General features: G+C 40.7%; 7 protein-coding genes across 8 annotated transcripts; 2 read left to right on the forward strand and 5 right to left on the reverse strand.

Annotated features, from left to right (window-relative positions):
* Nucleotides 1–9297: 9297 nt before the first annotated feature.
* Nucleotides 9298–13017, reverse strand: ptger4a (prostaglandin E receptor 4 (subtype EP4) a). Its single transcript, XM_079160737.1, has 2 exons — nt 12030–13017; nt 9298–11608 (listed from the first exon to the last, which is right to left on the reverse strand). Exons 1-2 carry the CDS (start codon nt 12810–12812, stop codon nt 11033–11035), a joined length of 1359 nt encoding a protein of 452 aa, XP_079016863.1. The 5' UTR covers nt 12813–13017; the 3' UTR covers nt 9298–11032.
* Nucleotides 13018–30781: 17764 nt separating this feature from the next.
* Nucleotides 30782–37506, reverse strand: mrps27 (mitochondrial ribosomal protein S27). Its single transcript, XM_079161429.1, has 11 exons — nt 37423–37506; nt 37061–37138; nt 35914–35984; nt 35734–35792; nt 35297–35411; nt 34644–34722; nt 33815–33930; nt 33610–33712; nt 33338–33480; nt 31973–32134; nt 30782–31261 (listed from the first exon to the last, which is right to left on the reverse strand). Exons 1-11 carry the CDS (start codon nt 37493–37495, stop codon nt 31013–31015), a joined length of 1248 nt encoding a protein of 415 aa, XP_079017555.1. The 5' UTR covers nt 37496–37506; the 3' UTR covers nt 30782–31012.
* Nucleotides 37507–40598: 3092 nt separating this feature from the next.
* Nucleotides 40599–48937, reverse strand: znf366 (zinc finger protein 366). The gene is made up of 7 exons (XM_079160487.1): nt 48843–48937; nt 45640–46662; nt 45385–45552; nt 44668–44818; nt 43870–44061; nt 41920–42094; nt 40599–41836 (listed from the first exon to the last, which is right to left on the reverse strand). The coding sequence occupies exons 2-7, from the start codon at nt 46653–46655 to the stop codon at nt 41310–41312; spliced, it is 2229 nt and encodes a 742-aa protein (XP_079016613.1). The 5' UTR covers nt 46656–46662; nt 48843–48937; the 3' UTR covers nt 40599–41309.
* A 2501-nt stretch (nt 48938–51438) lies between these two features.
* On the forward strand, nt 51439–53038 carry oxt (oxytocin; the record flags this gene model as incomplete). Its single annotated transcript, XM_079161683.1, has 3 exons — nt 51439–51558; nt 51922–52126; nt 52893–53038. The coding sequence occupies 3 exons, from the start codon at nt 51439–51441 to the stop codon at nt 53036–53038; spliced, it is 471 nt and encodes a 156-aa protein (XP_079017809.1).
* Nucleotides 53039–54691: 1653 nt separating this feature from the next.
* On the forward strand, nt 54692–55592 carry LOC306697667 (fatty acid-binding protein, liver-type). Its single transcript, XM_079161684.1, has 4 exons — nt 54692–54819; nt 55034–55206; nt 55317–55409; nt 55501–55592. Exons 1-4 carry the CDS (start codon nt 54753–54755, stop codon nt 55549–55551), a joined length of 384 nt encoding a protein of 127 aa, XP_079017810.1. The 5' UTR covers nt 54692–54752; the 3' UTR covers nt 55552–55592.
* Nucleotides 55593–56570: 978 nt separating this feature from the next.
* Nucleotides 56571–63677, reverse strand: smyd1b (SET and MYND domain containing 1b). 2 transcript variants are annotated; one of them, XM_079161677.1, is made up of 10 exons: nt 63427–63677; nt 62530–62706; nt 60830–61043; nt 60105–60235; nt 59867–59905; nt 58857–59052; nt 57902–57994; nt 57617–57780; nt 57316–57484; nt 56571–57146 (listed from the first exon to the last, which is right to left on the reverse strand). In XM_079161677.1, the coding sequence occupies exons 1-10, from the start codon at nt 63546–63548 to the stop codon at nt 56982–56984; spliced, it is 1470 nt and encodes a 489-aa protein (XP_079017803.1). In that variant the 5' UTR covers nt 63549–63677; the 3' UTR covers nt 56571–56981. The 2 variants fall into 2 exon arrangements, with proteins under 2 accessions (XP_079017803.1, XP_079017804.1); XM_079161678.1 differs by lacking the exon at nt 59867–59905.
* Nucleotides 63678–65111: 1434 nt separating this feature from the next.
* On the reverse strand, nt 65112–67138 carry sprb (sepiapterin reductase b; the record flags this gene model as incomplete). Its single annotated transcript, XM_079161682.1, has 4 exons — nt 65112–65266; nt 65860–66147; nt 66736–66964; nt 67046–67138. The coding sequence occupies 4 exons, from the start codon at nt 67136–67138 to the stop codon at nt 65112–65114; spliced, it is 765 nt and encodes a 254-aa protein (XP_079017808.1).
* Between the last annotated feature and the right edge of the window lie 3747 nt (nt 67139–70885).

Below are 70885 nucleotides of genomic sequence, written 5' to 3' on the forward strand. Positions count from 1 at the left end.
ATTGTGTTTTAGTTATTGATGTATAAATGTGTACATGACGTTGCAGCCAGTAAAGGCACGGCTCATTTCAGTTACTGCTTGGTAGCTTGTGAATTTCCCCCCAGGTATCAGTAATGTCTTATCCCCTTTTGTATTATCAATCTGAAACTGCACAGTAACTAGTAAGATGTCAGTTAAATGTAGTGCAGTAAAGAATACAATGTCAATCACTGTAAGTGGAAGGTAGCTTGCTGTATTTTTATTAGCTGGAAATTGACCTCTTAGTTGTTGCCTCTAAAAGTTGCAGCTTTAAGATGTAATGTGTAATTGTTGTAATTTCTTTTTCTGTGTCTTTACACAGTCATTTGTGTTATAATTATGGGAAAATATTGCTTGTGTGTCCAGAGTTTACCAGGTAATTACATATTCAAATAGCCTCTCTATTAATGGATATACTTTTAACTTACTCTCCTAGAGAGGAAGGTTTACAAACTGTTAGTGCCTTCAGGATACTGTACATGTCTGCGCTGTTTGCTTTTTGTGTCGGCTTTATTGCAGCCAGCAGAGGGAGACACCTTCATTTGCATTTGGATTCAAAGTGTATTATTGTTTGCACCATCACTTTCATTCAGACACATTCAGATTGTGACAGTCTATCAAAAGACATATAGGTTCCTCCTTTTCATGGATTTCCCCTCAAAGCCCATTCCTCCTCAGTTGTTACACATTTGATGGAAACCCTTTAATATTCTCAATATTCTACACACAAAACAAAACAAGAGAAACAGCAAATCAAAATGCTGTGTGTATTTAAATGGGCTCTATGCATCGTGTAAAAGCCTTGTTACATACATGGAAAGTGAATATCACATTCAACTTATAAATAACAAGATACTGAAGGTATTTAAAAACTTGGCCAGACCAAGCTTTTTTGTCTCCACTTTCTGCAATGTTTCCTTTGGCTGGACAGTAGACATTTTCCCTCCATGATGTGTTCAGCCACAATCAATCCACCTCCTTGTCCTCATCTTCCTTCTTCTGTTTCCAACAACCCTTCTACTCCCTCTGCCTCTCTGTCTGCGTGCTACAGTATATTTATCCAAACTTTGAACTCTGTATGCATTCTGATTTAGATCAATTTAACTGTTAATGTTTGCACCTGTGAGTGGTCAGCACGGCCAGATGTTGTGTTTATTACTGGAGTTTTGTTGTAACTTCTGATTCCAATCTGATTGAAAATGTTTAAGTATTTGTGCAGACTGATGTTGGGAGTGTGGTACCTCAGTTTTGGGTCATTGCATGTGTCAAATTCCTACGCTCAAGTTATATTTATTCATTTAAAATCCCGTTCAGTTATGCAATCACAACGCACGCAAGAAAGCGACCCTTTAACTGCTTCTGCAGATGGATGTGGATTCCAAGAGTAGATTAAAATGAATCACCATGACTAAAACGGTTACGCTAAGCAACGTAATGAATCCCACCTCGGTTTAAGAAATAGTATCCTCCTAAAAAGACGGCTGATACTGCTCTGGTCTGTAACCTTTCTGTTTGATAAGATGTTTGTAAGATGCATATCAGTGATGCATGCAGGAAAAAGGAGTTCCATCAAGTCTTTTAAGATGTTTGTCCTGACAACCTAAACAAGCTGACTGCAGCAAATCATCTCTTTCAGATTCAAGGAGAGTGAAGGAAGCATTTTAGACTACAGAGGAGCAGATAGTCCTGTCGTGGGTGTACACGTCCATAGGGGCCAGATACTGGACTTCAGACGCTGCATTTATCTGTAGTTACTTTGAAGGTAGATTCAAAGGGTTTGAATCCCAAAGCTCATGTCATTGGTCAACCCATGATCGTTGCAGATTATCTACATCGGAGAGACTAAAGGCCACTGATACCACTCAAACACTTGTTCTCTCTAGTTCACGAGAATCATTTACAAGTTAAATCTGGGAAACATTTACCAAAATGTTCATAGTATACATAATCCTGTGCACGTTAAATGAATCTTTGTTGAAATTATCATTTTGTTTAGCCCTAGTCATTTCTTTTACACTTATAGAGACATAAAATAACAATAATGAACTTTATTTGTAAGGCACTGCCCATAAAATGCAACTAAAAGTGTCTTGAAATCACATGAAAAAGGTGATGACTTCACGTCACATTTTTCCAGTTTCACTTCAATTTATCTAAGAAACTTCAATAAAGGTTGCAATAAGTGGCACCATTTAAAATAAATGATCTGAAGGTGAATCTTGAGATTGGTCAATTTTCGGAGTTGGCGTGTTGGATATCCTTGGGACTATTTCTCATTTTTACGGCCAAGTCCAAGTTGTGTTACTTCTGACAGTCTTTTAAACATTGTAGACGGCTGCAGTGATGCTAAAAGCAAACCCTAATGAACAATTCAGAGTCTCTGATACACTTGACTTGTGAGTCTTTAACAAAAAAGAGAGAAACGGAGCAACATTTTTCAACACTACACATGAAGTTCTGGTGATTTAAATGAAACACAGATTCATTGCCAACTCTGAGAAATGAGATGACCGTTGATTTATTATAGAGATACAAACTCTGAAAAGTCTCCTGCATGCCACGCTGACATCAGATCGCTTCATAGTCTTTAGATCATAAGCTTAATTGATTTCCCAAAGCTGAAAATGTTTATTTTCTATCCCGTCCACAAGGAACTTTGTGATAACATAGCTGTGGCTCGGCAACACAGAAGACACTCCACAAAGACTCTCCAAACAAGCATTCTGGAAGGGTCGTTGAGTTCACGAAGGACGCACAGAAGGAAATGAAGGGGAAATAGATTGACACTACAGGATACGTGAGGAACACGGTCTCTGCCGTGTTGCTCTGCCTCCCGAGGCCACGATTGTGGTCAAGTAATGTTATGACCAAGGGATCAGATCAGGGTGAAACATATACACAGATTTATTTGACAAGGCCATTTGTCCCTTCTCACAGTAAGTTGTCTTTGTGGTTATGCAACACAGAAAAAGAGGCGGCAGCTAGTGGTGATGGTATGATTACTGTTCAACAGGTGATACGGTGAGAAGTGAGTGTGATGCTCAGTGAGAACACAAGTTAAAGGTGCTATGCTGGAAATAAGGGAGTCCCCTGGGCACTGAAGGCCACACAACTAAACACATCTTTTTCAAATCTTACCGCTAAATTGAACATTTTTCAAACACAAGACGTTGCAGAAGTTGTACATCGCCCCACTTAAAAAAAAATCAGTAAAGCAGATAAAACGTTACAAACACTTTAATGGGATTTGTACGGGATGTCACTATAAAACCCCACTTCATACTTATGGCTTCTGTACAGCAACAACTTGTTTTGCATCCAGCAGATCTTGTTCCTTCCAACATCGATGGAAAAAGTGTGAATTCTGTGACTGGCCCGACAAGAGACAGCCAAAGTAACTGAACACACCTGTGTGGGAGTGAAGGGCCTTTAAAGGTTTTGTGTTTTTCTCAACCGATCTCAAAAGACGTTTTTAACAATCAGAAAACAATAACTTCAAGTGAGTCTGGTGCTACTCCATATATTAAAAGGCCTGCTTATCAATTATGGAGTAAGTGCAATGCTGTGCTTTAATTATTACTGTTGGGTCTACAATGTTGATAACACTTTTTGGATAGCAGATAATCTTCTCCAACAATTTTGGTTCCCATAATTGCCACTTATAGCAACTATATCGTCATGGAAAATTGTTGCAAGGAACAGCCCTGAATCCAAAGAATCACAATTAGCTTTTCACATTCAGAGCATATAGCAGGTTGTGATGCAAAGTTCATGATTTGACCAATGAAAAGAAAAGATAAAAGACTGTAAACGTCTGCCTCCATGCTCAACCCCAGTTAGAATGATATCACAGCCTTTGAAGCAGAGCAGAATTATATAAGCTTTAGTATCTATTTCAAACTGCTATTTCATCGCCATCTTTCAACCCTCAGTGTGAACTTCCTGTTATGTTTTAGTTTCTAATTAAACCGAGAACGATACGGGCACTTCAAGGGTATGACTCTCTCAAAGCAAGATGCCTGCAGTCCCACTGTAATCCAAGTGGGGTCAGAACAGATAACCTCACATTTTCCTTTCACTCTGTCGGATGATTTTTTTTATTTATGAACCAGACAAAAGATTTTGCCTTTTGACTAAAAAAATATATTAGGTCTTTGCTATCCTAATAATAATGTATTGTACACTGTTCCACAAGTAAAGTCAAATAGCATGGTCTATCTCAACCAAACTAGCTCTTCAAACACCTGCAGTGTACCTTAAATGGTTGGAAATGACACTTTAGGTGATAAAGCAAGTGGAATAAACAGATAACCAATCCCCAAAACAATCTGATAAAACAATATGTAGGACATTTGCACAAGCTGTTGGAACAACACTTAAATCTCAACTATTACTCAAGAGTAATGCTTCAGTTAACAGTATGCAGTTATCCGTCACTGGGCAGTATCTAAGTTGGCAAATGTCCTTTCCACAACATTCCTGTTCTTCGATGAACAAAACAAAAAGAGTATTGAAGAAACACTTCGATCTGACGGAACACTTTCAGGGTGATTTATTAGTGGAGTTGTTTGCTGTCATTTCAAAACTGGGAGATAGTTAGTACTGCTTCATACAGCGCGGCCCAGCCCGGGGCATGTCAGTCAGTCTGTTTAGCTTGCAAGGCCTGTTTCAGCTTGCGTGAGAACATTATGGCGAGCTGGTGCCAATGTACGAAAGAAGGGTGATAATTCATTGGACAGGTGACAAAAAAAAGGGTGCAGTCTATTTTGAACACAAACGCTGCAGGGGTGGTGGCATCAAAAGAGACACCAACCCACAACAGATGTCCTCACTCCACATCTGCTCTCCTTCACGTCGCGACGTCTTTTGGTACTTTTTTGACTGCAGAAAGTGCACTCAGCGGCGACATCTGATACAGTATAGTAAGTGTGTGCGTGTAGGCGCACTTGTTCTCCGTTCCCAGCAAAGCACTGGTAAAGCGCTTACGTTCATGTGGATCCATGCCACCGACAATTAGTGGCCCCGGTCCTGGTGCAAGGAACTGAACTCAAGCATCACAAGTGGGAGAAACCTGAGTTGTGCAGGCAAGGCCTCTTTATGATGGAAACAAGCAAACACACACACGCAACACACAATAATTATGATTAATATTCAGAATAGTCTGCTCATTGTAATGCTTTGAACCACACTGTTCCCATTAATTCCTTGCTCTTTTGACGTCGATGACTTCATAAAACGTTTCAGGTTGACATAGAGAGCTGATTTACAGCCTGTAGCTGTAGTTTTATCTTGGGAGCCTAAATGGCCCCTCCAATAAATCACGTTTCTCTAGTTGACTGCACCTTTCGCCAGAGGTTCCCATGCATGCTCTCGGCTCAGAGGCCCAACTGACAAGATACGGGCTGTTTTCAAATAGCTCACATAAAACCTTGCAGCAGTATCAGACAGGAAAAGAGTGCACTTACAGGGGTTAAATGTTGTGGCAAATTTGGTTTATGAATCACACACAGTATGATGAAAAAGTCAAAATTGACCCATTCTGAGTCAATAGCACCAAGGCAAAGCAATAGCTTTACCCAGTTCCCATAGAAAGCCATCCAGAACCAATGGGCTCTTTGACCCGGTGTTAGAGTTGTGTTTTGTATTACTTTTGGGTCATTCCCATACTCTTTTTAAATGTTATGTCAATGTTGTGTTTTTAATGGGCACATCATTTTGCACAACAGACATTTGAAAGAAACCATAAAAACAACCCATATCTTTGGTTAAATAACCCAGCAGTCGTGAAAAAAACGACATTAACACTGGATTAAAAACCTGATTAGTAATGAGAAAAGTAAATGCAGCATTGCATCAGTGATTTGAAGTGTATTATAATTTTAGTGCAGCATGTGCTTTTAAAGACCCTATGATTCATAACCATATTTGCTTCCCTGCTCGTACATCGTGTAATTAATGAATTGGTTTCATACATTAGTCACAACTAATGCTGGCAGAGCATCCAGGTTTGAGTTATGAGGTGCTGAAATCTGAAAACCAATCAGGATATAAGCAGCATTAACAAAATCAACATTATTTCAGAGCACCGTTTGTCAGAAAACCTCAGAGTGAGGCGCAGTAATCGGATTCCCAGGCAGAGCAGCAGCTCAAATGACTGCATCTGGACAAGCTCTGCCGTTTTTAAATGAATGATTATGAGTGCGGGGAAATGATGAGGGGGAATTCTACCCTTTGTGTATTAGGTGATCATGATAAGGGGGGATAATGATTGTTAGAGAAAAAGAAGGCGAAACATTCCTATTTTAGGCAGCTGTAAAGAAAAAAAAGCTAAGTGCTTCAAGAATGACTGAGGAGCTGAGTTGGCAGGGACAGCGGTGCAAGCTGGGAAACGCTGCTGGATTCCAGTATGTTTGAGCACGTGACTTACTGTTGGAACATCTCCTTGTGGACCCGAAAACCATGTGGTTACCCTATTTCCCATCATGTTTACTGCACAAAGCTGACACCAACACCTTTAAAACAACTCTACTCCATCTGATGAGGTGGCTGTTATGACCGCATTGAATGATTACTATAGTGACTGTCTTTGTTTTTTCACCGATTTGTGCTGCATCATCATTAAATTAATATTAAAGGAATAGCTTGACATTTGGGGAAATGGGACTGTCTTGTCGTGAGTTAGATGAGAAGATCAATACAAAAACAACATCAGAAAATATTTCTCACTGGTTAGATTTGAACCGAGAGCATTGGAGGAGCACAGCAAGTGCTCGTTGATTTCAATGTTTACTGTTTCATTTGGACTCCTACGGCCTTTTTCCTAAGTAATAGTCTGTACACACAATACAAAAGAGAGAGAGAGTTATGAACCTGATATGACTTTACTGATTCAGTGAACTTATTTGACTGTGGACTGAACACTTTGATAGATGTGACCCTCGTGAATACACCCACACACATATTGAATTCAACCACCACCTTATGCTACAATGCTTTTCATGAAATCAGAGTAACGCTTTTATCTACTACGACAATTTCTCAAAGCAAAAAAAACATTAGGCTTATACATGTACAATAAGTTTGTTTAAAAATCCATATATCTGTGAACTGATTGGCTTGCTGTCTGACAGGTCAACTCATGTGGTTAAGTTTTTCCTAGTTACTTGGGTGTTATGTAACAGCGGAGATCAAAGTCACACATTGGCTGCTGATTTCATGGGAACTTGCTGGTGTGCAAAATTCTGCTTTAAAACCTTTGAAATAAGTCGCTCTACACACTGTATATTTGTGTAGGATTTAACAATGTCAGCAGGGTGACTAATTCCCTGCCTGGAGCTCTTCGCATTGCCGTCCCGTACCAGACCGGACACACGGCCAGGCTGCACTGAGCTAGAGATAGCTATATTGATAAGTAAAGATGTGAGTAGATTCAAATGTGATTATAAAGCAGAGATTATTTAAACATTAAAAATGTTTTTGTGATTGACTGATTTTGTAATTTGTTGCTGCGACTTGGCAAGGCCTCCCTTGCAGAACAGGTTTCCAGCTACAATTAGATTCACCTGGTTAGTTAGACATTAAAATTAAAATATGGAAACTATTAAGTGTGTCATAAGACATGGCAACAAATTATACAAACAGGAAAGACACAACCGTACCTGCTCTCAGGTTACTTGCACTCCAGCAATTTAGTGTGTTTTCTTTAAGTTGGGTTGCTTAAAAGAGACAAAAAATAAGAATGGTCAACATTTTTAAATATGCAAATGAGGCATTATCTAATGGTTTGGTGAAATTGGGAGAAATCTACAGACGCAATTGGATAGTAAAATAAACACCTAAATGTGTATTTTGGATGTTTTCTCTCCACTAGTCTAACTAAGAAGATGTGTTATGGAAGCAAAATGGCCCAAACTCTCAAAGCTGATATTTTGATACACCTCAGAACCAGTGTCCTCTTCCATACTACTTTCAGCAGAACAAATAGTCCCAATCAAAACTGTCAGAATAAATGTCAGATCCTGGGAAAGTTAAAACAGAACCATCTACTTGGTATGTGAGGGTGAAATGACCAGTTAAGCTCTCACCAAACAAGACCTTGCTGTTGTGATTAGATCACTCCGATTATATTGCTCCACGGGCGTAGCGCAGACAAAGGAGGATCTTGGCACTAATGTGAGACAAACACACACCAGAGAATCGTGTTTTCTCCTTGTCACATTTCCTTTTTTTTATCACCTGAGGGAAGACACACATGGCTCATCTACCACCGTTTAGCATGCCAATTATCAGCTCCTGCATCAGTTCTGCTTTGGTTCTGGTGCATTTCCAGACTGGGAATGTTTAGTGTTCTCTTCAACTGAGTGTGACAGCAGACGTGGAGGAGCAGCAGGTGTTTTCTGCTGTATGTCAGTGAGCACATGAGGGGACAGGGTGCAGGGAGTCACTGAAAGACCCTGATGATGGAGAGCAGCTTCACAGGTTTCCTCCAGCGTCGTGACGACGTTCCAGTCAACTTGTTTAGGATTCAGGATTCTCTCTCCCAAGCATCGCCACCTCTATCCTTAACATTTCCAACAGAAATAATCCAAATTTATCGCTGATTGAAAGAAAAGACTTGCTTCTAAGAGCTGAGGTCAGTGAGGCTCTTCTCATTTGTACTGCATGTGAATGTACACCTGTTCACACACACGGTAAATAGCAGCCTCATTGGTTGTCCATTTATACATTTAATTAGGTAAAGTGCAGACTCTGGTGAGAGAAACAAAAGAGGATCAAGTGGAGGGCTTGTTCCACGGATCATTGGGTCCCGCTACTGTACAATCACATTTTCATTCAATTAATGTGTGTTGTTCACAGAGTCTGGAGGATACTCTGACACTACTCTTGCAATGTGTTTGTCTAAGCCACTGCATTGCTTGTTTAAGCTTAATTGCAATGAATTGGAGCCTAGGTTGTGTTTATTGTTTGAGGAGAGACGCTCTCTCGGGCCAGGTCTACTTCCTGAGACCCAGATTTCGTTCCCCCTCAGACTAAGACTCAGATTTTGTGTGTGTCTGCCATTAGCTATATGACACACAACCAAGATCCAGAGGCTTTTACATTTAGAGAAATCTAAATTTGACGTAACCTTACCCCAGAGTGTTAAACTTGCGGTTATTTGTCTAGAAACTGTGGAGAAGCCTGTTCTTCTCGGGGCCGTTTGTCTGTGCTAATGGAGGTCATGAGATGATCTCACCAAACCATAGCAGGAAAAAGAGAGTGTGGGAAACTTGGTGCTCATGTTATGAACTTCCGCTTTATGTTGACAATATATGATGACATGCGAAAGGTCAGGTTTGCTGTGAAACAATGGCATGGACTTTAATTTACAGCATCACCTTAAAATGTACATATCTTTTCATGTTTACAGATATGAAAAGCGATACAACAACAACTATATGTCCACATATTTAATTCCACAACACAATATAAAAGGAATACAAAATAAAGTGCATAATTTCAAGACCGGATTAGAAAATAAATTAAAAGACCTTGTTTAATAGGCTGCTTGTTTATCAAACTTTAACCAAATCTCATTATACCGTAAAATCTTGAGGGGCGCGATACCCAGCATTTATCCACACGAACAAGCTTGTCTAAAATGAACAGCAACAAGAGAAACAAGAAAGGCAAGAATGTGATCCTCGACATGAAGCAACAATCTGCGAGCCGAGTTAATAACAGGGAAAAGGAGGCAGATTGTGGGATTCAAAGCTGCTGAAACTAAGACACAAAGCTCATTTGAGTGGAAAAGCTCAAACAAACGGGGGTTCAAAAGTTCAGTCTATTATATATATATATAAAACAGCAGCTCAAGGTGTCAATTGACTAACGAGACATTAAAAAGGGGAATTCCTTCATTGGAAAAAATGTGGCACAGAATAGGATCACAAAACTCCAAGTCCTCTCTGACTCTTTCTGTTATTTTGACTTGACAATAAAACGATTGCGTGAGAATAATCAGCAGAATAATTGCACATGAAAATAACTGGCCTAACTGATACAAAACATTCGGTAAAGCCCTGATTTTCTGGATGTTAGTGCTGGAAGATTGCGATTCATGAGCATGCGTTCTGATCAAACAAATACTTAGGATAATCCCTTTAGAGTTGTGATTTATCGATAACAACCTTCTCCTGAGAAGAATAATTTTATTACTAACAACATTTTACACAACATCGACCACCTAGAACACCATTTTTCTCAAGCCGACAGGTGAAACGTCTTCATATTAGTACTCCCACTGATTTTCTGGAGCTAGTGTTAATGACTATGGAAACAAAGTCCTTATAATTTGAGATGACGTGTGTGTGTGTGTGTGTGTGTGTGTGTATTCCAGGGCCCAGGAACAAAAACGTGGTGTTCACCACATAATAATACTGCACTGTACATTAGTCATGGAACTAACACAACATGTCCTTCAAAAAGAGCTGTACATCAGAGTTTTTTTTAAACAAAATCAATCCTTACAATGGCAGCACACATGCCAGTGTTACTCATACGGATCACATTCAATACTGCTTTCATTTACCATAGTGACCACAAAGCGTGTGACTCAATTATTCAAAATTTCTGGCCCCATCTCCTTTACAGTCAAGGTTTTACGCACAAGGCTGAACAAAGTAGCTGAAATTAGGAAGGATAGCTTTTCCATCGCTGACACTTGAGTCACAGAGAAGTGGCTCGTCTCTGTTAGAACATCTGTTTTGGGCAAAATGACAAAGTCTGCTCACACGGTCAGAGTTAGTCATCACTTGAGGTAGCTGGGTGCTGAAACAGAGAACAACAGGAGGGTCACAGCAGTTTTTTCTTTCCTTCTCGCTTCATGTGCCCGACTTCACAAGAGGAGTCAGTTATTATTTTGATGTGCCTTCCCCGATTTTTCAGAGGTTGAAGAGCTCACTTTTGGAGGAGTCGTTCAGAAGACAATCTACCTCAGAGCGAACCCAGAACTTTCTCCTTGTTCACAGTTAAGTCAGATGTATTTCTCCTCCTCTGTGTCAGTGCTCAATGATACCTGGAGTGCCGGGTCTTTTGGGCATGGCAGAGCTGAAAACTCCCTCATTACAGTCGTCCCTTCTCTACTCTGAACCTCAACGCTGCCCTGCTTGAACGAACAGGAAGCTTGTGAGTTTCTGACGGATGAAGGTTGTGAACCAGAGAGTCCGTCTGCTTTGTGGCAGGTTCCTTTGTACACTTCACTTCCCTCTGGCAGGTAGAGGAAGGTCTGGGAGGTGCTGGTGAAGTCTCGCAGGTCGTGGGAAACCAGGGAGTGCGAGTCCCGCTTCGAGATGGCCGAGGAGAGCCGAGTGTCTACTGTGTCTACACAGTGGAAGTTCCCCGGCCTCTGTTGCCTCCGTGCTCCCATCTTGCAAAATAAGTACTTGATTTTCTCAATGAGCTTGATTAGAACAGCCTTGCGGAGCAGGATGTAGATCCACGGGTCAAGAATGGGGTTGAATGAGGCAAAACGTATCGCTCGTAGATCAGGGTTCTTGTCCAGCCTCAGCTCCACTGGAGTCTTATACAGCTGGTTGAGAAACACCTGAGCCTGCAGAGGAAGAGAGAATACAGATTGAGTAGATTAGAGGAAGAGTGAAAAGCACACTAATGAAAACATGAAGCAGTAAAAGAGAAAGAGTGGGTAAAAGTTAAAAAATGACAAATAGAAATATGTTTGAACGTTTTCTCTATTTACCCACTGGAATTTGGATCAAACTCCATTTAAAAAAATATAACCTTTCTGCTTAAAGAAGCCTTGCGTAAAAAGTGCATAATGGATAGAAGGAACAAAAGAGTATGATAGTGGCTTAAAAAAGGGTAAAGAAAAGGCTATTAAGTACAACAATTAATATCTTCTAACTTTGCTTTCTAATCATCCACTTGAACTTGGGTCAAAAAGCATGCGTAAAAGTGCGTAAAAGATCAGTGCGTAAAGGACAGTAATAGCCCACAGGGCGCGGAGAACTTACGACAAGTGGTATGGAGCAAATAAGCACAACTACCGAAGTGCCTATAAGCAGAATGACCATCTGAATCTCTGCACCGGCCAGACGTCCAAAGCTGCGTCCTCTCTTCGGCGGGTCCACGTTGCGCCCTAGATCGGTTCCCAGCGAGGTCCTGCGCACGAAGCGCCGGTGCATCCGGATCAAAGCCGCACACACCAGCACGTTACAGACAACAGTGGCGAGAATGAGAAGAGAGCTGAAACCCGCATACGTATATGAGTAGGCAGCATCGCTGGTCTTGTTGCTCCTCCACTCTAGAAAACACCAAGTTTGTGGGTACTGTTTCTTCACCTGTCCAAAGCCGACAATCGGCAGGGCGCAGAAAAGCGCGTTGGAGATGTAGATCGCCAGGAGGGTCAAACCCGCCAGTTTCTGGTCCACATAGTCATTGTAGAAGTAGGCATGGTTTATAGCGATGTATCTCTCCACCGACATGGCACAGATGATACTGAGCCCGGACAGGGAGAAGAAAAGCAAGGTGAATCCGAAGTACTGGCACAGCGGGTCCTCTCCTGGCCACGATCCTTTCACGTAAGTGGCGATGGTGACCGGACTGGCCAGCAGTGTGCCCAGGAGGTCCGTGACAGCCAGTCCACACACCAGCGTGTAAAACGTGGTTTCCTTCTGTTCCTTGCGAGATTTACAAAGAACCACGATGGCGATGACATTCCCAACCACCCCGAAAATGAACATAATAGACGGAATGGTCGGGACCATGGTCCTCCCTGTCATCGACTGATTACTCATCGTGATGTCCTTCAAACGCAGTTCAAGACTAATGAAACTATTTTTCTTAACGCCAGTATGTCAAGTCCAGACCAGGAAACTTATTTGCACGTGAAACAAACCGGGGCAACATTTTAAATATCAGGAGGGGAAAAGATTGCACCTTTTCTTAATAAAACAAACTTCTAAAAAAAGAGCTCCCCCCTGCAGAGCATCGTGGCTGCTGCTGTCGTTACCTACGGCAACTATCAGATCCTCAGCTTTGCGAGACAGAAGCACATTTCACTCACCGGGGCGGAGAGATAAAGGCGGCCAACAGACACCGGCGTCTTCATTGAAATTAGGCTCTGCCTTCAAGTTTCCTGCAGGGTTCAGTCCCTCCCCTTAACTTCTCTCCACAACCCTCGTAAGCTGGTGCAGGGAAGGCCTTGGACACATTTTGTAACACCATCACACAGAAGTTAACCTACAACTACAACAAAGCTTGTTCAACACAACATTTTGAATTAAAAAAACAACTCACAAAAGATAATTAAAACTCTTACAAGTGTAAATGTGTGCTTTTAAAATGACTATATTGTCAAATTAGCATTATATTTGCATTATATGTTAGGCAACTAGACTTCTGGAGCAATAATGGTCAACAGTTTGATAATTTAACAGATGGAAAATGTGTTCTATGTTAGAACCAAACATTCCTGTAATCTTAAAAGTGGCACAAAAAAGGAGGATACAACTGAAATATATGAAGAATAATCTTTGCAGAAGCAAGATGAAAGAAATTACAATAAAGAAGATAATGTAGGAAATAGAAATATGATATTAAAATATGATTCATATAAAAGACACAACTAAAACTTGCTGTAAAACCCAAAGAAAAAATTCAGTTATAGTTGTTCTAAAATGATTTCCTGACTATGAACGTCATTGGTTAATAGGATTGATTTGGGATCTTTGTTTGCTCCGTAATTATGGATAAAAATCAACAAAATGTCAAACAACTTACAATTTGCTCCTGGTTATTCTCTTATTCTGATTGGTTCACCAAATGTCATGCAAATATATTCATAAACCTGTCCGCTATTCTGCTCAGAATAATTTATTTCTTCGAAAAACTAAATTGTTTATGAACATGCTGTTAAAAGAACATTTTATCAGGCCATTAAAATTCAGTCCTCTAACACATTTTGTCTCAATAAAAGCTCATGTAAATGACAACAACATAATGAAATTGGTGCCCATCATTTATGGGAGAGAAAATAAACACGCTGTCCTGCTGAGAGGGCGATGACACCGGTGTCTCTGACATGATGCCAGGTCTTTTGACTTTAACTAAAAAACAAAACATGTGATTATTCACTTCGTCCAGACATTTGGACCTGATTTCTTCCAAAGAATGAGGAGAAAGAAGCTGTGAGGTTAATTTAAGAACCCACGGGTGGACCAGAAAGAAAGCTATTTATTTTTTATCGTTTCTGATTCTAATGACCTTAGGGTTTGCATGTTTTCACAAATTATTCACAAAACACCATGCAGCTAAAACTGACATTTGACTTGAAATATTTTTTTTAAAAGAGTGAAAAACATCAAGAAGCTCTTATTCAGTATCCCTCACAGAGCTGTAGAGACTTGGACTTTGGTCTGTCTCCTGTGAGACTTGATCTACTTAAAGGTTGGTAATATTCTTCAAAAACCTTTTTAGTTATGTCTGTAGAAATTCTCATTACATCCCGACAGCGATCAATAAGTCGAATGCTCTGATTAAAAAAAAGAAAGCATGTATCTGGTATCTGAGGCTGTAACAGGACTGTAACAGCCCGTCTACCTGCGAGCATGCTCTACCTGTGGGGGAGTGAGTTTTGCCGACTTAAGCAAGGAAGAAATCCTACGCTGTCTTTGATTTAGCATGTCTTTGTATGATTATTCAAAATAGCTGAAATAAGCCCATTGTATCATTTTTCAAATAAATCATACGACAACATCGTCAAACACATTTTATTGAATACCATAGGAATAGCTTGCAATAGTAGTTAGCAAGCAGCAAACATGCACGCAGATTAGCTTGTTAGCTCGTCGACCACCTCGATTCTTGTTCTTTTGTTGTTTATTTCCCTTGAGATTGATTTCAACGATTGTTAGAATGACTTGCTTTGACAAACAAAACCACCAACTTCACCAAACTCAGGTGGGTGGGGTTTATCGGGATTTAGCTGTGCTGGTGATGTCAGCAGTGGGCGAGGGACACTTGTGGCTGGAGCTCGTCTGTCGTCTGTGTGTGATGTATTTAACCCTGAGCCAACTGTCGGTTGCATCATTTGTGAAAAAGCATGTTTTGTTTTTGTTTTGTTGTCAAAGCAGTAGGATTTCCAACACTTTGAATAACTCCAATAAGTTCAGATCTGCATCACTCACACCACTTCAGATCGTTTCCTCAACGTAGCTATAGACTGCGACTGCTTTCCCGTTGAACTCTGAGGAACCGAGACCCTGAGCCCTGCTGCGTGACGTCAGCCCACCAGGCTGACCCTGTGCTCTTGGAAAACACACTTGTTGTTTTCTTTGTTGCCACTTTCTGTCATTTATTTAAACATAGAAAAGGAGGAAACTCCCTGTGATTGCGGGCGTAGTATAGCCTTGGAAAAATAATGAAGAAATATTTTCTTAAGCATGCCAGAGTGGAGACTGAATATACCATGATTGGCCTTAACGTGTCGACCCTTTGAAAAACAGCCGTTATGTAATGTGTTTACCACCCTGTGCGTACGACTAAAATATGATTTCAGTCTCCTCTTGAGTTTTTCTGTACGTGTGTGTTTGGTTTCAATCCTCGCAGAATGTTCTGTAAGTAGATTTGAAAGATTAGGGTTCACATGAATGTGCTTTTCCTGGATTTGTTTGTTGAAGTCAGATAACCTGCAGCGTGGTCAAACTGCAATGACCCCCAGCACTGCTGAGAGAATCGTAAATACAATTCAAGTCTATGTTTTGTGAATAGACAATCGCACAGCCTCTTTGGGCATTTGTTTTTCTGGTAATACTTTGTAGTTTAAAGAAAGCAAAGAAAAAACAACTTCCAAAACATACTTTTTCTTCCATGGCTGTAGTTCCTGTGCCAGACAATTGCTACATTGTGGGACATTACTACATTCTTGGAAAGTTTTTTTTTGTTGGCTCTATTGATTCTTATATCCTCGTGATAGCTGTTATGGATTTGACTTTGTTTCTTACAACCAAGAGACAATTAAACCAAGGCAGGAACACGAGAACTGCAACTACAGGAACGTGGCATACTGGATTCGCCACAATATTTAGGTGTACCTCTGGACAATTCCCCGTGCAACAATGCGTCTGTGTTTCGGTTTAACATGGGTTGAGCCCATGGCTCACCACCTGATATCCCGGTGAGCCACAGACCTTTTTGTTTAAAAAAACAACAGCTACCTGCAGAGTCGATCATGATGTCTGCGGACGGGTACGGACACATTCGGTAGCTTGTGGGATAAAGAAAACTGTCTTCATTACAGCTTTACTGTACACACCCACATATTTAATAACTGACAAAACTGACTCTGTATAAGCACAATTTACATTTCAACTGACTTGTATACGCTGATATTTTAAACTTTCACAACAATAAAAGCAGACATGATATGAGCGGTCGAGTTTCAACAGTCTCACTTTGATAATGTCTCCACATTGTTGAGGGGAAACAGTTAGTCTGGCTCTTTTCTAAAGGAACTAAGTCACATATACCAGCACCTCTAAAGCTCACTAACAAACATGTTACATCTTGTTTCTTTAATCTGTAAAAAAAAATAAAAATCCCAAATCTTGGCAGGGAGCTGTTGCCAGGCAACTGGTGTAGACTTTGGGACAGGAGGTTGCTGGTCCAGCGTTTATGCTAAGCTAAGCTGCTGGCTCCAGCGACATATTTACACAGAGTGCGGCTTCAATATTGAGCTTTGCCAAAATGTCAAACTCGTCATTTAAAAGTTGAGTTGCTTCCAGAGCCAAAAATAATAGAAATTAATCTGTTTTTCATGTTGTGGTAAAAACAAACAAAGCAGCTAAAAACACTCATTCACTAATGTGTAAACTTATATACGTTTAAAAATAAATAAATAAAAGCAACCTTGCTTCAGAAATTGTTTGGCAGTAAAGGATGTGGGTTAAAACATACACAAGCATTGGGCTGGTTATTTAAGGTGGTTGCTTTGTGCGTGAAATACAAATGCATATCAACAGCACTTGTTATCATGAACCTTGATCATTAATATAGATAACATCTTTGTCCACATTGCTATTTCTAAGCATTAAACTGGTACTTTTCAATGAAGCAGTTGACAGTTACTTTCCTTACTATCGTCCCTCTCGACATGAGTCTGGCATTCCCAACATTTTGGAGAATAACCACAAGGTGGGCGGGTTGTTGTCCTTGACACTCTGCCGGCAGCCTTATTGTAAATGGAAAGTTTAGAGAGAGTTTGGACGTGTTTATTCTGGGGTCTGGTAGATTTGTAGATAACATCCGTATGCGATCTCACTCAGCATAACAAAGAGAATCAGATATAAACTGTTTGAACTGGCACAGAGTATGACATGTGATGCCAACATGAAAACAGAAACGCTTTGTCTGCTTTTTGAAATTATTCACGGCAAGCCTCTCATTAATTTGTTTGGGCTGCTGAGTCTAAGTCGTCACATGTCATCATATCTGAACCCCTTGAAGATATAGATTCACCACAGACAACCGCTGTAAATATGTCCTTGAATGACCTGAGCATAAAACATCCCTCTAATGTCAACATCTCTGTTCACACAAAGTCATCAAACCCAGAGAGGACAGTTTACCCTTGAGGCTTCAGGACAGCAAAGCCTGCCACAGAACAGAAGCAGGCTCAAGCTCATTCAAGTCAAAATGACAAAGAGCACTATTATGCACTTTGTACTTAATATTAAACTTTACCCAATCATTTTCCTGACCTTCCACCTGGACGGTTTATCCCTAAAGAGGGTATGACACATATCATAGCAACATAATGGAAAGTTGCCTCAAACGTGTTAATCCATCCAAACCGTTCAGATTCCTTGGACAAACTGTGAGCCCTATCACCGCTGGACAAGTGGACCATTTGGTTGTAGACATTATTGCGGCAATCATTAACAGGTAGCAGAAACTCAAAGCCAAATTAGGGACATTTACTGCTAATCTGTACATGACCCGATGACCCTCGCTGCCCATTAGAGCACAATGGAAAAAAGCAGGAAGGATGTTATATTGCTGATGATGAATAAATTCAGGGAAATGTTGCAAACCTGTTTCCAAAGAGCCAAAACCAAAGCACTTGAGCAGAACCCGACCGGGGCGTCCTCTCATTTAATCAGCTCATTTATATTCTAACGACTGAGTCTGTGAATTAGTTTTGGACACACTGGATCCTGTGTGTGAACTCCTGCTGTGCCAACTCATGGAAATGCTTGTTTCATGACCTGCAGTCTCAGTAACATCTGTATACATCTGTTCTGCCGCCAGCAGTTGGTTTCAGTGGAACATTCTGTTGCTGTAGCAACCGCTCCTGGCAAAGGTGCAAATCAGTTACAGTTTAACTGTGACTTTGGTCGGATCTGTGAGCAAGCAAATGTTGACAGACATCTTTTATCCGCTGCCCAAAGACCCTTGTTGTAGCATTATCTGTAGGTGCACTTTGTTAATTGTGATTGTTAACTTGTTCATTTACTTTTTCTGCCAGATCACTGCTAATCAAGCTACACAGAGAAAAATGAAGGTGCCATCTGGAACCGAGAATGTGGGACGCCATTGAAGAACCACAAAGAACCTTTCAGACCAAGGTTCTTTAAAGAACCATTTCCTTAAACTGGTCTTTTAAGAACCCACAGATGTGCATAAAAGAACCTTCAAAAAATGGTTCTTTGAGGCACTTTTTTCGAAAAATAACTTTATGGGTCTATAACCCTTTTCAAATGGTTCTTCAGCTAAATATGGTTCTTACAAGGAATAAATGTTTCTTTGAGTGACCGATTTCTGGAATATATATATTTATAAAACAATATTGGCTGCCAGCTAACTACCCCACCCCCAGATCATGGCACGGCAGGTCTTTTTTGCAAATGTATACCATTCCACACCATCCAATAACACAAACATGAATTAAGAACACTTACTTATCCCAAAGAACCAAATGACAAGCATGTAGAACCATCCAATAGTTAAAATGGTTAGCCCTTATATTAGCTGTTTGAAGCTAATATGTTGCTTATAAAACATTCTAAGCGATCTTGGAACCCATCGGCTTTCGGTCTGACAATAGATAAGACTCCTTTTAAAGCTCACCTACATGCATGGTGAGGACAGAAATGTCATTTTTTCCCTTAATCGTATTTGTTCTCTCCTAATATTATACTTAATTAAAATGGATCCCTTTATCAGTATTGCATTAATTCCCCGATTTTACGTGTATAATTCTTTACCATTTATATAGTCTTGAAATATTAAATTGTTTTTAATTCCATTTATGCTTGTAAAGCTCCTAATGAAAATGTTTTAAGTGTTTAAAAAAACCTTTAAAGAAATCTTGTTATTGTCTATGATTAAAAACACAAGCTAAAATGTGCAGAACTGATTAAACTGATTAATCATAAATCTTGTTGGCTGCCTAACCCATACATATGCAGCTAATACCTTAGAAGATCATTTCTCTTTGAGGACATATCCAAACAATCACATTGTTCTCTTGAACCTCGTCTTATCTTTTATCTGGTTGCTCCGGTTTTCATCAATGAAACTCCTGCCGGCAATTTCTCATCAGCAATCCCCACATGTTCCACATCATTTAATGTCAGAGAAAATGGGGACTACTTTTTTCGGGTGTATTTTCCCACAAGATTGACTTTTCTGAAAACATTTTGATCATGGCAGTGTCAGCGTCATGCACAGAGCTGCAGTGCTGCTTCCAGTGTCTTGCCTGACGGTTGCGTCATCCCTAAACACTCAGACGTGTTTAAGCCACATCACCTCAGCGTTGGGTCAATACTCTTTCACACGTCGTGGCATTGAGTGGGCAGAGGTTGAGAGAGATACTGGAAATGTCGAGCAGCACCATATGTCTTTGGGAAAAACGTGTATTTGTTACAGAAAAACAACTAAAGTTCCAGTTACAGACTACAAATTCTACATTATCAGTAACTGCTGTGCAGATGCAGGCCTACATCGTGTCAAAACTGTCCCAAATGAAAATGACAAATGAGTGTCAGTTATTGAGCAAATATCAGTCAATCAATCAATAAATCAAAATGTATTTGTATAGCACATTTTAAAATACAACAAAGGTTGCCCAAAGTGCTGCACATACAGTAGATAAGTAGTAAGTGACATTAAAATCAAGACAAACTAACACAAATCACACAAAAGTGCCATGTTAAGATCATAGCTGATAGGCCAGGCAAAATAAATAGTTTTTTAAACGGCTTTTAAACATTGGTAAGGTGGATGACAACCCAACATGAAGCGGAAGGTCGGTCCAGAGCTTAGGGGCAGCAACAGAGTAGGACCGGTCGGCCCGGGTTGTCATTTTAGTTTTCGGAACAACTAAAAGCTGTTGGCCGAGAGATCTTAGTGAGCGAGGGGGGGTATAGGGCTGCAGCAGGTCAGACAGATAGACTGGGGCGGCGCCATTTAAACACTTAAAAACAAATAACATTTACAGTTAAACAAATAACTCTACAGGTAGCCAATGAAGAGATTTTAAAATCGGTGGAATGTGTTCACGCCTGCGTGTACCAGTTAAAAGTCTCGCTGCTGAGTTCTGCACCAACTGAAGGCGTGATAGAAGTTTTTTGCCGATTCCAGCATACAAAGAATAACAATAGTCCAGTCTAGAGGTGATAGAAGCATGAATAACTTTCTCCAGGTCTTTTGAAGATAGAAAGAGTCTTAGCTGAAAGAAGCTGACTTTGGCCACGGACGCAACTTGGGAGTTCAATATAAAAGATGAGTCCAAGATCACACCCAGACTTTTGACATGGAATTTGCAGTGTGTTGCCATGGGGCCAAGACACAATGAGGGACTGAAAGCAGCTGAAAGGCGAGAGGGATTAAATATCCCATTACATGTTTTGTACTTGGCATTTGTAATGGTCTACTTGAGACCATTGTTTTTCTTCACTAAAGGGATCAGTATGGTTAGTCTAAACCCCCCCCCCCCTCCATACTTTTCCCAAGAATGGGGAGCTGCATCCTATTCTATTTCTATGGGTGCATCCAACAATTTCTGTAACTTTCTGTAACATACAGGCTCACTTTGTGCAAAAATTGGCCAGACGTGTGAAGGGTTTGAACTTCTCTCTCATGCTCTCTGTTGGAAATGTTCACACAATTGCTTCTGTCCTTTTTCATGTAACCGAGTGCAACATTACATCTTTCCCTTCCCTATGGGGTTGGGCTTTTCACCCCACCTTTAAGTAAGGCCACTAGCAGCATGTATTTAAACAAGTAGTTCATGTTGAGCATACTAACAGCTTTGGCTTATGCGGCCAGGATTTATGTAGTAAACCCAACCAATTATATAATATGGCTCTTACAGTCTTGATATATATTGTATATCAAACACGGAAATACTGAACTGACAAACCTAAAAATTACAGTCAGAGTTTAATCATAACTATTGCTGACTGAGAAGGGATTTCAACATTGTTTGCTTAACCCTACAAACTACAAAGTTACAGAAAGTCTTTAATTAATCTAGAGATAAGGTGCAAAAAACTATTTCAGTTTGAAGTTTTATAAGTTGGCATTTTGTTTTCAATTGAAAAACTGGGTATTATTATAATTTAATATAGCAGCTGATGAAGACAAAATAACAAATGAATCAGACAGCAAATAAATCAAATTTCTAATTACCGCTGCTCACCAGCCTAATTTATGAGTGTTTAATATGTGAGCAATACACCAGTGTCAGGATGCATAAAGGCCACGAATACCCTCAAAACAAACAGACAGATAAATGAAACATTATTTGTTTTCACTTATCTCTTTAAAATGTTAAACGGGAAGCAGCTGACATTGATGAATAATGAAAGTTAATTAATAAACACGTTCCTCTGGAGCCGAGATCAACACGAGCAGCAGCATCGTATCCTGTAATCTGCTTTACAGAACAGGACAGACAGAGAAAACTCAGATATAAATCACACCTACAAAATCAAAAATAGGAATCATGTTGACTTAGAGGGAGAGGAAATGAGAGGAAAAAAACACAAGATAGTTTGTATTTACATGACAAGGATAAAAAATGTGTAAAATCAGGCATTTAGTATAAAGTATTATTCAGAGAGGATAGTACGTACTGAACCTAAACGATTAGAGGATGTGCTGGTTTTATTCGGAATTCTCTTACCAGCTGAAGTGCCTTTATTCTACAAATAAGGTCCCCTGGTAGAGAGACACCTTTTTTGTTTTTTATCTACAGTAGCAGATGTTCAGTATCCAGGCTCAACACTGATCATGTCTAATGCATCCCCTCTTCTCTTCCACATTTTCTGATGTTTACATATGTCAAATAACGATGACACATATCCCTTACAAACCACTCCTCCCCCTTCCATGACAACACACACGGGTCTTTAAAAACCCTTAAAAGGCTCTGGACATCAGATAACCACTGATGTGGATGTCAAACTTCCTGACTTGTTTTCCCATCATCGCCTCCCACCTGATTGACTTCATCAGCGGTGTTAGCACACCTGTTTGACTCTTGTTCAAACACCCGCAATCACCGACGAAAAAACCCCAGTTGTGTTACTTTTAAACCAGTGATTTTAAGTTGAGTTTGAGGACAAAGGAGGATGAAGAAGGTATCTTTTTTTTTTAAATCTACTGCGGATTAATTTAAAGCTCATTCATTGTCTACACAGATTGTACACAGTCAAAGCTGTGAAGCTGGTATAAGACGAAAGACTTCATGTAAGGAGACTGAGAAGATAATAAAAAAGCTGTAACATAACTTCCAAATATTACAGTTTTAGGACGTCAAACTTAACTTAACTGTTGCCGACCCTTTGTGAATGGAGCAATGACTTCACATGCATTAAGAAATATGTTTCAGAGCTAGTGGTAATGCTGTCCATATAGTTTAGAATAAGTAAACTGACGTTATTTGATTATTCAGCCATTTATTTGCGTTTTGGGATTCAGGTAGGTGTTCAGGTAGGTGTTGTTTTGTGAGATGTGATTTATAAAGTTGCCAGTTTCGTTGTTATTAAACAGGTCAGACGCTTTGACCGTATTCCATACAACCTCCGTAACATCATTTAAACAGATCTTACATTATGCTTCAATCTAGTCATGTGTAAATCTCCATTTAGTAATTTACAGTCAAAAATACAGACAACTGTCTCCAAGCGAGTAAACTACGTCGACGCTGAGTTGAGATGAGTGCTGTTTCTAAGGTCAAGTAAAAAAATAAGGTGGATAGAAGTGACCCCTCCATATTATGTTATCCAAAAGAGACAAGATATGAGTAAGAGTACGGATCAGCTGACCGTGTGATCTGTTCACTGTGTGATGTATTCACTGTGTATGCTCTGTGATAATCTGCTGATCAGACGTGAAGGTGGGCATCCTTCATGACTTCAGCAGTCAATCAAAAGGAAATTTGAAACGGCTGCCGAAATAACTTTGTGTGCTATTATAGTTAATATTGTTGCTGTTGTTTTTGTCATGTGTGTTCTTGCTGTTGTGGTCATTAAAATTGTCACATGATTTTACAAATTATTTATCTTGTTCACGTGCTTGAATGTAAATGTACTAAATCACATTTGCGTTGTGAAAACATTTTTTAATGATTAAATAATTAACATTGCGCGACTTTTGTCATTTTTGAAATACCTATTTAAGGAACACTTTCGCATTCAGCCAGGAGAGTCTTTTTATTCAATTTTGCTGACCTCAGATGGCCTCATATCTTTTTACGATTAGACAAGACTGAAATCAGTAGTCAGACGATGTGCACTATTGAAGTGCACCCTTGTGAGGGTGAATGTCTTAAAATACATAAAAATTCAACTGTTAGGTTTGAACTTTTCATTACAAAAAGCCAAAGAATCAAAGACAGACATGTTACATTTTCATATATTTTTTGTTATTATTTAATAACAAAAAAGAGAAAGCAGCACAACATTCACAAAGTATTTTCTTTCACCTTTGATTGGGTCTTAGCAGTTACAACGTGTCCTTCCCTTAATTCGTCACGCCACCAGAAGAAGACAACATGGATAATGAATTACAGGCTTTGTCTATACAAGCAGCTCAATTCTGCATTTTATAATAATACTACCTACACGTGGAGGAAGCAAGCTATTATTGGAGCAATTTGAGAGCCAAGTGTCCAGCGGCCCTATCAGCCCTACTGAGCGGACGCTTGAAGTCACGGTTTGCGGCTTTGAGGAGGGCTTATTTTGTTCTGCACAACTATTGTGAAGTTCACAAATAAATGCTTTCCAGTATGACACGGTCATCCAGTCACCAGGCAGAGCTACGAGTGAGAGACGTGTGTTGACCAAATGTATTGACCCATAATCTAGTAAACTTTGATTTGTAAATGTTCATTTTGAAGCAAATTTGATGTGTGTGTGTGTGTGTGTGTGTGTGTGTGTGTGTGTGTGTGTGTGTGTGTGTGTGTGTGTGTGTGTGTGTGTGTGAGAGAGAGAGAGAGAGGGCCTGCAGCATTGTAATTAAGTTTGAAAAGTAAACTTTGTTTGAGTATATAGAGGAAGATTATAGAGGAAGACACACCATTTATTATTACAATATATTTTCTGTAACTAAGCAACTCTTTTTGTAATTCTATTTTGCATTTTTTTTAGTCTGGGGAAGTCATGTGACCAAGTGTAGTCATGTGACCAACATTCGGACCATCGCAGTCATTGACATTCTAGAGCCTTTGTGATGTCATAGAATGTTTGTCAGAATGACCCGCCTTTGATGACGTTTGTATAGGTAGCTGGAATCCTCTGGGCAACTTAGTTATCATCCGACATCCATCAGAGAGACCTCTTGTGCGAACAGAGCGACAACTTCTCAAACCACAACAGAACAAGTACAAAAGGGTAAGTATTCAAACAACAATACAGCATTACTGTTGTGAAAAGATGCACGACCTGAGAACAGCTGAAATGGACACTGAAAAAACAATCAGCGAGCAGGCGGCAGAGATTGCTGCCATGAAGGAGACGATGGCCGCAAAAGAGCTTGGTTGGGAGCAGGAGAGACAGAAAATTATGAAGGCTCTCAAGTCAGAGAGAGAGGGCAGGAAAGTAGCACGGGCAGACAAGGTCATCATAGCTAAGGAAAAGGACGAAATCATCCGTTCTCTTCGTGAAAGTCTGTTCAAAAAGGAGAGTGAGAGTGCCCAGTTCAACCGGGTTATTGACGCCATGAAAGAGGAGAACGAGACGTTCCGAAAGAACTGTATAAAAGCACATCATGTCAAATTTGGTTTGTCCAAAATGGATGTGATGGACTTGGACGCAAAGTTGCTTGCGCTTACAACTCAGCAAGATAACTTTGAGAAGAAGGTGAGGCAGACCGTCGTGGACCTGGAAAGCCAAGCCACGCAGAAAGACATGGAGCTCATCCGGAGCGAGTCTGAGTGGAAGATAAAATTCACGGCTCTAGAAGAACAGATGAGATGCGAGCTTGCCGCACAGGAGGAGCGCTTACAGAGAGAGAAGGAGCTGCATAGACGCAGCAGAGAGATGGAGGAAGAGTGGCGCAACCAAAAGGAAGAAGAAATCAAGCTCCTGACAAAACAAAACGCTGACCTCCAGGTAGAAAACCTCAGCCTTCAAAAGCTCGCCCAACAAACAGACAGGGAGAAGGCGCAGTTTCAGAAGGAGGAGAAGAAGGCCAGGAAGGAGGCAGAAAAGATCCTGAAGAAAGACCAGAAGGAGGCGGAAAAGATCCTGAAGAAGGACCGGAAGGAGGAGGAGGAGAGGGAGAAGAAAGAGAAGAAAGAGAATGAGAAGAGAGAAAAGGAGGAATTGAAAAGAGAGAAGAAGGACAGGAAAGAAAATGAGAAAAGACAAAAGAAGGACCTGAAAAGACAAATGAAAGACAAGGAGTTGATGGAGGAAGAAGAGGAAGTGAGACGCAACATCCTTTCTATTCTCTCCATTCACTGCTACCCTGTCCCCACTTTTACCCACGCATTTCGACCCTAACCCCGCTTCTACACTAACTCTACATCTACCCTATCCCCATCTACCCTAAGAGCCCCATCTACCCTAACCCCATCTACCCTAAGAGCCCCATCTACCCTATCCCCATCTACCCTATCCCCATCTACCCTATCCCCATCTACCCTATCCCCACATCTTTCTTTTCCGCACTTCTACACTAACCCTACATCTACCCTATCCCCATCTACCCTAACCCCATCTACCCTAACCCCATCTACCCTATCCATCACCACTCAGACTCAGACTCAGACTCACACACACAGACTCAGACTCACACACACACACACACACACACACACACACACACACACACTCAGACTCAGACTCAGACTCACACACACACACACACACACACACACACACCTACACACACACACACACACACACACACACACACACCCTCCTCCGCGAATCGCCACCTTAACGTGGTGGAGGAGTTTGAGTGGCTCAGTGATCCTGAGGGAGCTATGTTGTCCGGGGACCCTGGTAGGGTCTCCCAAGGCAAACAGGTCTCAGGGGAGAGCCCAGACTAAGAGCGGTTCAAAAATGATGGCATAATAATAATAGCAGCCCACAGATTTCAGCCACCTCGCCCAGACCAGGGAAACCGGGGCACCCTCCCGGAGCCAGACCCAGGAGGGGAGCTCGTCAGCGAGTGTCTGGTGGCCGGGCCTTCGCCCATGGGACCCGGTCGGGCTCAGCCCGAAGAAACATCATGGAGCAGCCACCCTGAAGACCCACCAGCCGCAGGGACAAGCATCGGGGTCGGATGAAATGCAGACCGGGTGGCGGGCCGGGCCGGGTGCCTGGGCGAGTTTAAACACTATTTCACTGAATAAACACTAAAAAGTCCTCAGGGGCACAAATGTATCAAGGCTTTGAAATACTCTTCTCATTTTAACAGCAGTTAAAACATGTATAAGTGAATGCATCTTATCAATGGATTTGGATTATTCACAGTAAAATTAACAGTGTCAATGTAACACTTAGATTTTAACACTAATTCAGTGAACCCTATCTACAGAGTGTTAAAGTTACACTGGACATAGTGTTACATTTTTAGAGTCAATTTAACTCTGGTTAGAGTTAATATTTTACACTACACTGAGAAGTGTTACTCAAATTTGACACTATGATGTAAACTCTAATTAAGTTACTCTTCATGCGTGTTAGACCTACTTGACACTAAGTGTTGATTAAGAAATTACTCCAAATACAGTGTTGATTTTTAACCGACTCCTACCAGTGTTAAAAAATATTTCCTCTTGTATTTACTCCCTGAGTGTTATTCTTACCCAACACCTTATTTTCAATTTACTCCTTTTTAACTCAACAGAACACTTTTAAGAGTTTTACATTTTCTACTTTACCATATCCAGCTAACACTTAAACAATAAAACAAAAAATGTTTGCAGGGGAAAAAACAACAAACACCATTATATCCATATGTTAATAACAATTTATTAAAAATAAAAACATTTAGTTTGCATACATTTTTTCATTATCAGTTTAGAGATTCAATTTTAACTCCCACTTGTGCTACATTGTGCAACAATTAAACCTCACTTTCAGTTTCAAAGAAGGAAAACAAACATTGTTCTTAAAAGACACGGTATATTTAGAATAGTACAATCTTAACAATGTCTGCAAACACTGAAATATGTGTGTTTACAGTGCATTTAGAGGATACACATACAATTCAAGCCATTTTCACCTTAGAACAAACTTCACTATCATCTGCAATCTACCAAGCAATTCAAACAAAAATCTAATTGACCACTGAAAGAGTTGGGATGTTTTTTTGGCTTTAAACATTCTGATTATCTGCTGCCTCCAGACATTGTACTGCTGCTGGGAAAACTGGGAAAAACTAAATTCATAGGGTTGTCGTTTTTTATTTGAAATACTAATTCTGTAACTATATGTTATATCAAATTCGACTGCAGTTAGATTTAATATTGGATTTTTGATTTGCCACAGATAAGTGGGTCTTCTATACCAGCAGGTGTTCGAATTACATTTTTAAAGGAGAGATTCACAGATTTCTACCTTATTTAAATTTCTCTGCTCATGGTGTGAAAAACAGTGTGTAAATCTAACTGCACTCAAATTTGGTATTAAAACATATAGTTACAGATACAATAGTTTAAAGTGACTCATGGCTCTATTGTAAAGGTCTTGGTTGGAATCTATTGGTATCTTGGCAGATGATAGAAAGTTGTCTATAAGTTGAAGAACAATAACTCTATTTTAACCACAGTAAATGCAGACAAATCATCCTTAGGAAAATACTAATCTCTGCTGGCAAAAATTGTACAAACAAACAATTCTTTGTATTGAACAGCCAAATCCAATTTGACAGACAAAGTTATGAGTTGAGTACAGCCCTAAAATAAATATATATATATTTCCCACAAGCGTAGAAGAACAGATGTGCTTGAAGAAGAGACATCTAAGTTACCTCAGTTTCAGTCACCTTTCGTCCGGTTGTGTTCCTTGACAATAGTCTCCACCAGGTTTCTTGGCCAACGCAGATTTTTCCAACTGTGAAACGATGATTTTTGTTTAATCACATGATGGTATCTGTAAAAACAGAAAAAGTTAAATGGCATTATGACCTACAACACAATTCATTCTTCAACACTGAAGTTAAATTTAACAATAACTAGATTTTGTCAAACACACGTTAAAAAACGACTGAATGTAAATGTAGACAGCAATATAACACGTTACTTTGAAAAGTGCATATTCAGTTTAACAGACAAAAAATAAACTATTCATTTAAACTAATTGGCTTTAAAGTGAATCCTTGTAGGAGTGCCCATGCACTCAAAGGGAAGGTTTGTCACGATAATACCACAACTCCCCACACACGCAGTATTTGCTATTTACTGTCATCTATGGACATTGAAAACAATACAACACTGTCAGTCCTCCACATTGACCTCTCTGGCCCACATTGTGGAGTCTGATGTTAGCTAGTTAGCCTAGCTAACTTAATGTGCGAGCACATTTGAGCTAACGTTAGCTTTCAACTCGGTCAGGTTAGCCCTCTGCTATTCGGTATTTCAAGACACAAAAACAACTGGAGTGTATGTTGAACAACAATATTAAGTCATTCTAATTCTTTTCTACTGAAATGCCAAAATTTGGTTTCATAAGTGATTTAGAGAAACTTGCCACAGTCTGTGAAGTGCAAAATGGCGGGGCGAAGCTCATGATCCATTTGAAAGGAGGAGGAGGTGGGAGGAGCTTTCCAGAGTTCAGAGTTCTTTCCAGAGTACACTACAGCAGTGAACAATGACATCAACACTGGGGGTCATTTTACTCTTGCCGTTGTTGTAATAACTCTGAAAGACACTGGGGAATTTACTGTATATCAACAATAAAAATTACAGGTGATTAGTGACATCACCTGCCTCTAATAACTAAAGGTGGGGTGTTTAATTCTCTCAGATTGTTTAATTTAAAGAGCTTTTAGATGCTTCTCAAAGAGGAAAATATGCAATATTTCATTAAAAAAAAGAAATAAAACCTTAGATAAAAGTCTGAAAAAAACAACATAGTTTGGTCTAACAGACATGTTTATTTCTACTGCTTTGAACATCAACATTTTTTATCAAGAATATAACTTACATGTGGACGACAGACCCATGTTTGTCAAGAAATATCAGGGTTGGAAAGTAACTAAGTACAGTATGTGTACTCTCTTTACTCCACTACATTTAACTGACAGCTTTAAGTTACTTTTCAGTTTTACACATAAAACCTATGAGTTGCTAAAATGATGTATTGTTAAGGGTTTAACTACCAAAGTAGTTTACAAAGTAGGGTGGTTAAGCTCCACCTGATCTGCAACAATAAAAGTATCACACTAATATCAGGCATGGCATGTTAATGGTACCATGAGTACTTTTTCTTTTAATAGCCTAATCTAAGTTATTTTTTGTCGACGACAACCGACAAATGTAGCCTACAATTTTTGGTCTATTATGTGTAAGAGAGTAATGATATTAAATGGCTAAATTACCCTTCTAGTGCTCACATATAAGACACATTGACAATGGGTGGAGAGCTGCTCTCAACAAAGCAGTCAGTAAGGAGCATTCTTGTTTCAGCATTTTGTGCTGCTCATTCATCGCCAACTGCATACCAGGCTGTTTCCCAAGAACCATGTCCTGCATACTGAATAGCTGCAACATAATGTGGAATGAATGCATTATGTGCACAACCACAACAGCATTTTTCTTCTCCAAAGATCTATTATCTCAGGAAAGTCCAAACACAACTCAGGCTTTACTTGCTGGTTAATATGCAGATTGTTGCGCTTTAGCTGATGCTGCACTGTCATGTTATTGTCACAGATGTGCACTTTGTGTCTATTCTTACAGGTATCAGGATCTAGACTGCAGTATTTGTTTTCCTTTGTGAACAAACATTTTTTGGCCATTAAGGCATTCCTTTCCACGCAAAGAATTGGGTTCTCTCTAGATTGGCTATCAGCAAATTCTTCAGTGCAATACTCCTTTCAATCCCCTGTGAGAAAACTCACGTGGACACATAGAAAACACACACACACACACACACACACAGGAAGGAGTGGGAGGATGTGATGGTGAGATCTTTTTGTTTACATGAGGTCACCCGACCATGAGGCTTAACAATCAATGTGTGCATAGGTTCCAATAATGATATCATCCCAGAAAGAACAATAAATGTGAGACACAATTACTGACTCAAACAAAAAGGAATTTTATTTTGACAATATATTTATATTTGCCCCATTTAATACTATAAAAACAGAGCAATAATTATCGCATAAGCACACAGTAGCTGTTATATACAAAAGTGACACGAGAGAGATATTTTGCCATTTTATACACATAAAACTCGTATTAAACAATTTCAATGTGCATAAGCAATGGACAGTTCAGAGATCTTGATTCAGCCCCATCCACGTCTGGTCTCTACGCCTGCTGGACTGCAGCCTTGGCAGCTAACCGCTCCTGTTTCTCCTGCTCGGCCTTCTCCCTCATCTCTTTCTCTCTCTTGATCAGCTGCCTATTCTCGGCCCCCCAGGCCTGCAACCGGCTCAGGTACTGCTCCAAGTCGAGGTTCTCTGCAGCGGCCAGGTTCTGCTGGGCCAGAGCGGCCACTAAGGCCTGGAAGGAGGCAGAGTCCACTTTACCCTGAGACTCCAGCTGGCTGCTCAGTTCCTGAAGAGGCAGGGAAACAAAGAGAGGTTGAAGCACCAAATGGGGACCTCATTGCTTCATCCAAATAACTTGAGTGGCAAATTAAATAAATAAACATAACTGCTGTGAACTGCATATTTCAGTTCTGCACATGTTGTAGACATGTGCATCTGTTAATATTACTTTTTTTTTTAAGTACTGGCCAGTCCGATTTTAAAAGACTGTAACGTGTTGACTTTTTTTACCGCTATTAATAATATGGACTGACGTTATTCCAAAAAGCCACCAATGAAACCATCCCTCAGTCATTACATGGGTATTTTTAAAAAGAAAAACCCAGACATTTCCCTCTGCATTTGACAACAGAGCAAGGCAGGATACAATCTTAAGCTGACAAAACAATATCAGTGGGAATGCTGCACCATGCCTGCTAAACCATTGTTTTATTATCAAAAACATGGAGATGGCCCAACCAGCTATTGCTGGCATGAACATTGCTTTAGGCTACAAAGTCTCATCTCAAGAATATTATATGTTAAGTTACGGTTTTCATTCAAATTAAATGTTTAGGATAAAAACAACCTTAGTATGCTACCCACACACATACAACCCCAGTCATGACAGGAAACACTGTTTACCACATGTTTACCGGCTCGCCTTGACTAGGAAAACTAATGTAAATTCAGGAGCTACAAAACAAAAGCACACCTGCTGTTCACAACAAACACCCACCTTGAATCTGCTGACATACTGCGATAGCTTAGCCTGCTCGGCCTGATCATCTTCATCTTTGGCGTCTTCTTTCTTCTCCTCCTCACCTGCTGACTCCGCTCCGGAGGAGTCGCTGTCTGAGGTAGAGGACAGTTCCTGCAGCAAGTCATTCACGTAGTCCAGCTGAAGAATAATGAAAAAGTACGATGAGAATACAGAAAGATCATTATTTTTCATTTATTATGTTCACAAAATCAATGCAAAGTGCAGTTCTGAAACAGCTGTTACTGCCTGAAAAGACTTTATCTGATTTATATTAAATTAGTTGTATAAAAAATTACATATTTTAGCAAGATGCAGTTTGTTATATATAAAGATTGTAGAAAAGGAGTCATGACGAACGAGGCTGAACACTTCACCTCTTAATCTTGGGAAGAATAAGATTAACTTGAGGCGGCAGCACCTTCATTTGAGATGTAATATTTCCTCTCTGTCCTACGGTGTTATCGGCTCTGTCTACATCATTGCGGTGCCCATGTCTGACACACTCTGTTTAGTTCCTGTTGCAATGATTCTCACAGACGTCTTCTGTGCTCCAGGCTCTTCAAAATCTCATTAGACGTGGACAAAGCTGGGCTATTGGACTGGACAGCACAGGCCGGATTAGAGGCGCCACACCCGACTGTGCGCTGGTGCAAATATGTAAAAATTACAATATGACAGCATGTGTGGTTCATCTCAGTAGATGAAGACTGTCTGTGTTATACACCCCACCTGGAGAGTAACAACTGTCTCTACTGTGTGTGTGTGTGTGTGTGTGTGTGTGTGTGTGTGTGTGTGTGTGTGTGTGTGTGTGTGTGTGTAATGCTAACAGGTATGACTACACAGGATCCTATTGGAAAGAAAGTTGAGGACAGTCTAACACTTTGGAATATATGTTTGTTTGATGTCAAACCTACAGTCAGAGGAGAAGACCGATAACAAGGACTAATCCAGTAAGAGTTTCTTGCATTTATTCATTATAAAAGATAAAAATATGCATTTCCCCTGCTCCAAAGCCACTTGTGATATGAACCAATTAAGGATGCGCCAACAATCTTATTTTCTCCTGATGCCAATTACTTCAACTCGGTATCTGTTGACACCGAGAACTGATCTGATACCAGTGCTCTCTTTTCCCCAAATGTAAAAGCTGCTTACCACACTAGACTGTGTGAAGCAAATGATAAATAGCTGAATAATCAACAAGATCTTAAAACGTACATTTTTCGAAATGTTCTTCTTTCTGATGATTTGTTTTGTGTAAGATGCACACACACACATGCACACGCACACACACACACATACACACAAAGACTCTTTGAACTTGATTTCCTCAGCCCTTACTGTGTCTTTGGACAGCTTGACGTCAGCAGAAGCAGTGGCCACTCTCTCCATGACAGCCAGGGCTCGGCCCAGATATCCACGACCCCAGAAGAGAGGCATCCCTCTGAACACGGCATGTATGCCCTCTAACATCTCTACCTTGCCTGGATGGGGAAGGAGGAGGAGGATAAATGAAACAAACTGCAGAATGAAAGGACAGGAGATGAATCACATAAAAACAACAACAACAACAACACCAACACCACTGTGAGGGAAGAAACTCATCTACACACCCAGCAGAGCATTGCCGAGTAGCTGAGCGCTGAGGCCAACAGTGTTGTCTTGCTGCAGTCCACAGATGAGCAGCGACGCCCCCAACGCCCGCTCCTCTGACACCTGAACACAGCGAGGAACAAGAGTAAGCATCTTATCAGGGAACACGGTCGATAGTTCCGCTGCGACATTCAAACGCTGATGAGTTGCCGCTGTTTCACTCACAGTGATCTGTGGCTTCGTTGTTTGGTAACTGCCCAAGGCGTACAGAGACAGGATCTGTGTGGAGGGACGGTCGAAGGCCTCCTGAAGCATCACCTCTTCAACCACAGAGCACGCACCTGTACATTTACAACAAAACACATGACGTCATTTCCACATGACACTTGTGTTGTTTTCTTTCTATACCGCAAGTTCTTTTTCAGGTAATTCCTCTGTTCCCTTAAATCAAATATTAGTTCTTCTTAGTTATCATAAATTACAATGAGATTGAATGTAATGCTTTTCAACTCGCTGTTCTTGCAGTGCGCGATGGTCACCTTTTGCGAAGTTAAAAAGGGTAAGTTAGTCTCCCTATTGGTCCACACAAAACTGCCACTATCTTTTGACATTTCCTCAGGTTTTTTAAGCGCAAAATGAAAATGTGCGTACAAACAGCTTCATTTTCAGAAACTACTTAGTGACATAAATGTGACTCACAGGTGTGTTTAATAGTTTTTGAACAACAATGGAGTTTTATGACAACGATAATTAAGATAAATCAGACTTTAGCTACAGTGGATCATTGCTGTTTTTTTTCTTTTCTAATTATAAACAGTGAATTCATGATTTTATCTGATGTAATCACAACTTCAACATGCAACTGAAAACACTGTAATACCGACTATGTGCCTTCACTATTCGCCAAAAACTATATACTGTTTACTTTCTCATGTTATTGCAGACAAAAAGAGTGAGGCTTCCCCTTCACCTCTGTCTTTTACAAACAGGGAAAGACATGTTTGAAATTGGATTTTAGTGATTTGATTGAAAAGGTGCTTTAAAAAAGCCTTACTTTTAAAGTCTCCATCCTTAATGTAAGAATCTATGAGCAGGTTGAAGGTGAAGTCATCTGGGAATATTCCATACTGGACCTGCACACACACACACACATGGTCTTTTACATTATTTATCCAAGAACATTGACTGTTTACCATTCATGATTTTGTAAAGGCAGTGTATATCACACAATAACACAACTGCTGGTTCTAATGCGTCACTGACATCGAGGCCTCTTATCTCACGGCAACACGACACCAATTAAAAACAACATCAGAGGTCGGCCATACTGACCGAGTATGCTGCGTTTGACCTCATCGTAAACACGTAATGGGCTAGTCAGTGTATGTCTCTGCTTTTGGAATAATTCAGTGATTCCCAGACACAAAGACTCATTCGGGAACAGTGCACATGCTGTGCTGAAAATGTCAAACATGTTTGATGTAATTTGTGTTGCTCAGATCAGTTTGAAAATGCATCTGGGTGGTTGAGATTGGATCTGTGATCGCTCACACTGCTAGATAACTGCAGCTGTCGGCCGCGATCAGGAGCCTCTGATCAGATTTCATCTCTGATTATAAAGATGGGCCTCCTTTACACTGACCAAAGAGTCTTCTGTGTTCAGTTTATTGTTTTAAATATGAGGAGGGATTATAATGTGTTGTGTACCTTGTTTTTAACTGTGTGCAGGGCCTTCTCTCTGGCCCCGTATTTTAGACACTGCCTGATCCAACTGTGGACGGTCCAGTCCCTCAGGTACCAACAGTTTGGACTGTGGCGAAACCTGGAGGGATGAAAAAAAACAAAAGGTTTTTCTTTTTTATATTTCGAGTTGTGCAATCTAAAGATAAAAAAAGATTTTAAAAAAGGACCACATTTGAATGTCATAACAAACTATTTTGTTTGCTGAAACAGAAAAAGCAAGGAGTAAACAGGAAAGGTCTGGGGTTGCCCCGAACAAAGAAAAGCATGTGACTGAACGTAAACCAAAACAGAAAAACCAAACAGACAATTCATTCCAAGAAAAGCCCCCACGACATTGGTACCACGCAAAACCAAGGAAGCAGCAGAAACGGATGCGGAAAGAGTAAAATGATCCCTCTTACTTGTAAAGGTAGTACTCCGCTTGATCCACTTCCTCTCGAGATGAAATGTTGTCAACAAACTGACGCACAAACAGAAAATTCATAGTTACAGAAAACTGCCATCAAATCCAAACCTATTTGTTGATTTATCTGTGACAGGTTGACCAAATGAAATACAGGCGATGTAAATCTAGAGCTTACCCGAGACACAGTCAGAGAACTAACTGGGAGATTCCTGTCGTATGTCCTGTCCATAGCGGTGGCCAGTAAAGCTGCAAGGAAAACAAACAACAAGTTCATCATGTTCTATGCAATCTCATCAGAGTGTATTTAACTGTATGGCTGTGTTTAATTGTACCCACACTGTTGAACAGTTTACAATCAGTGCAGCATGACACTGCAGTGTTACACTGCCTCCCTGTGTTGATCGAGTGCACACACAGTAACGACTCGTGTTCGACTGCTGCATGCAGCAAAAACATGTCTTCAATCGTTTTGTGATGAAATAACCTCCAACAATACTTCTGGATGTGGATCTATGTCAGCTACAAATCACATTTCATCTCAATCGTAACTGGTGATTATAGCGGGGCACGGTACTGGTGCTGTTACAGTACTTTTTCAGCCAGATACAGATAATGTAAAACCCCGTAAACAAGTCAACGACAACTTCAGAGTTTCATTTTGTCTTAACACAAAATAAACTAACACTATTTAGCTACACAACATTAGAACTTTGCCTCAAAATACAACCTAAAATTGGTAAAATTATGATTAGAAAATCTGGAAAATATCAGACCAAGAACAAAAGTCAAGTCAATTTTATTTATTTAGCCCAATATCTTTAATCACACAATCTCAGGGGGCCACATAATAAAATGACAGAGTAGACAATGAGGTCATCTCACCTGAGTGAGCAGGTATTTAATACTTGACAGTTTTCAATACCTTCAGTCTGCACCCAAAAACTACAGATGTTAGAGTTCAGCATTCTGAATCTTTTACAATTCATACTTTAAGATTAAAAAACATCCCATGCAGGAGAGAAACGTGACCTCCTTTTGCCTGAATTTGGAAGACCGAGTGCAACTTATACTGAACTTAACTTAACTTGAACCCATTTGAAGTATTTGATATCTTGCTTGGTTTTTGTAACTTGTTTTGAAATAGCTTTTTAAATGCAGTTCACACTATTATTGTTTTCATCATTGAGGATTACATTGTTGATTAATGACATTCTATATGGAATAGGTGCCGAATTAGGTTCTTTTGGATATTGCCAACACACCCTGACCTCTATCCACGTTGGAGACTAGTTATTGTTGTCTGGACCGGTTCTCTCTCTTACCCAGGTTCTGAGGATCCTTCTCTTTCGCCTCCCACACGTTGGTGTCTGTGTAAGCTGCCGAGAGCATCCATCTCCTGGCTGCAAAGACAAGCAGTCAACCAGGTCATGCAGATACAAACACTACACGTCTATGAGCTGGTAGACATCACTTTAGGAGACCTCAACAACAGCAAACCGCGTGTTGAAGCCTCGGATTGTCAACTTTAACGTTAGCTACAGTTAGCTAACGACGTGAACTGGAGACATTTAGCTTCGAAACATCACAACAACGACAATGAAAGCCATAGAAATAGAAGGTGAACAAAGAAATACAATCATATTAAACTATGATTTTATTGTGCCCGGATGCAAGACGTGTTTACCTGAAAGAGACGGAGATAAACATTTAACTTTGACAGCTGCAGTCACACATCGCTTCCAAACGGAGGCTGCCATGTTTGGACGATACCATTTCTCAGCCGGGACGGGGGGATATTTGATAGTTCCCTCAAATTGCCACAAGAGGGTTATACCAAAAGTGAGACACAGCGGAAATAGGCTACTTACCCTATTAACGTTGCGTTTTTTTATTAATAATTTGCACCGTAAACGTATATTGATAATTATTCACGAATAACGTTGTAAAGACACAAATTATTTAATTAATTTCTTTAAAAAACACCAATGATAATAACAAGCCTCAGATGAAAGGTTTTGGCTTTGGAGCCTGTTTATTTCGTTCTATGGATGTGAAAAGATGCATAAAATACTCCAGCCCAACGACCACAAGGTGCAACATCACATCAAATACAAGAATTTCAGCATCGATGCCAATTAAAAAAAATCAGTATATTTACCCATTAATGACTATACTCAATAAACAAAAAAAGTATTTCCCTTTTTAAATAACAATAAAGATATAGTCTATATTTAGCCTAAATCTTTTCAAGGCTTGAAGGGATGAAGGAACTCTTTTTACAAATCGTTTATCCTTTTTTCAATTTCCTACAAACAATGTTCTTGGAACAGTTTGTGTCCGATTGATTGACATCAGTAAAATGCACACATAAATTGGTTGGCTGGTGTGGATAAAGTGTGCTTTGACATTACATTAAGATAAATCTCTTGAATATAAATTAAATTAGAGCTCAACACAGTACAGTACAGCTGTTACAACAGTAGAGGGCGCTGTTTATATACACAGGCGACGAAGAAGTGGCGCAGCTTCACTTCGCCCTGTGGCACTGCACAGAAAGCCATGAACAGTCCCACTGTTAGTTACTCAGCATCATGGAGGACTGCTTCTCGAGGCTTATCAGGACATTAGATTAATGCAGTCATGTTTAGAAGACTTCAGACAATCCTTGGAATAGTACCATACCCTAAAAGTAAAGCATGAGGGATGATGGCCCCCTAAATTGGGAGTAGAGCTGTTTTATTTTCCACAACATTCCTTTAACGTATATTCATTTCTCTGTTTCCAGCAAGGCCTGTGACCTGTTGTCCTCTCACCTCCCTTTCAGTGCTTTTGTTTTTGATGATGACGGCCCTCAGCTATAATTACAGCAAGACTTCTTGGCTGTGGGTCAAAGGAGGTGACAGGTTGAAACTCGGGTGGGACAGTTTTGTAAAACAAAACGTGGAAGAATTTCAGCACCATCTCGTTTTCTCATTTGCCAGCAAAACAGGAAGCTCCTCCACGACCTGCACTAGAGAGAATTGACAGGAAATAAACATTTCTACACGCACAAGATACAGCTATCTTTTCAGGAATATTCTCTATTTTGTTGTATTGTGATTCGTTGGTGCCTTGCTGTGTCCTCTTGTTGGTGTTGTTGAAGCCAATACTTATATCCGAAATCCCATCTCAAACTTCTTCTCACACTGCTCTCCTCGTCTGAATAGGTGTTTGTTTGTGGACGTGTTCCAGTGATGCAAAGAATTCAGATGTATTCGTTTTCAGTATCTCAGTTAAGCGCTCCTTTTTTATTTCACAGCCTTAGCATCACACAGGGTAACATAGTACAGCGTATCTGGATAGGTGAGTGAGACAGAAAGGCATGTGACACAAAAACACATGATGACAAGTCGTTTTGTTGGGGTACTTTTTTCCAGCAATAAGAATGCTATTGCCTATGACCGTGTTGTTATATGCTTGAGATACATCACATGTCGCCCATAATGTTATATATTTGCAGATAAGTTGAAAACAAACAGCATATAAATTATGCTAATTCTTCGCCTCTATAGTATAAAAAAATACAGAATGGCAAACGAATATAAAGGTTATGGCCTTAATTACAAAAAAAATGTATAAAACAGAGATTTAAGTCTTTTTTTAGATGTGTTTAAGGCCAACCACAGCACGGGTAGCAGTAAATGTGTAACATCAACTTTATTTACAGCTTTATTTGAGTTTAAATGATTTTATTAATCTCTGTGCGGTGCCTAAAATGACTGGTTCATAAATCTGGTTCATAAATCTTTCCATCTTGTCATGGTTATGATTGTTGTGTGTGTGCAAAGCAGAACAATCACCTGCTTCTCACCGCAGGATTCATGTTCCCATCGGTACCTGTTCTCCTGTGTGTTTGGGTCTTTTGCATTCTCGTGATCTCTAAAGTTTCAGTTCGTTAAAAACACACAGGAGGGATAGAATTACCTTGTGAAACGCCATCCTTCCTGAAGTCTCTGAGGTGTGGTCGTTTATGTATGTGTTGTTCCTCAGTGACTGCACAACATGATGCTGCTGAGAGGAGCTGATTCCAGATAGTTGATAACAAACTGTGGGCTCCTCTCCGAGCCAGTGGTCTGGATTTGAAACGTATAGGTGAGGAAAGGAAAGGGGAGGAGGATGTGAGGACTTCCTCAAACTGTTTGCAGTTTCGCCCTGCAGGACGCGGTGGTCGTCACTGGTAGAAATGGAGAAGCTGCTGTTCTGCATTTCATCTGACAAGAAATGGCTCAGTGTTTACCTGAACTGGCACAGCAGGGTGAGGTATAATGTGACATCACAGCCCAGTGAGCTCAGTGTTGTTTTGAAACACAGTGAACAAATGAACAGTTTGCTAAATTACTTCATGAAATGTAACACAAGATGCACTGTATGATAATGTATCTTCTTTGTCATGAAAAAAACTCTTTCATTCGAGGAGAATTTTCTGTTTTCAGTGACGCTTCTGCAATGAGCAGAAACAATGCTTTATTCAGAGTCATACAGACATATGAAGCCTTTGTCTGGGACACCCACTGTGTCCGTCACTGCTGTTTGATCACAACCTAAAAGAGAGAACGGGAGAGGTGTTTTCTCTTCCTCTTCCTCTGCTTTGAAAGAGAAGCAGGAGGAGAAAGGCAAGCCTTTTGAAAGTCACGGCAATCACCTCTTGCTTGGTGAAGAACATGTCAGACGGAGAGGGTTGACTTTCAACGGCTGTTTTTATATTCTTTAAAAAACGGTTGTGTTTATAATGCGTCTAAAAGCACAAACTGCAGATTTCATTTAACAGGTTCATGTGTCCAAGCTTTTATTTTTGTATTAGCAGTATCACATCCAGATGATTTCACCATTACACTGCCGTACAATTAAAACATCCCCCAAAACTGAACTAACAAAGGCATGTAGATTTAACAAAATCTAGACATTAGACATACAAAACTAAATCACAGTTTATTTCATTAAAACACCAAAGATTTGAGAAAATCAAGCTTTTTCATATCTGTATCTGTTAAAAACACAATGTCCCACAAACAAACAAAACTAAATAACCCCAACACATGCCCAATTTTTGATTTTGACATCATAGATTTATACATTTAAAAGACAGTCAAAGTTAAGCAAAATTGCATATTTCAGTCAATATTGCAAATTTATTTGTAAAAAAAACATACAAAATGTAATCATACTTATCCACTCATAAATGCACATGAACCCTCTGTCAGTGACTATTAATCAGTGTATGTTCTGTACATGCATTACGATTCACAGCTTTGTATTTCAGTCGCTTCACTGTTATTTTCTGCTCGGTTAATAACCATGATATGTTCATCTTTCATTTTGGTTCTAAGCTACTAAACCACATCATCTAGTTTCAGTTAGACACAGACACACTTTACTTCACTTTCCTGTCAAAACAACAAAACAGTCTTCCCTAAAACCTGCATCTTCTTCTCACTCTTTGTCTAATTGTATACTCTTCTTCATTCCGTGGACCCGTAACTCCTAATTAATTCACATATGCGCGAGCGATGCATTATTTCACCTGTCTCTGATCTACTCTGGTTCCTCTCTGATTGCTGCGTCACACATGCCGTCCATCTGCTGTTTGCTTTGCTCTGGCTCGTCTCGCTCTTGGTGATCTACTTCTAGTTCTGCCATCTCGGATGTCTCTTCTGACTGTAAGGGGTGCGTCTGGTCACCTCTGGGATCTCCAGAGTGTCCCTCTGCTGCTGCCTCCCTCTTTTCCTCTAAACTCTGCTGACACATTTCTTTCTGCTTCTCTTCCGGCCTTAGCTCAGCTGGAGACCCCTGCTCTCTCTCCTCCAGCTCAGCCATGTACTCGTCCTCGCCTGCTGGCTCATGTTGGTCCACCTCGGGGCTGTACTGGCTCCTTCTGTACAAACTCTCCTCATCCTCCTCCTGACACGAGCTTCCAGGGACGCTCTCGCCATCCGATTGGGAGAGACGGAGGCCGGGCAGGCCCGGGGGCTTCTGGGAAAGGTCAAACGGCTCCTCTTGGCTGAAGCGGGTGAGGAGGCCCATGGGAGTGGACATGCAGAATCGCCCCCTTCGCCTGAACACTGAAGTCAGAGAAATGATTGATTACATCGAGCTACTTTTGCGGCAAAAATCAATAATCCATCTACAACATGTGTATCCTTACATCTTTCATCCAGCCCTCTGTCCATGACGCCGTGTTTGACCTTCATGTGTCTGGTGAGGTTTCCCTTCAGCGTGAACTTGCTCGGGCAGTAGAGGCATTTGAAGGGTTTGCTGTCTGAGTGGAGATGCATGTGGCCCATTAGATTGTGCATCCTGTTGAACTCCTTACCACAAAGCTGCGAGACAAAGGGAGAGGAGAATGTGGAGCCATATAAGCAACTTCACACTTTTACATGGCTCACGTCAAATTCATTGCAACTCAGCTGAGCACTGCAGCAGCTTCCTGTGTTCTCCGCTGGTCATAGCGTTTTTTCCCGTTTCCAGTCTTTATGCTAAGCTAAGCTAATTAGCTGCTGGTTCAAGCTACACATTTACCATACAGACGTGAGAGTGGTATAATTTCATCTAACTACCGCCCAGGAAGCATTTACAGAATTGCCATTTTCAAAGTGTGTTATCATAACACATTATTACCTATTGATGATTGGTTGTGCTAATTTTGACTACTTTGTATACCATTTTAGTCAATGAGAAATGATCATTTTAATGCTTATTATATGTTTTGTATAACAAACTTATATCTGCTAAGTAACTAGTAACTCTGGCTGGCGGATAAATGTAGCTGAGTGAATAAAAAAAATAGTTTTCCTTCTGAAATACAGTAGAGTAGAAATAGAAATAGTAATGCACAAGTGAAGCACAAGCAAAATAGCATGCAAACACAGTACTTGATTACTTTCCTCCACTGACTGTCGTAAACACTATTCAGGGAAATAAAAACAATAGGCCAACACCATCCACCTATTGTTTTTCTTTGTCTGCCAAATCTCTTTTGTTTGATTTGCGCAGACTGAGCTACGTAATCATGAATGAATGTGCAGGCAGTCAGATATAGAAAGACACACACCCTTTCTCCCTCCTCCTATCCTTGTTTTCCTCCTTTCCTCTTTGTCTTCCCCCCTCTGTCTGTCTCTCACTCCCTGACACACACACACACACACACACACACACGCACAAGAAAAACAGAAAGAGAGAGGAAGCAACATCGAGACAGGGCCAGGAGGAGAACAGGGAAGGGCAACTCCTGCGCTGTCCTTCCTCTGCATTCTTTTTTATTAGGGTGGTCCTTTCCTTCAGGAGGAGAGAGGGACTGTAAACTGTCCAAGAGGACCGTGAGAAAACAGGAAGCTCCCTCCAGCAGCAGAGAAAGCGAGATGAAATCTATTTGAGGGCCCTGTTCTCCGGGGAGGCTGGGGGGCCATTGTTAGAGAGGCAGTTTGTGCGGCGATATCCTTCCTATGGACAAGGAGGCTCCTCCTGCCAAAAGCCTCTCCGCTATCTGGTCATCGTCTCAGTCCAGACTCTCCAGAAAAGTGGAGAAATCCTTAAATAGCAGCTACCACTGAATATTAAAGGTGCTTGGCTGTGATTATCAATGAATACACATTGGTTAATTAAGTTTTCAATAAAGGTAGAACCTGGAGTCTCAATGCCTATATCCTAACCCCTGTTAGCATGTTGTGTTATACACTTATTTGCTTTCTTGCCGAGAGTGAGATGAAAAAAATAAATGGCATTATTATGTCAGACGCTTAACATCAAGCTTAATATTTACATTAAGATTAACCACATTAAGATTAAGCAGCAGAAAGACTGGAAACAAGGGGAACGAGCTAGCCTGGCTCTGTCCAAAGGTAACAATATCTGCCACATAACCCCCGTAACACCACAAGTATTAAGTTTACAGTCGGATTTTTGTATGAATTTAACGAATTGAGGTGCTGATAGGTGTGTTTTGTTGCCTTTGGACGGAGCTAAGCTAGGTGATTACCCCTGTTTCCAGTATCTATGCTAAGCTAAGCTAACTATGTGTGCTAACTATTCCTTTCCTCTGTGAGCGAAAGAGGAATTGAAGGCCAAAACAAGACGCAAAGAGCCAACCAAAACCAACCTTGCATTTATAGGGCTTGATGTCCGAGTGGACGATCATGTGAGCCTTCAGAGTCTGTTTTTGGACAAAACTCTTGAAGCACATCTGGCACTGATAGGCCCGTATGTTGGTGTGGATGAGGACATGGCGCTTCATGTTGGCCAACAGGGTGAACTCACGACCACAGATGCGACACTTGTGCTCCTTCACCCCCTGAAGAACGAGAGAATGTAGAGATAGCGGCGTGAGAAATGTGGTCAACAGTCCGTCTGCTGCTTAACATCTTAGTTTAGTTAACCCCACTGATCTTTATTTTAACATCTTTATTCCATTTGTTTGTGGAGATCCCAAAGTTTCCAAAGATACCAAACTATTTTTTGTTTTGTTTTTGTGAAATGTGTATAAAATGACACCTAGACATCAGAAGTATTGGGTTTCAATATGTAACTCAGTGTAAACATCGTACTGCTTCACATACTACAACATACTTGATACGTCAAACAGTGTGGAATCATGTTTTTATGCACCTGTGGAAATAAAGATGGAAACTGGATATTAAGGGGTTAAAAATAGCTTCAGAAGCCAGAATTTAAGGGAAAATTGCTTTGAGACAGTTGCCAAAACAACCTGTTAGGCTAGCGTCCAACATATTGGTGCCATCACTATCAAAAATGGGCACAAGGAATAATGGAAATGTCTTGATTTGACAGCAAAATTGATACCTCTGTTTGGTGCCAAAAATCCATGCCATTGCCTCCAACAGCTGTCAAAAAAATGACAAAATGCTGTCTTTATATTTGTCTTCCTAATTAAACCTACTTTGTGAGTGAGCGTGTGCTGTTTCAGGTGGTGTGACTGGATGAACTCCATCCCACACTCGCTGCAGATATACGGTCTGATGTCTTTGTGTTTCATCATGTGGTTCTGAAGCTGGCTCGGGTACTGGAACGTCTTCTGGCACTCTGCACACCTGCAGGAACAACATGTAGCCTATACGGTTACCTCTTTATTGAGACAAATACAGATCTTCACTGTTAAAGCAGTCATTCAACATTTCGGGACATGTGTTTGCTTTCTGAAATAGATGAGAAGATCGATACCATGCTTTAATGTCCAGCTAGCAACCTGTTAGCTTAGCTTAGCATAAAGACAGAAAACAAGGAGAAACAGCAAACAAAATGTCACAAAATCTGCTTACCAGCATCTCTATTATTATTATTATCTGTAAAATATTCAATGTTACTATCGATGTAATAATAAAAGTGTATATTTAACACATGGTTGTCTTACAGGGTATCATGTGGTACATTGTGTTAACATTGGACTGAGCCAGGCTACTTAATTCTCCATTTCCATATTTATGCTAAGCTAAGCTAACTAGCTGCTAGCTGTAGCTTCATATTTAGCTTACAGACATGAGTGGTGTCTATCTTTCATCAAAAAAACAAATAAAGTTTGTTTCCAAAATGTCCAACTATTGTGTTACAAATACAACCATTATGATATTTCAGCAAAGGTGAAGAGTTTTGTGCTCACCTGTACAAGGTGGGGCCACGATGGACGGTCAGGTGCCTCTTCAGCTGGGTCAGCGTGGGAAAATCCAGCCCGCACTCCACACAAACGTTCTCCTGTCCTTTGTCGTGCTTCAGCTCGTGAGCGCGAAGCTCACTGGGGTAAGCAAAGCCTCTACCGCACACACTGCAGCTGGAGGGACGGGTAAAGTGTGTGAAAGATCAGCTTCAAAAGAGGACAGTTGAAAATAAACAAAAACAGCTGCTGTAAAACATCTACCTGTATGGCTTCACATCGCTGTGCTGCATCATGTGTCTCTTCAGGTGGCTGGTCTGAGTGAAGGCCTTGTGGCACACCTGGCACTTGTGGGGCCTCATGCCCTGGTGGGTGAGCAGGTGTGTGTGCAGGTGGCTCAGCTGCTTAAACAGCTTCCCACACAGGTGGCATCCATGTGGCTTGATGCCGTTGTGCCCCAGGATGTGCGTTACCAGGTTGTACTTGGAGGTGTAGGACTTCTCACACATGCGACACTTCCATCTCTTCTGGCCTCCACCCACGTCTACATAATAACTGTCATCCACGTGGACGTTGAGGCCGAGCTTTTCAGCACTGGTCGTCCCACCCCGAGGGGGTCCTTCACGGCCGCGATGCCCGGGGCGGAGGTCCTCTCTTGGGTAGAAAGAACCAGGGGAGAGGTGCATGACGGGGCCGGGCATGAAGAAAGGGTATGGGAGGAGGCTGTGGTGGAGAGGTGGGAAGTAGGGAGGGGGGAGGAGGAGAGGAGAGGGAGGCCAAACAGGGGAAGGACTGAGAGGCTCCAGTTTCACCTGCACAGGTAGATTCATACCTGGCGATCTGTGATGAAGATGCAGTGCGTTTAGCTCGATCATACTGGGGATGGGCTTAGGAGATGGGGAGGAAATGGGGCGAGGTGGGAGGGAGAAGGGGATGTGAGAGAGGTGCACCGTCTTCTTACTGCTGCTTTTGTCTGCCTCCTCGACTCCTCTGTCGGGAGATTCACCTCTTTGGCCGTCCATTTTGAGAGGAGTTCTTTTGCGTTTTTGGGATCCTTCCCTTTGGGTGTAACCCGGACCAAGAAAGAAGGCGGGGGGGCTGAACGCGCCATAGTTGTCTTTGCTTGGTGATGTGCTGGGGTATCTGGCAGGGGAGAATTTGGGGGGCTTAATGTAGAGTGGAGGTGGGCTTAGGTAGAAACTGAGCTGAGATACTTGTCTTTGCTCATCTCTGAGTAGTGGCCTTCTTGCTGGTGAGAAATTCACTCTGTCCGTTTCCATCTTCTCTCTGCATTAGAAAGAGTGCAAGAAGTGGTTACAGTGGTGGAGGAAGTATTCAGATCCTTTACTTAAGTAGACGTAGCAGACGCAGCTCTGTGAAGTATGTATAGTAAATGTAGAGTAGGTAAAAGTACTCGTTCTGCAGGAAAAGAGCTCCAAGGCTGATATAGTATAATATATTACATTATCAGATTATTTACTGTTGATGCTAATGATGATCGAGCTAGTTACATTTGAACGGGTGTTGATTAGATGTTTTATAGGTGAAAAAACAACAACATTTTATTGTTTTTGTTTTTTTACTTTGGGATGTATCTTTCCTTTTTTATGTGAAATATTGGATACTTTTACCTCTTTGGGTCTTGTACAGGTATTTAAAGTGAACCTCCTGATATTTTATAAAGGGTCCCTTTTCAGTCAAAAGTTAAGAATCACTGGTTTAATCTTTAACAATTGTATATTTCAAGATCATCACATGTCTTGTTATGTAAAAACTTGATTTGAAAATTAATTATATCTTTTTGTTACATAAAAAGTACAATATAGTGGAAGGGTAAAGTATCATAAAAAAAAAATACTTAATTAAGTGAAGTACAAGTGCCTCAAAACAGAGTAAGGTTTATCCAAAGATTCTGTATCTGGTTTCTTTTGCTGATATGAAACTCTGAAGGTTTCAGTGGAAGGTATGTAACTGAGCACACAAACAGTCTTGTGTGGACACCCACACCTTTCAGTGTTCAACCTGAAACCTTTCACTTCTTTTTTTCTCACAGATCTCCTCCTCTCCTGAAAGTAGGAAGTTATCTGCGAAATGTTCACCTCTACCTCCCGCACACTTATCGCTTCTCCATGTCTTTTTTCTCTGCTCTGTTTATCTTCTTCTTTTTTTTTTTTTTTTTGCACTGATAGCCAGGAAGAACTTCCCCTTTTCTCCTCCACTGACAATGCTATACGTGATGCTTTAATCTGTATCTCTGTGAGCAGCCTGAAGTCAGCGGTCAATTAGATAACTGATATTTTTTAAAACTGTGAAATGTTAAGAAGTCATAGCTATGAATAACATCTCCACTGCAATGTGTATGTGCATACTTTAGTGTAGATGATGGCCATGGGTGAAAGGATGACGCTCGGAAGGGAACTGTCTTACTTCTGCATGACATCTGAAATGTGTTTAGCAATTTATTCTCTTCCTGTAAATAGCTCAGTGCTTATCAATGAGAAACTACTGAGATCCACATCAATGCACTGAAGCATAGTTCTACTTTACTGTCTGCTACATGTTATATGTATCTCTGTTGGTTGTTGCAAATGCTGCAACTACACTCTCTATACCACAATGCACACAAAATACATCTACGGATTATCTTCAACGTCGATTAATCTGCAGATTATTCAATCTCAAATAATCGTTTCATTGTTTGGTCAGAAAATACCAGTTACAATTTCTCAAAATGCAAAGAGACATCTTGTCATTAATGTCTTGTTTTGTCTGACGAAAACCTCAAAGAAAAGCTGCAGATTCTCATTTATATGCTGAAAAATTGTTTAGGTTAATATTTAGGTTTTTTCACTTGAACAATACTTGAATCGATTGATCTATTACCAGGATGGTACATTTTCTGTCAAGCAGCACAATATGATGATGACAACAAGTGAGGATGATCAAGTTTGGGGAAATCATGCGATGAAGATCAGTGCAGAGATTACAGATACATTGGCATTTCACATAGTTTAGTGTCACACAAAAACAAAAAAAACATCTCTCTTATAACAAAGAATATCACTCCATACCAATAAATAATGGAAATACAAGTTACAGGGACACAAGTACCTGAATGTAAATTAATGATATACAGAAAACATAGACCGCATGCAGGATGCAAGAAGAATGTTATTCTGCCTCTTCCAAAGATTCTGCAACACTTTCAGATGCACACTGACATTTTCAATGATTCCCTTTCAGTCTGTTTCAAACGCTCCCCTAGATATGAACCTGGTCTTTTATCCTCTTCACCTCTCCCGCTGAAGGTGAAGCGTGCAGAGACCCTGGGCTATGCTTTGCCACACCATGCATTCCAAACAATCCATTAAAAGCTGAAGCCCCTCCTCATATGCCAGCCAGTGCCATGGAAGTGTGTGTTTGTGTGAGGCTGCAGCGAAGTCTTGGCGTGTGTGTGTGGAACTCACCAGTTGAGTGTAGCAGAGTGTGTTTTCTGTGATGCTGTTTGGCTGAAGTGCTGCTGCAGCTGCTGCTGTTGTACCTGTATCTGCGTTTCTCTCCCTCCTGCTCGCACTGCAACTCTCCTGACAATGAGCCGCCCGTCCACGGATAGCATTTGAAGTGACTTAAGAAAGAGAACAGGAACAATCACTTTGTTCTCATTTTTCAGATGAGTACCTTCGGAGAGAAGGAAGGAAGGGAGGGGAGAGGAAGTCAACAAGCCTAGTGCCTTCCTGCAGAAAAATAAGGAAACACTAGATAGACATCTCAATTTCTCTATGAAATAGGGATTTTTGCACAGCTTTTGGAGGAATGGAGAGATGTGATGTTGCAGAAGAAAACAATGCAGTTTGAATGTTTAGCAGCTGTGAAGTGGAGCGATGGAAGAGGATCCCAGTCTGTCTCTTGACACAGCTTAAAGAAGTTCATGTTAGGAATGAATGATTTCACATGTAAAAAATTAATTCAATCTTTCGTTTTTGATGGAATTGATTTAAAGCACTGAAAGTATTTCAGGTATTTTAGGTTGCAGCAGATAAAGTTGATGGTCAGTCAGTTGTGGTGCATATTGTTCATCATAGGGACTTTGCACAATAACGTAGAGAAAACACCACCTCCGTGAAACATTTGGTGTTAAGTTCTTCTTTCTTTCTTCTTTCTGTATGGTCATTTTTGGAACCTTGTGTGTGGTGTTCCTGTTATTTTGTCCACCCCAGCATAAGCATGACAGATAAAAACAGTAACAGACGAAGGAAAATGAATGCATGGATAGGTTAAATGTGTCACCACAGCCACTAGGAGGCAAGATTGGCCCATTGTCTGAGTGACAACAAATAAGAAAGTAATGTCAGTCCACGTCTCAATGTCCCTCTCCACACTCTTGGCAGAGAAGTTGGCAAACACAGACAATGTTTTGAATTTATTTTTAATAGAGATGAGGTGGCAGTTAGTGGATCAGGAGGGAGCGGCAGTAATTGAGCTCATATCATTGAAACGGGGAAACTGTCTTTTATGGGCTGTGGCCGATCATTAGCTGTGTTAATTAGCCCATAAGACCAATTAACCTCAGACCTGGACAATGTGGGCCTCAATTCCTGGGAGGAATTAAGGACTTTTTAATAGAAAGGAATATTTGTAGTTGTGTGTGTGTGCGCGTGTGTGTGTGTGTGTGTGTGTGTGTGTGTGTGTGTGTGTGTGTGTGTGTGTGTGTGTGTGTGTGTGTGTGTGTGCGTTTGTGTGTGCATGTGTGTGTGTTTCCTCATCATTGTTTATGTTTACAGCAGGCCGAGGTGCAAAGACGAACTTCTTCTCATGACCTTTTTTAAACTAGCTTTTTTCAACTTCCCCCATCTTAAATGTTAATTTAAAGGAGACATATCATGCTCATTTCCAGGTTCATACGAGCATTTATGGTTTCTACTGGAACACATTAATATGCTTTAATGTTCAAAAAACTCTTTATTTTTCTCATACTGTCTGTCTGAATAAACCTGTATTCACCGTCTGTCTGAAACGCGCCATTTTAGCGTGTTTTAACAGAATTGCGTTGCTAGGCAACAGCTTGGGTCCGTGTTTACTTCCTGTCAGCTGATGTCATTCAATCTCAACTGCAACCGTAAATAAACCGGGCCACATTTAGAAGGTTTAAGTTCAAAACTGTGAAATGGTCGATATATATATATTGTATCGTGACATCAAAACCGTACAGAAATCCTGACGGCTCGTTTGAAGGCACAGTTTCTGTAAACTGGCTTTGTGTATTTCTACATGGATTGAGCGTTTCAATGCTTTCACATTATTTATATAGAACTTAGACCTGCTTTGCGATAAAAAAAAAAGAAATGAAAGTCTCACGTTTTGCAATATGGGACCTTAAATGACTTGATTTAATGAACTGATTGCTATACTTTCATCAGTAGGCCATCGGCTCAATCACCATTGTGTTACCTCATTTGGCGATATTGTGCTTGAACAGATATTTATTAAAACCTTTGAGATTGCCACTTTGATTTAAAAAAAATCCTTATAATGTATCTCCTTTTAAAAAATGATAGTTGTACTTCACTCGTATCCACTCATGCTTCGAATAATTCCATCTCTCCATTCATTTCCTGACCTCTCTGACTTTCCCGTCATCTCTAACATGCACGGTCACGCACCACGAGCCCTCCTGTAATAACGCTCAATAGCAAGAAGGAAACCAGGCCACATAACTGCCTGGCCCTTTTGACCCGGGCGGCCTAGTGGTCAGCTTCATTTCCGGAGGTGATAGTAACTAAAATGGGCTCATTAAGGATCTCTAAGTGGCTTTTGGGTTTCTGTGTCACTCTCAGAAGACGCTCTGGAGGTATATAAGACATGTGAGAGGCACCAAGAACAGAAGAAGCATTAGGAGCACCTGGAAGCAACACTTCAAATCAACCGCACCTACATCAAGAAGTTTAGCGACAAGTGAGTTTTGTTTCCGCAGATTAGTGTCTAGATTTTGTGGTCAGTGGATGTTTTGGTATATTGAGTATAACTGGTTTCTTTTTTCCTCTTTCTTTCACTTTCTCAGCAGAAATGACTGGAGCTGCTGTGTCCGTGTGCGTACTTTTTCTCCTGTCTGTATGTTCAGCGTGTTACATCTCTAACTGTCCTATCGGTGGGAAGAGGTCTATCATGGATGCACCGCTGCGAAAGGTGAGCTGCTTTTACCAATATATAAATAGTAAAGAAATCATAAACTGACAAAGGTCTGCTAGATTCAAAGAGGTTTTTTTCATGTTAAGTCCATTTTATTCATATAGCCCAAAAGGGTTTTATGATCTACAACACCCGCAGTTGTTGGTTAAACGTCAAAGTACCTCTTAGAACACTTTTTTTTTAATCATACATAAAGAAATCTGATTTTGGACTGAAACTGTCATGTTCAAGCAACAAAAAAGGAATTCAAATCTAAAATGTCACTGTAGGAACACATAGCTCACATTAAATGCTCTACACTGAGCTAAATTGCATCCGCATTCTATAACAGCTATAATAATCAATCAATTCCTCCTCCAGTGCATGTCGTGTGGCCCCGGCGACAGAGGCCACTGCTTCGGCCCCAGTATCTGCTGCGGGGAGGGCCTCGGCTGCCTGCTGGGCTCCCCGGAAACGGCTCACTGCGTGGAGGAGAACTACCTGCTCACCCCCTGCCATGCAGGAGGGAGACCCTGTGGATCTGAGGGAGGACGCTGCGCTGCTTCAGGACTCTGCTGTGATGCAGGTCAGGATGTCCTGAAGTATATTTGGGCAGTGGTGGAAGAAGTATTTAGAACTTTTACTTGAGTAGAAGTAGCCCTCTGTCAAAATAAAAGTCCTGCATTTAAAACGTTACTGAAGTGAGTAAAACTACAGCGATATTATCAGCAACATTACCTTAAAGTAAGGCAAAATGGCTCCATCAGAGTTGTTCATTATACCATTAGAACGTAGTTACTGCATGGCATTACTATGAAAATGAAATTTTAATGTTGTAGCTGACAGCTGATTCTACTTATTTCATATACTATTGGGTGGTTTAATAGACTGTATAACAATGTGTTAGGATATATATGCTCATTATAGGTATTTAAGATCTGAATCTGTAAAGCATCTGTAATGTAGTGGAGTAAAGAGTACAATATTTCCTTCTGAAACGTAGTCGAGGAAAAGTATAAAGTAACATGAAACAAGTCTCAAATTCTAAATGTACTTGGTTATTTTCCACCATGCAGGATTGATTTATGTGGTTTTCTTGTAGTTATTTTGTATTACAAGCTTTGTTTCAGCTAAGTGGAACAAATCACTGCGTGTACAATTAGCTATGCGACACACTGTCTTTGCGGTTGACGTCACTGTGAACTTTTCTTCGATCATTTGCCCTCTTGTTCTGAAACAGTTCATGACCCGGGGTCAGAAAACCACATAACAAAATATTGTAAAGTCAGCAATAACACATGACCAAGTCCTCAGTGATAACTTTGTTTGTTTTTGTCTGAACCGTTTCACAGAAAGCTGCACCACAGACCAATCCTGCCTCGTCGAGGAGGAAGGAGACGACCAGGCCGGCCAATTCGAAGGCAGCGACCCCAGTGACATCATCCTCAGGATCCTGCATCTGGCTGGCCTCAATTCTCCTCATCGAGTTCACCAATGAGCTGCTGCTGACGGCGAGGTCTCATGGGAAACTCTTCAGCCGTAGAGACGACGTGGGACTTGTAGTTGTAGTTCATATAGTTGTACCTCCATGTTTGTCCTCTCTCTTTTCCCTGGAGTACTTCTGTAGAGTGCCTTTGTCAAAATATTTTTATGTATGAAAAAAGGGATGAATATTGACAGTGTCATCCAGATATCTGCATGTTGAAATAAAGTTTTGAGAGAGTATAAAATGTCGTTGTTTCTTTTAATTACGAGCACCTTGAATACAACTTGGCTGCAGTTTCAAACCCTCTGAATCGTTTTCTCCTCGCGGCAAAGAACAGATCAGCATTAAGCTTATCGGGCTGTAGTGTAACACAATATTCCACTATCACCAAACGTACAAAGCCCACAGCCGCCTTTATCTTTTCAGATGTTCAGCTTTGTATAATCCTTTAACAGTCCGCTGTGAGTGAATCCACAGGGTCCTCACATGACGATGTGTGTGTGTGTGTGTGTGTGTGTTATCGTGGCAACTCAAGTGACACAATATCACTGTTGCAACAGTTATGACGGTTATCTTGTATGGTAGTCACCTTTGATCCATTTTCTTTTTTTAAATTTGTGGTTTGACCACAAGCTCTGTTTTTTTTTTTTTAGAGGTAAACGTAAAATGTATGTAACACTGCAGGTTGATGAATTCCTCCAGGAACACTGACGACAGATGATTGACATTGTGTTTGATTGTATCTCTTTATCACATGTTAGTCTGCGCTGTGAGAGCTCTGTTTTCTTATCTTGAACCTGGTGACATGAGTAAAGTATCTTTGTAATGAAATGTAGAGAACAGTTCACGTTGTGTAAAGCAGTGAAAACTTGCAGCAGGTTTTTTTTACCAGGCTGCAAATATATTGTACAATCATATATATGCATTTTAAATATGTTTATCAGGACACTGTGAATATAAAACGATCTCCTTTTGTTGTTAACCTAAAGTGAAGGGCAACTTATCGTTATCTTTTAACATTTTTAGCATTTCTTTTTTTGCTATGATCTGTGAAACTTTAATTTAACATTTTTTCATTACAAAATATCTGTGTTTTCCCCCGTTTCAGGAAATAATAAGAGGAAATGTTTCCCCTGATGTGCCCCGATTGCTTGCAGGCAAAATAGATTTTACCAATAGCATTCAGCTCTCAGAGAAAAACATTTTCTCTAAAACTTCAGCTTCTGTGAAACTCTGAGAGGTGCACTGAAAAAGACAAGAAAAGAAGTGTACAGAACAAAGGACAGAAAAAAAAATGTGACAGAGTTGGCTAAAGGAGAGACAAAAGGGAGGAAAATGGAGAGAAAAAGGATGAAAAGAAGGAACAGAAAGTGGAGGAAGGAAGAGGGAAAGCAGCCAAATGAAACCTGACAGCAATGATATGTCCAGTCAGCAGCTTTTGGGGTATGACTCATGTAATCAGATGTTGTGCCTTCGGATGACATCATTACATTTATTTTCTATGCGTGAACCCCAAGTAACGGGCACTTGTCCTCTCCTCTGCATGAAGACCTACTTAACTTTAGCTAAGTCACCGAGTACCTCTTTATCTGCAGGGGTGGATCCGAAAGTGGGCGGGAGTTGCCTTAATTTCAGACACCTGTGGTTAATGATTGCAGCCCTGGAGTTTGAGAGTATAAAACAGGCAGTCAACCGCTTCTCTCTCTCACCTTCACTGTCTGAAACCATGTCGTTCTCTGGAAAGTACCAGCTGGAGTCTCAGGAGAACTTTGAGGCTTTCATGAAGGCCATTGGTGAGATTAGAACTCTCTTTTTTTTAACAGTTTTTTGACCAGAAGCTTTAAAAGTGTTTGTATAGGGATTTTGAACTGGGTTGTTTGACAACAAAAAAAAGGTGGAACATGAGAAATTTCTGCAATCAAATGGTTTTGCTGACTTGTCTGGCAATGTTTATCTTGTAATCACTTTAATGGGTGGTTTCTCAATCGGTTGCTTTTCTGTCTTGAGGTCTCCCTGATGAACTCATCCAGAAAGGCAAAGACATAAAGAGTATCTCTGAGATCGAGGAGACTGGTGACAGCTTCAAAGTGACCGTCACCACCGGCTCAAAGGTCCTCATCAACACCTTCAAGATAGGAGAAGAGGCAGAGCTGGAGACTCTCACTGGGGAGAAGGCCAAGGTAAGCCCTGGCACTAAATTTAAGGATGCAGAAACCTGAACTAATGTAGTCAAATTACATGTTGTTCCTTAATCCTCATGCACATTGATCTTTTTTATGCCTCTTTTAAGGCGGTGGTTCAGCGTGATGGCAACAAGCTGAAGGTTAGCCTGAAGGGAATTGAGTCTGTCACAGAACTGGTGGATGGAAACACAATTGTCAATGTGAGTAGACAACATGAATTTTGTGACCTATTGATTGAATCTGAAAACATTCCTAATGTGACTTGCTTTTTTTTTTTGTTTCTCCCCCCAGACTATGACTCTTGGCAGCATTGTGTACAAGAGGACGAGCAAACGCATGTAAATGTCTGCACTTAGGATAATAAAAACGTTAAAATAAAAAAACAGCACGATCTTGATTTCTAAGGACTTTTAGAAGTTTCTTGCAGTGTGTACTGGAACAAAAGGAGAGCCGTAAAATCATGGGACTGGATGCCCTTTGTGAGGGTGACGTGTATAGAATTGGCTAAAGGCCATTTTAATTATACTTGACTGCAGGATGACATGATCATGTGCCTTTTTTTTTTTTTTTTTTTTTTTTTTTTTTTTTATTATAAAATCTGCTTACTCATTGCAGAACATGACAAATTGTTTTACAACTTCACACACACGCCAACGAGATGAGCGTCTTAACCTATTTAAAATGAACTGCTGCCCTCGAACCAGCCTTTTTCAAAATGGCACTTATGCAACAAAATGATTCACTGGTACAATATGAATTATTTCGCCACAACACACTGACTAACTTCATATAAACCCTGCTGTCTTTTTGTTTTATTCCTCAAATCTGAATACAACTTTTTTTGCAATTGCAGGTTTTCGCAAAACAGACTGATGTAGAATGAATTAATCCCTTATTGTAAAATGCCTGCAATGGAAAGGATGGTTTTGGACCCTACCATCTGTTAGGGTCTGGCCGCATCGCCTCCTCCACAGGACAAGCAATGTCGTCTCTGTTCTCGCTAAAGAGGAAGGTAACTTGAGGTCTTTTTAGTGCTGAGGGTCACACTGATTTGTGTTCACTTAATGATTGCTTGTGTCTGTCGCCCATTCAAAGAGCATTTTGAAGAAGAGTCTCCCAAAGATTGCATGAGATTTCGTTCTCGAAAGTGTTTAATGTGAGAAACCTTGTGTGGTGTGTTGACTTGAAAGCAAAGTGCGACACAATGTTTTAATGTTTGTGCCTTTTTAAGGTGTGAATACAAAAGTTAAGGCATTGATGCTTTTCTCTGAACATTCAGTCTCAAAGAAATGTAAAACAGGGTTGGAAGCAGATGCCTGTAGTCCAGGTTGACTAGATTAAATCGTCTTTGGAACAAAAGGCATATATTACAAAACTACTTTCTCGATGAAATATCCCCATTTCATTACAGGTGTGCAGCCAACAATTATTCAAAAGCTGGTCGGGCTTCTAAACTTTCTTTCATGCTGGTAATTTACATGTTCTGGTACACAATGGGAACCAAGAACAAAACATTTAGTGTCACAGGATTTCTCTTTGAGTGTACCTGGTTAAAATGTATCTGACTTCAGGAGCGTGTGGCGCGTCCCCTGGATTTAGAGTATTGAAAAATAAAGTGTACAAGTACGACGTGAGATCTTTTTAATGAAAAGCGGGACTACAAAAGTGAGCGAAACAAAATGACCTTGTGACTAAATGTGCAGACTCACACACCAACACTCAGAAAACTGTCAACAGTAAACAACGGGGTGGTTTATTCTTTTTTTTTTTTTTTACTTTCTCCGGTGGAAGAGGTTCTTGATTCCCTCCTCTACAGACCTGGGTTCATGCATCATGGACATGGGCTTGTTCTTCAGAGCTGCCTCTCTCATACTGTGGTAAACATACTCGTTCTGCTTGAACATCTTCAGCTCCATCTCAGTCTGCATACGCATCGACTGTAGAGATATCAGGAAGGACACATCAGCGCTTCGAACGTTTACCAATGAGTTAGCTATACTATATAAGTAAATAATTGTGGGCTTGTGATTTACTCCAACTACAACCTAAATGTTGGTCCATTTCAGCTGGACCAAAGAAAAGCTTTCAGGTTTAAGGGGAGCTTACCTCCAGGTCCTTGGTGATGGGATGTGTTGGACCGTGGGTGACCATGAGAATGCCGTAGGCCCTGCAGATCATCCCATGGGCAGTCTCTATCTCCCCAGCTTGCCAGTGAGTCACCCCTGCTCGCATGGCCGCCATACCGAGAGCAGCATTGTTAGGGTGGTACAGTTTCCTGTCAGAGGAAGATGTTTTATTTATTTTTTTGTATTATATTTCAGTCAGTGTGTTTCTTAATCGTATTATTGGATTCAAAAAAAGATGTGCATGTGTATCGCAACACACTGCACAACATCTCTGTACTCACATGTATCCCTCCACCATTTTGCGGGAGTAGTCTGCAGCATCATTGAAGAACTGCAGGTAAGCTTGCACCTCACTTAATGTGCTCCACATACGCACCTGGTAGATGTGAGTGTCAGCCAAAACTGGCTCTGTCTTCGCTATGCAGTCCTTGCAGATTTTCACCACCTGAAGAAAAATAAATAGATACGTTTTCAAAAAACATTGAGAGTAGGATTGAGCTCTGGTAAGATAAAAGGAGAAAAACAAACATTCTTGATTTGGTGGTGTTGGTGATTTAAAACGATACCTCATGGTAGTTGCCACTTAGTCGAGCGTTGTCCATCTTCTCCAGCATTTGATAGCAATAATCTGTTGCCTCTTTCACTTGCTCCTCTGTAGGCTACGATATGAAGATGGGAGACAAATCAAGCATTAACACACTGACAATGAAAGCAGAATAATTATACAGAAATTGACAGTCTCCTCGCTGAATTATGTAGGTCATACAGAGACATCAGAAGTTTCTCACAGTACCTTTAAAGACATCACAGGTTTGCTTAGTCTTTAGGCCCATGAAGGCCAAATGCCTGATTGATGTTTTTTTTTCTTAAAAAGACCTTTGACCTGCTGAAGGTTGCCCTGTCCAAGACGTGAATGTTTATTTTACTAGAACAAACAAGATGTCCTCAAACACATGATCAAAAGACACTTCATAGTTATCATGGTGATTATCAGACACATAACAGCTCTGGTCATAGGGTCAGAATGATATATACAAACATGTACATTCTGACGCACACATACAATCTACAGTACACAAGCTTGTGTGTCTCATGTTAGACAAATAAGATCATGTGAAGTGTTATCATTCATTGCCACACTTTGCTATGGTGTGTAACGCAGTGATTTACTCTTATCTTACTGATCTTCTGATACTGGTAGACTATCAAATATTATACAGAATGGATAAGATAAGATAATGGTGTGTTGTAGTAGATCATTGACATTCAGTTTCTACCTTTGAGTAAATGAAGTATTTCTTTTCTCTAACTCACGTGAAGAAATGCACCGCCTTACACACAGTGAATGCATCAGGAGTTATCTTTGCTTAAAATAGTCACTGTGGCTCTGCTCCTCGTGTTTCCCGTCTGTCCTTATCACGTGGGATTAAATCTAGAGAGAGGGTTCGCCTCTTCTCTGCCTTCTGCAGTATTAAAGTCATTATCTCACTTCATTCAAATCGACGGACAACGGACACACACCTTGACTCCGTCCACTTCCGTGCCCGCCAACTTCAAGTCATCTTTGATGTGGCCCTCGCAGTGCTCGCATGTGCAGTCAAAGAAGTATTGTGTTTTCAGCAGTCTTCGCCTCTCCTCTGACATATTCAAGAAGTCCACGTATGCGACTGTCAGCTCCTTTCCCTCCTCGATCTTACCGAGGGAACGCAGCTCAATCCTGAAGAAGAGGAACGCAGTTGAATGCCAGCAGAAGTGACTTCGTTTAGTTTTCTTTCACTGTTTTTGATTGATGGTGAAACTCAGTTCCATAGTGTGGCTTTCAGTCAATCCAGTCGAAGGATTGAAGGAATTAATGTTAATGAAGATTATTTCACACTGAAGGCAAAATTCAGTTCATTCATCTTTTTTTCTTTCTTTCTTTTTTGCAAAGATTTAAAACCAAATTTGGGATTTCTTTATATATTAAAAGAATATGTGATAAATAAAAGGCTTAGAAATTAAATGATTTGGAAAAATTACATGGAAACGTTATTTTCTGCCATGTTTTAGCCTGGTGTTACATGGTGTTAGAAGTGAACCAATGGGAATGAAAGTTGTTACAAATGAGAGAAGCTTCTAATACACTTTCTTGATGATGGACAGACGCACGCTACAAACACACATCAACAAAACACACAAAGTGACAAACCAGCAGCGAGAGAAAAAAGCTATGTGTTGACATGACAAACAGTTAGATAAATATCGGTGGCTGAAAAACGAGCTTTCAGCAGGTAAAGAAAACAACTCATACCAGCCTTTAAGTGAAGGTTAGAGCATTCAAGATGCATGTTGACATTTTGATGTGAAGTCTGAGTCACATCAAACCTACAGGGTATACTACAGGGCACTACTGACAAAAACTTGTATTTTCTACAATCGACGGAGTGGGAGGGAGGACGGCGGTTAAGCGTGGTAATATGCTGATTATGTCATGGTCTCAATGGTGCTCTAATAAATAAGACTCTGAAAAGGTTGAGGTTGAGGTAACGCACCTCCGTTGAGAATGAAACATAGTATTCACAGCCGATTGACTGAAAGACAAACAGGAAGCAGTTTTACACCAAATGCAACCTTAACAAACACATTCACACACAATACACAACAGCACAATACACAACACACCAACTCTGACAACGTTTCACATTTTTTATCGAGTCAATTTCAGCTGAATAAAAAAACTAATTATTTCAAGGACAAACAGAAACTGAAGAGGTATTTTGTTGTACTTACTTGCCATGGTTGAGGATCACGGTGCAGTTTGGCCAGCAGTCATGATTCACCAAACACAAATTTGGGAAAAGACCAACTCCCACTGCCTGAAGGCCCCTCTGGTCGCTCACAGTGAAACCGTTACAGTTAATCTGAGAGAAAGAGGGCAAATATTAATGTGGACACAGAGCTAATAATGGAGCAGTTTGTGCAACTTGTGCAAGTTGAGGATTTCTAAAAATATCTACTCTTAAGTGTTATTGGAGACTACAGCTGTGGCTTCATTAAACCAGTATGTAGTTCCAACTGATGTTCATAGAGGCCCAAGATCTTAGCTTTGTTGTAAGATAAAAACAAAAAAGGTTGGAAACAACAAATTGTCTCGTTGTACCCCAGAACTGGGGCCTGTTGGGGCCAGTAGCTCTTTATTTTTACCGCCCCTGGTGGCTTGTTTAAACGTTTGTTCAGGAAGTTTTTGTCAACTCATGAAGTCTATCAGATACACTTCAGGTCAGTCACTGGTCAATACGTTACATGATCTAAGGCTGCATAAAGTGTTATTGTTACTTGTTATTAAGCACAGGATATCACTGATAGATATAAGTTTTGTGAATGCGAGTTAACAAGGATGTCTGAATGATTCATTTTAGTCTCTGAGAGGCTGCCCTGTCTCAAAAAAAAAGCCCTTGGTTTTGAATACAACTTGGGAAAATGAGGGATAGCCTATATAACGCATATAAACACACCACTCCAAAAAAATGTGAAATGTCGTCAATCGTGTGCTGCTTGCTGGTGCGGGGCCAGTAGTCCAGGAAGTTGTGGATGTCCACTTTTACATCCTTCAACTCGTCCTCTTGCATGTCAGCAATGTGATCCTCCAGCTCCTCCAGTGTGGTCAGCTGCATGTCAGACATCACGTCCCCCTCTTTGTCATGGCGCCACATGATGCGGGCCACCAAACTGACAACAAAAAAACAATAAACATCTGCTATAATGTATTATTTAGGAATATAGCATATTCCTAGATTGCATAGAATCTGTGTCATAACGATTTGGAGCATCTTTCTGAGAGAATCGCAAAACATCACAGCAGCGGGAGTCATCTGGACAGTGCTGTGAAACTGGGTTTACTTGGAGCGCATACAGGCACTCCATTGAGCAGCAAAACAGAAAGGAAAAGGAAAACAGGCACGTGCTCAGTCGGATTGTAACATGTATCAAACTGTGTGGAAAATGTGAAACAGCACGACGAGTCGGTGGAATATTCAGATGCATTTTTGAGACTATCTGAAAAGTTGTCTGTGCACTTTGTTGTGGCCTTCAGTGGTGTTTGAGGCCTTTGTTGTTCGCTGCAGGCTCATTTGTTCTGAGCTTCAAGCTCAGAGATTTGGGGCTGTATCAAATGTCTTTTTTTAAATGCCAAGCTTTGAATGAGGTTTTGAGACAATTACACACAGAAAGAGATAAAGATGGGAAGAGAAGTTGGGCTATTGCACATCAAAGAATAATTTGAATGTTAATGTGCATGACGTGTCAAAACCTCAAAGTATTTGGTACAGCCGTAGGCTCATGGTGATCAAATATTGCATTCTTAATTCAGGCTTGTATTGTAATGTGTAATTGCTCTCTCTCTCTCTCTCTGTATGTGTATGTGTACAAGACCTGGCCACGTTGTTGGTGCCCCACCATTTCTTTACATATAAAAACGCCACTGCTCAAGATTTAAAGTACTTATTATTGATACTGACCGTGGTTGTGTGCGTTTTATCAACTAATATTTACACAACATATATTTGTTATATATGTTGAGTTACATATATTAGAGAGATGCGGCAAGGACTCAGCCTTGATTAATGGGGGCGCCCACTTAACCAGGTGAACACCAACATATCTGTGTCTTTAAGCTTTGCGAAGAAGCTGCAGTTTCTTCTCAGGTATCTCTGCATTTTGGATCTTAGTTTGGATTATATTCTTAAACACATGATTAGGGTTGTAAATTGAAACAAAACAAACACAACTTGGTTATGTTTCGGCAAATAAACTAGCCATACTTGGTTAGCCTAACGTTTTAGTAAAAACATCTTGGTTCTGCTTAAGAAAGGTAGCCTGGGTTTGTTGACGTTATTTAAGTAAGGGACATAATAAAAAATAAAAAATCTAATTGACTGGACTTAACTGTAGCTCACTTGATTGAATGTGGCTCTATGCATTCATGTTGTCTTGATCAAAATCCACATTGCACCAAACCAGCCTCTTCTTTTCTAATTTGGTAGGACGGACTAACAATAGTACTGTAGCAAACATGTCTCCGCTTTAGTATGTGGGTTCCTTACTTGTGTTTTGTCCACACACACACACACACACACACACACACACACACACACACACACACTAAAAAACAAATCAAGCATCATGTAACAACTTATTTCCCTTTCCCTCTACTTACCGGATGTTCTCGTTCGGTGGTTTGCCATAAGCTTTGATGGCACCACATTCTTGCTTGTGTTCGGCCCAGCCGGCACGCTGGCAAGTCCGGTCACAATAATGAGCAAATTTGCACTGGCCGCACCTCTGCAGCTTGTCTTGTGTGCGGAAACAGCTGTGGCAAATACGCTCCGCTAGACTGCAGAAAAAGAGTGGAAAGATGAAAGTTGAGATGGTCGTCGATGGAAGAGTTTCGTGGGTTGGCTTTACCTCACTGGTTCCCAAATTCTCTGTAAGTGAGATATCTTTCTCCTTTTATATACATTTCTACCGGTTTGAAGACAACCTTTCAGATGTGCATTAAACTTAATTCTTTCTATATTATTTTTCAAATCACATCATGTTATCACAAATAATTCTCAACTCAAAGTTCCCAGTCTTCTTTAGCGAAATTAGTCCTCGGATTACGTGCACTTCTGACAGTAAAGTCTAGCTGAATTTCTCAAATTTCTTGAGACAGAACAACTACTGAATAAAGATAATTCCAATAGATCCCATAAAGTTCCTTCATGTTGCCAGCACTTCTTTAGTTACAGTCATGTCAAAATATTCCCGTATGAGCTGTCTACAATGGAGGCGCAGTTGTCTACATGCCATTACATCAACATGATGATGATGATGATGAAGTGACATACTGTGAGAATATAGCACTCTTGTTTCAGTATCAAACCAGATTAAAGCCAGGCTCTATGCATCCAAAACATGAAACTGAAAGATATTGCGGATACATTTTGAATCTACAGAAAGAACTGAAAGATAATATGTTGTTCATCAGCCCAAATAACCCCATAATGACCACATCTGAGCACACCCCCACTATTGAGCGTCCACATCCCCAATTGGCATCCTGACACTGTACCTGTCAAACACAACAGCTGCGATACTGGGCTCGGCAAAAATGACGTCTCCAGCCCAAAACTCCTTGGTCGCCTTCAGACCCCTTCCCTTTCCAGGTGCCTCAAATATCGCCACGTTCTCCATGGATCCTGCACTGGTTCCTGAGGCGCTGATGAACAGTGAGTCGGTGGTGAACCGATGAGTGTTTCAGTGGCAGAGAGAAGCTAAATGCAGCAATGGGGTACTCATAGACCGATCTGTGACCTCTGTGTTCTTCAATGACAACTGCACATTCCACACCCGAGGTACCAAAATAGCCGTCCTCTTGAACTGCACCAACAGTCACAGAAACATGGGTTGATGGTGTTTTGTGTCTGTAGTCCACTGAGAAATAAAATGTCTTGTCATGTCAATAAAGCCAACAGCTTTGTCTGAGAGTAACACCACTGAAACTCACTGTCGTTCTCTCAGATTCTTACATTTATTTCACACTTTTGACTTTATGTCCCGAAATTCCCCCCTCGCTCGACCATGAATTGGTAAGTGCCCGGGCCCTGAGGGGTTATTTTGGGCCCTCAGTTGGGGCTGTCTATCAAGAGTCTGTGGTGACGTTAGACAGCTGCGAGGAATTTGACAGAGGCAGAGCTAACTCTCTGCCCCTACTCTGTTCTGGTGTTTTCTAGAACTTACTCTCTCTTTCTGTACTTGCAACATAACTTATGACATAACACTTTGGGGGGGAAAAGCTTTAGGGTCCCCAGAATGTACCCAGACCCCACAACATGTGTGTATTACCTTTTTTAGGTCCCCACAGTATGCTACAATGAACACACACACACACACACACACACACCCACCCTCACATTTTCATCCACACTTCTCCAACTTGGCGTGAATGGCAGTGCTTCACAGATCAAGTATTAGACTGTATCAAATCAAAGTTTTGTCAAAGCTTGCTCTAACCCACCACGTTCAAGGTTTCAGTTTTCTGCCCTACAATCTAACCAGATTATTATCACATCAGCATTATCTTTCTTTAAAATGACCAAACCAGTTTAATCTATCGATAGATGTATTACATGTGTATGTAACTTTTCATAGTTCAGCAGTAAATGAAAGTTATGTTATGCTAATGAACAGTTCAATGCAAAAGAATTTGTCCAAATACAAAAGCGATTTGTAGATGTTGTGTTTTATTTTCCTATATATACTTCAAACATGCTAACAGTTGTGCTAAAGACTATTTGTGCTTAACTTTTCATCAGCAACAAACACAAACAAGAGAATATAAATAGATTGCAAAAGAAACAGGTTTTAGTAATTCAAATTTTAAAAAGGAAAGAAAAAGCTGGATAATATGAAGCAGTGACAATAATTAACATGAGAAACTCATAGATTAAACACAAAATCATTATCAGAGCAAATCTGATTAATAATAACAAGATAAAGGTACTTTCACAAGCTCTGAGGCCGACAGACAGAACATCACTTTTCCTGAAAGTTATTGTATTCTATATACTGAATGTGTCATTTTTTGTACATCACAACATGTAGCTACTTCACTGTGCTTTATTTGTTTCTATACTAAGTTCTTTCATTTCAGACCAGCAGCCAAGAAATCTATCAATTCTTAAGCAGGCAATGTCACCCAATAATTATAATAAAGGAGGTGAACACTATCATTCTTCACTCTGTCTCATATCGATATCACACTTCGAAGTAGTCGAGGTGTGCTCCTGAGATGAAGTCATCGTCCAGAAGCAGCTTCAGCAGTTTGTCAGCAGACACCTGGCAGGGCAAGAGATGATATTTGACGCCTGTCAATCTCAGAATCTCCTTCTGCATATCCGTCTCCATTGGACCTGAAGGGAACCCGAAGGATTAGCTCGTTAGAAAAATATCATATGCTGTTCGAAATGACATGCATACTAAGATAAGATAGACTTTATTGTCCCGAAGGAAATTTGTCTTGGAAACAAACATACAGTGTCTGCTGTTAAAACAATACAAGTAACATATTGCATACATACATTACATACACAGACTGTCGGCAGTCCACATACCCGCACACACAGTACCTACTGTACATGCAAAAGACACCAGCCAACAAATACATTTCACACCTGTACAACACACCTGTAGTGTACAGTTAAGATAATAAAAATACCAAAATACAAAAATGAATTTTAAAAATCGGTGTTACAGAAGTGCTTACCAAATGTGGAGCTACAGTATGTCCTTTCAGATTCTTTTCTTTTCTTCTACAATACAGCTGCTGGCTACCAGGTAATAGTAGCAGATTTGATGCAGTTGTCTTTTATGGCTAATCTAATTTATGGCCAATGGACAACAGATACACGTGCATACAGTATTATTGATGGACTTGAATTGCTCCTGTTAAAAATAAATGGTAACATAAACATTTCTGAGTATACAGCAACCGATCAAAATATACCTGGAGAGTAGCTGAGGACTTTGACATGTGGCTGCTCCTCGGCCAGCACCCTGAACATCATCTTCCTGGCTGCTTTGGCGGTGCAGTAGAGCACCCAGGACGACAAGGGCTGCAGTGCAAAGGCTGATGAGACGTTCACTACGCTCCATCGCTGGAGCGGTACGCAGGGGAACACCTGCAGGATCCCTGCAGTCAGTGCCAGAGCAGAGCTCACGTTGAGGGACAGATAGGAGTTCACCTCCTCGATGCTGGTGAAACTCGCAAAGTTGGAGATGTCTCCCAAAGTGGCTGCAGGTAGAAAGAGAGAGAGAGGTGGAAAGGAAATAATAGAGAGGGATTAAAATCAGAGTGAAACGGAAGTTAGCCGTGGTCATGAGGATGTCAAAGTGTTAGCTGGAGGAAAAACAAAGGAAAAACCTGGTGGCTAACATGAATCTCCTCAGAGTAGTGGGCGAAAGTTACACATTAAAAGTTCTGGGTGTCAAAATTGTTGTCATACATTTCAGATGATGAACTGTGATCCAAGGCTACAGCGAGCTACGATATCGGCAAAGTGTTTCAGAGATGGAGAGAAAAGTGTTGCTATTAGTTCAGCCTTGACTTCTGCTAAACTCTTCAGCTGTCGTGGCTGCTGCAGCAGGCTCCACCTTTAGGCACATGGAGTGATGGCTGTTGGGATTTTTTTCTGTGACCAGTGTAACATCAACTCACGATAGACTAGCAGACGGCTGACTCTGTAACTAGCTTTTCAATTCTGCCATGGTTTCATGCAACATTGGTTACAGAGAATGAGCGGTCTGGTGGCCAGCCTCACTCCACGCCATCGTGGCATTGAGTAGGCCGCTTGGTGACAACAAAGACTTATTTAAGACTCACCTGCATTGTTGATCAGAAGCACATGATCTATTTCATTTCCAGCTTCCTGCCTCGCCATGCTGACCGTTTCATTGACCCCCTCTTTCGTGCTCAGATCGACAGCTACGCAGTGAACCACCATCTGCTGTTCCTCTGTGAAGCTCTGCAGCTCTTCCTTCAGCTCTTGTAGCTGAGTCACAGAGCGAGCCACCAGCAGGAGGACAGAGCCAGGCTTCAGCCAGCGGGACACCTGAACAGAACCAAGACATTTGTTTGTTTGCTGGTCTTTCTGTTTCTCATCTTACCTTCTTTCCACAAGTTGATCACTTACTTTGTGTGCCAGCGCCCGTCCGAATCCCTTGGAGGCTCCTGTGATGATACAGAAACTCCGGCCCAGAGTCCTGTGGTTTGTAATGTCGGACATCCTGACAGATCTACTCTGGGGGTGAAAACACTGATGGTCAGTGGGGGGAAACAAAGAGATAAAGTGGAAGTGAAAGGGGTATTACAGCTGATGTGAAATGAGAGGATAAAAGCCCACCGTTTCTGTCAACTTGTGAGGAAGATGTGAACACTGAGCTCCTTTTATACCCCCAATCTGTAAGCAGAACGAATGCATTGCATCTTCTACACCAGGGGTGGCCAACCCGCGGCTCCCGAGCCGCATGCGGCTCTTTGCCCGGTTTCATGCGGCTCTTACGTTCATATCAACGTTTGTATTTGTGTTTGTGTATGTTTTAATGTGCGTGTTCGCTTCGCTTGAGTTAAATACGGTATTTTCGTCAAACGCACATGTGCGGCCACAGATTACGTTCCTCGTCGACCCATTTAACGCCGAGACGGACTGTTTTAAAGCCCCGCTAGTCACAGATGAGGCTGCGGCTGAGTTAGAGATGATCGATCTTTGTGAGGAGGACCAACTCAAACCTGCTTTAAGGGACGGGACCATTGAGTTCTGGAAAAAGGTGCCAATGAAAAAATACCCCAATGTCAAACGGGCTGCGCTTAAGATACTGTCAATGTTTGGGGCAACATACGTCTGCGAGTCTGTGTTTTCTACCCTGAAACACGTGAAATCAAAGCATCGATCTGTTCTGACTGACACCCATGTGAAAGAATTGCTTCGAGTGGCAACAACGGAATACAAGCCAGATTTGAAGAGGATTGTTCAAGGCAAGTAATGCCAGAAGTCCCACTAAGTAACATGCATAGTAAAAGAAAAACACTATTGTAAATTATTATATTTTTGTTTGTGGACTTGGTTGAACTGAGAGTTTGTCTGTGTGAGACAGTGCACACAATGTTCATTGTTGAAAATGACTGGCCTGTGGTCTTAGGAGTCAATTTCTGTCATTATCATGTTGGTGTGTGACATTTACAATAAATCTGGCTGAGCAAAGATATGTGTGTGTGTGAGGAAGGGATAGGGTGATGTTCATGTGTGCCCATGTGTATGATGTGGCTCTTTGCGGTAACACAGTAAAAAATGTGGCTCTTGGTCTCTGACTGGTTGGCCACCCCTGTTCTACACTGTTCAGATTGAAAAGTTAAAGATTGAAGCAAATATAAATTGTAATTATTTACAGAATATTAACTGAATGCATGCATATTTCAAACATTATCTCAGTAGATAGAGACAACAGCAGCCTTTGAGTCACCCCTCAGCACACAGTCAGACCATCAGTCCGTATAGGCATCAAAACATCAAATGATCCAAGACTTGTGCAATGACACGTGATGACTGATGCTCCCACACTAGAGCCATTGTATTATTAGTGGTCTGTGGTATCTAATTTGGAACCCTTCTGACCCACAATATTTTGAAAACATCATAGTTTTCTTTCCTTTAAAAAAGTAAGTCAGTAGCAGTCTATAGCCATATGATATGCCTATTCTACATAGACCAGAAGAGCAGTATAAAAACCTATTACATTTAATTATCAATGTATTATATTCTTTTGTACTTTTATCATTTAGCCGATAGAAATGCAATGATGGTTGCTGGGTAAAGTCTACGTCGATGTTGCCAAGTATTTATTCTATGATCATGTGAAGAGACGTCACAATAACGGTAGCTAGTTTAGACGCAACATCTGTCAAGACTGACAAGCTGAGCCTATCTGCAAGCTGAGCGACCAGTCAAGCTTTTAAAAAAATAAAGGAGGCAGTAAGTAACCGGGACCTGTTATAGTAGCTGACACCACTGGACCTTCTTATAGGTCAATGAACAACATCGTTTTAATCTGCTTTTCTAACATAAATCCCAAACACATAAAATAGGCAGTTAAAAATACAAAAATGCCATTAAAGTAAATCAGTAAAGAACGGTATACATATACATTCCATTTCCTAATTTGTATAAATAAACAAAACCTATGTTTTAGGCAAGGTTTTACATTTGTGACTTCCCTTGAGCCAGCACACAGACTTAGCTGAGCTGGGTGGTAGAAATCATAGCGTCTCATAGTGGCCAAAGGGTGCCAGAGAATCCCTATAACTATGAAACACATGTAAAGCCAGTGTCTTTCCCCACCACGCTTACAGCAGTGTTGCAGCTGCGAAAAGTCCCAGTGCAGACTGCCACACACAACACCACTGCCACCTCATGGACATTCAAGCAAGTTGGAAAGGCTTTGGAGCTTTGGAGCTTTGGAGGGTTGGAGGGTTGGATTTACTCATGTGTGCCGTGGGCCTTGGATGGTCCGCTCCCATCCTGCAGGGGGCACACTGGTGCTCCTCACCGCTTCAGCAGGAAAGAATAAGGACGAGCAAAAGAGAATAATAAGTTCCAATAAAAGCATAATAAGAGATGTGAGTAGAGGACAAATAACAACCATAAAGATACAAACATCTTCCAATGCAAATTATGAAAGACAACACAATAGTAGAAATTTAAGAAAATGTTAGCAACAGGAGGAGGCAAATCAAAACCAGGAGAATGATAATAATACTAGGAACAGGAACAGGAACAAGATGCTAAAGGGCTGCTCACTGGATAAAAAAACATTGAGTGGAAGAACAGAACAGGGCTTTAGGCAGAGTGGTATTGAGTTGCATTATGGGAAGTGTAGGATCCAGTATATTTGTAGCTTGGTCCATATCAGACAGGGATTACAAATCAGGATATCTTGCCCTTTGCAGCATTGCTTTTTTAACATTATTTAAAAAATCTGTCTACTCCCAGGTCCTCCAACTTTATGGAGTACAATACTAAATTGCCGAAGTACTACTTTAAGTTGTAACAGTGGTCGAATAACTAAGTAAATGTACTCAAGTACTGTGCACACTTATGTCTTTTTTTTTCAGAGGGAAATTTCATACTTTTTACTTAACTACAGCTTTAGTTACTGTTACTTTAAAATGTATTACAAATTGTACACCAAAAATTGGAAGAGTTTATATAACATTATGCTTTGTTATGAATTTACCTTAAACGATTAGCCCATTAACCAATTATCAGTTGACAGAAAATGTCTATATAAAGTCATTTTTCATGCAAAACATTTTATGGTTCCAGCTTGCTTTTCTTTTTCAATTATTCCTATTATTAATAATTTATTATTGATAACATTGAGGTTTGGAACGGTGGTTGGACAAAACAAGCATTGGGAAGGTGTTACTTTGGGCTCTGAGTGAACCAAACAATTCATCGATTCATAGGGAAAATAATCAGCTGATGAATCCATAATGAAAACGATCATTAGCTGCAGTACAACAAAATACTTGTAAAAAATAGCTCCACCTCAACCAAGAGGAGTAAAATCCTGCTTTTACATTAAGGCGTGAGTAATAATAATCTAGGACTATAATATGCACACAGGTCACTGTCACAGGGTGATATTAGTAGTTTTACTTAAGTGAAGGATCTGAATACTTCCTCCACCTCTATATATTCAAATATGTGTCAGGCAGCATCACTACAGTCTCATCCAACTACAACCATCCATCCAGGGGACTGTATATGACTCTATAGGCTTTTCCCGAGGGAGAGCACTGGACGAATGCCAAAAGTGGGCGTTTGTCTCATGCAGCCTGAGGGGCGGGGCCAGAGGTGGGTGTGTGTCTCTCAGCTGATGCGCGTATCAACCGACTCCATCATCAGCATCCGACGCTGACAGCGGTCGAAGACAGCGTCCCCAATATTACCGACCCACGGTAACAACGCAGAATA

This window comes from Pholis gunnellus (assembly GCF_910591455.1).
Source record: "Pholis gunnellus genome assembly, chromosome: 6".
Classification (NCBI taxonomy): Eukaryota; Metazoa; Chordata; class Actinopteri; order Perciformes; family Pholidae; genus Pholis; species Pholis gunnellus.

Excerpts from the sequence above, each read along its gene's own strand:
- znf366 (XM_079160487.1), bottom strand. The coding sequence starts at position 46,655 with ATGGAAACGGACAGAGTGAATTTCTCACCAGCAAGAAGGCCACTACTC. Across the intron at positions 44,819-45,384 it reads CGTGGCCCCACCTTGTACAG|GTGTGCAGAGTGCCAGAAGA; the intron begins GTGAGCACAAAA and ends TTGTTCCTGCAG. Across the intron at positions 44,062-44,667 it reads AGCACACGCTCACTCACAAA|GGGGTGAAGGAGCACAAGTG; the intron begins GTAGGTTTAATT and ends CTCGTTCTTCAG.
- ptger4a (XM_079160737.1), bottom strand. The coding sequence starts at position 12,812 with ATGAGTAATCAGTCGATGACAGGGAGGACCATGGTCCCGACCATTCCG. Across the intron at positions 11,609-12,029 it reads TTTGCTCCATACCACTTGTC|GCTCAGGTGTTTCTCAACCA; the intron begins GTAAGTTCTCCG and ends CTTCCTCTGCAG.
- LOC306697667 (XM_079161684.1), top strand. The coding sequence starts at position 54,753 with ATGTCGTTCTCTGGAAAGTACCAGCTGGAGTCTCAGGAGAACTTTGAG. Across the intron at positions 54,820-55,033 it reads GGCTTTCATGAAGGCCATTG|GTCTCCCTGATGAACTCATC; the intron begins GTGAGATTAGAA and ends TTCTGTCTTGAG. Across the intron at positions 55,410-55,500 it reads ATGGAAACACAATTGTCAAT|ACTATGACTCTTGGCAGCAT; the intron begins GTGAGTAGACAA and ends TTCTCCCCCCAG.
- mrps27 (XM_079161429.1), bottom strand. The coding sequence starts at position 37,495 with ATGGCAGCCTCCGTTTGGAAGCGATGTGTGACTGCAGCTGTCAAAGTT. Across the intron at positions 37,139-37,422 it reads TTTATCTCCGTCTCTTTCAG|CCAGGAGATGGATGCTCTCG; the intron begins GTAAACACGTCT and ends TTGTCTTTGCAG. Across the intron at positions 32,135-33,337 it reads TCAAGCTGTCCAAAGACACA|CTGGACTACGTGAATGACTT; the intron begins GTAAGGGCTGAG and ends ATTATTCTTCAG.
- smyd1b (XM_079161677.1), bottom strand. The coding sequence starts at position 63,548 with ATGGAGAACGTGGCGATATTTGAGGCACCTGGAAAGGGAAGGGGTCTG. Across the intron at positions 57,781-57,901 it reads TAAGTGGCAACTACCATGAG|GTGGTGAAAATCTGCAAGGA; the intron begins GTATCGTTTTAA and ends ATTTTTCTTCAG. Across the intron at positions 57,485-57,616 it reads AAAATGGTGGAGGGATACAT|GAAACTGTACCACCCTAACA; the intron begins GTGAGTACAGAG and ends TTCCTCTGACAG.